The sequence below is a fragment of the Oncorhynchus mykiss genome, chromosome 18 (assembly GCF_013265735.2).
Source record: "Oncorhynchus mykiss isolate Arlee chromosome 18, USDA_OmykA_1.1, whole genome shotgun sequence".
Taxonomy (NCBI): Eukaryota; Metazoa; Chordata; class Actinopteri; order Salmoniformes; family Salmonidae; genus Oncorhynchus; species Oncorhynchus mykiss.
In genome coordinates this window covers 60,702,529-60,774,617 of record NC_048582.1, presented here as the reverse complement: position 1 = coordinate 60,774,617, position 72,089 = coordinate 60,702,529, and the positions used below count along the sequence as shown (strand labels likewise).

The following is a 72,089-nucleotide window of genomic DNA, read 5'->3' as shown; positions in this document are numbered from 1 at the left end:
GCCTAGTTAAATAAAGGTAAAAAAATAAAAACACTTTTCCTTTACATTCACCAAAACATAATCTAAACAAGAGCTTCAAGGCTCCTGAGCATTACCTCAGTATGCAGGCCTTACATAATCAATGCATCGTCTGGCAAGCCTCCTGAAATTAAGGTGTTTCACCTAATGCATTCAGTTATAGCAGCCGCTCACTGTGTCAATGGGTATTGGGGTTTATGTAAAGCACTGAGACGAGAAATAGACTATGTGTAGGCGATGTCACACACTCAAGCGTCCTATGGTTTCTCCCTCCCCTGACAACTAAAGAGCCTTAGCTTCTCAAAGGAGCTGTACTGTAGGAAGTGTGATGTACAAGACTAATAGACATATGCATGGGATGTGGGTTACTGTGGAAGGCTTGCATAAATATACATAAATAAATAACAAATATAAATGTAACAATTTCAAAGATTTTAATGAGTATAAGGAAAGCAGTCAATTGAAATAAATTCATTAAGCCCTAATCTATGGATTAGTTAAGACAAATTCTTATTTGCAATGACTGCCTACACAGGCCAAACCCGGACACTGCTGGGCCAATTGTGTACCGCCCTATGGGACTCTCAATCACGGCTGGTCGTGAGAGCCTGGATTCAAACCAGGGTGTCTGTAGTGACATCTCTAGCACTGAGATGCAGTGCCTTAGACCGCTGCACCACTCGGGAGCTCCAGTCACATGACTGGAAATACAGATATGCATCTGTTGGTCAGATACTTACAAAAAAAAAAGTATTGGATCATAAAACCAGTCAGTATCTGAAGTGACCACCATTTGCCTCAAGCAGCGCGACACATCTCCTTTGCAGACAGTTGATAACGCTGTTGATTGTGGTCTGTGAAATGTTGTCCCACTCCTCTTCAATGGCTGTACGAAGTTGCTAGACATTGTCGGGAACTGTCGTACACGGCGATCCAGAGCATCCCAAACGTGTGACATGGCTGCTGAGTATGCAGACCATAGAAGAACTGGGACATTTTCTGCTCCCAGGAATTGTGAACAGTTCCTTGCGACATGGGGCAGTGCATTATCATGCTGAAACTTGATGTGATGGCAGCGGATGAATGGCACGACAATGGGCCTCAGGATCTCGTCACTATCTCTGTGCATTCAAATTGCCATCTATAAAATGCAATTGTCAACCATGGTAGGGAAATTAACATTCTCTGGCAACAACTCTGGTGGACATTTCTGCTGTCAGCATGCCAAATGCACGCTTCCTCAAAACTTGAGACATCTGTGACATTGTGTTGTGTGACAAAACTGCACATTTTTGAGTGGCCTTTTATTGTCCCCAGCACCTGTGTAATTGTCATGCTGTTTAATCAGCTTCTTGATATGCAACACCTGTCAGGTGGATAAATTATCTTGACACAAGAGAAATGCTCACTAACAGGGATGTAAACAAATTTGTGCACAACATTTGAGAGAAACAAGCTTTTTGTTTATATGGAACATTTCTGGGATCTGTTTCAGCTCATGAAACACAGGACCAACACTACATGCATTTACATTTTGGTTCAGAATATGTACATCACTGTTATACGTAAAGATACATTTCTTTTCAGAAGGTTATTAAGGTCTTTCCGTGTCAACAACTTATTCAAGATATTTCTGGGAACGCTGAATTTTATCATTACATATTCCATACACTGTTCAAAGGCAAAAAAAATATATACATTATGGCAATATATAAACTATACAAGGAGTGAATAGTACTCAGCGCTGATCTTGAGCTAATGCAGATTGATGTCTCGGCAGCATTAGTGCCTGTCAGAATGAGGGGTTCCAGCTAGTTCTTCTGAGAGCGTGTCATTCTGTGAGAGAGCCAGCAGACTGAAATGTTCCAAAATAGATATATCTGCTCTACAGATATACTCCATGATTGAAAGAAAATCACATATTTGTTAAATGTTGGTTTATGAGGTTACAATTTTCAACACAAAGGTTCATTTCAGCCTTCCTGAACTGGCCCCAGCTAGTTCCCTTCAGTGTTTCTGTGAGGAGAGAGACAGCGAACACAGCTCTAACTACCAAGGTTCTAATTCCCTTCCTTTCCTCTCACTGCGCCAGAGACCCAGCCTAGGCAGACGACACCACACAAAGGAGGCCCACGCAAGCACCCTATGAAATATCAAACAGTGGAGCTTCATGAATGAGTAATTGAGGAAAACGGCAGGGCATAGCTGAGGCACAGGGGGAAGAGGGGACTTGGCATGAGCTCGACATTTCCCCATCTCACACAGCAGCTGGTGTTAAAAACCAATCAGATATGGTTTGAACAGAACTCTCTCTCCCTACACAAAGAGGATCATGGGAATGGATCCACCAGCAGCAGTCTATATTATTATGACTGGGATGCATGAGTCATATATGGAAAAGGGAACAAACTATTAAAATTGTAATGATATGAGTAGTTACTAAAAATATGTAGTGTTTTCTTGGGGAGCTTTTTTAAAATGTTTTTTATTTTTAGTTACAGTACTCAAAAATAACTGCCTGTGCGTCAGGCCACAGCAGAGTACATACATAGGCATCTGAAATGTACATAAATAAAATGTCTACTGTGCTGTAATGGGAGGAAGGAGAAAGATTGTGTGAATTCAGGTATTTGATGTACAGTACCAGTCAAAGGTTTGGACACACCTACTCATTCAAGGGTTCTTTATTTGTACTATTTTCTACATTGCAGAATAATAGTGAAGACATCAAAACGATGAAATAACACATATGGAATCATGTACAGTGCCTTGCGAAAGTATTCGGCCCCCTTGAACTTTGCGACCTTTTGCCACATTTCAGGCTTCAAACATGAAGATATAAAACTGTATTTTTTTGTGAAGAATCAACAACAAGTGGGACACAATCATGAAGTGGAACAACATTTATTGGATATTTCAAACTTTTTTAACAAATCAAAAACTGAAAAATTGGGCATGCAAAATTATTCAGCCCCTTTACTTTCACTGCAGCAAACTCTCTCCAGAAGTTCAGTGAGGATCTCTGAATGATCCAATGTTGACCTAAATGACTAATGATGATAAATACAATCCACCTGTGTGTAATCAAGTCTCCGTATAAATGCACCTGCACTGTGATAGTCTCAGAGGTCCGTTAAAAGCGCAGAGAGCATCATGAAGAACAAGGAACACACCAGGCAGGTCAGAGATACTGTTGTGAAGAAGTTTAAAGCCGGATTTGGATACAGAAAGATTTCCCAAGCTTTAAACATCCCAAGGAGCACTGTGCAAGCGATAATATTGAAATGGAAGGAGTATCAGACCACTGCAAATCTACCAAGACCTGGCCATCCCTCTAAACTTTCAGCTCATACAAGGAGAAGACTGATCAGAGATGCAGCCAAGAGGCCCATGATCACTCTGGATGAACTGCAGAGATCTACAGCTGAGGTGGGAGACTCTGTCCATAGGACAACAATCAGTCGTATATTGCACAAATCTGGCCTTTATGGAAGAGTGGCAAGAAGAAAGCCATTTCTTAAAGATATCCATAAAAAGTGTTGTTTAAAGTTTGCCACAAGCCACCTGGGAGACACACCAAACATGTGGAAGAAGGTGCTCTGGTCAGATGAAACCAAAATTGCACTTTTTGGCAACAATGCAAAACATTATGTTTGGCGTAAAAGCAACACAGCTGAACACACCATCCCCACTGTCAAACATGGTGGTGGCAGCATCATGGTTTGGGCCTGCTTTTCTTCAGCAGGGACAGGGAAGATGGTTAAAATTGATGGGAAGATGGATGGAGTCAAATACAGGACCATTCTGGAAGAAAACCTGATGGAGTCTGCAAAAGACCTCAGACTGGGATGGAGATTTGTCTTCCAACAAGACAATGATCCAAAACATAAAGTAAAATCTACAATGGAATGGTTCAAAAATAAACATATCCAGGTGTTAGAATGGCCAAGTCAAAGTCCAGACCTGAATCCAATCGAGAATCTGTGGAAAGAACTGAAAACTGCTGTTCACAAATGCTCTCCATCCAACCTCACTGAGCTCGAGCTGTTTTGCAAGGAGGAATGGGAAAAAATTTCAGTCTCTCGATGTGCAAAACTGATAGAGACATACCCCAAGCGACTTACAGCTGTAATCGCAGTAAAAGGTGGCGCTACAAAGTATTAACTTAAGGGGGCTGAATAATTTTGCACGCCCAATTTTTCAGTTTTTGATTTGTTAAAAAAGTTTATATAATATAATATAATAATAATATATAATATCCAATAAATGTCGTTCCACTTAATGATTGTGTCCCACTTGTTGATGATTCTTCACAAAAAAATACAGTTTTATATCTTTATGTTTGAAGCCTGAAATGTGGCAAAAGGTCGCAAAGTTCAAGGGGGCCGAATACTTTCGCAAGGCACTGTAGTAACTAAAAAAATCTAAATCTTAAACAAATCAAAATATATTTATATTTGAGATTCTTCAAAAGTAGCCACCCTTTGCCTACTTCGCTCAACAAGCTTCAAGTGGAAAGCTTTTCCAACAGTCGTGAAGGAGTTCCCACATATGCTGAGCACTTGTTGGCTGCTTTTCCTTCAATCTGCGGTTCTACTCATCCCAAACCATCTCAATTGGGTTGAGGTCGGATGATTATGGAGGCCAGGTCATCTGACGCAGCACTCCATCAATCTTCCTCTTGGTCAAATAGCCCTTACATCGCCTGGAGGTGTGTTTTGGGTAATTGTCCTGTTAAAAAACAAATGATAGTCCCACTAAGTGCAAACCAGATGGGATGGCGTATGGCTGTAGAATTCTGTGGTAGCCATGCTGGTTAAGTGTGCCTTGAATTCTAAATAAATCAGACAGTGTCACCAGCAAAGCACCCCCACACCATCACACCTCCTCCTCCATGGTTCACGATGGGAACCACACATGCAGAGATCATCCGTTCACCTACTCTCTCGTCTCACAAAGACATGGCCGTTGGAACCAAAAATCTAAAATGTGGACTCCTCAGACCAAAGGATAGATTTGGTCTAATGTCCATTGCTCGTGTTTCTTATTTTGATTTGTTTAACACTTTTTTGGTTACTACATGATTACATTTTTGTTATTTCATAGTTTTGATGTCTTCTCTATCATTCTATCACTCTGTCCCTCTCTCACCAGCGCCTCTCTGCTTTCGCTGCCTCCAGCTCTGCTTTGGGGCGGCGATATTCCCCTGGCTGTGCCCAGGGTCCTTTGCCATCCAGAATCTCCTCCCAAGTCCATGAGTCCTGCATTCTTTGCCGCTGCTGGCCGTTACCACGCTGCTTGGTCCATTGTTGGTGGGTTATTCTGTCACGATCGTCGTAAAGAGGAGACCAAAGCGCAGCGTGACTAGAATACATTCTTCTTTTAATGAATGAAGAACACGAAGAACACTTAAACAAAAACAACAACACGAACGTGACGCTATGACAACGAGTGCAGACACAGGCAACTACACATAGACAATAACCCACGAAATACCCAAAGAAGATGTCTGCCTAAATATGGTTCCCAATCAGAGACAACGATAAACAGCTGCCTCTAATTGAGAACCAATCTAGGCAACCATAGACATACATAAACACCTAGATGGTAAACAACCCCATAAACCTATAAAACCCCTAGACAGTACAAAAACACATACATGTCACACCCTGACCTAACCCAAATATATAAAGAAAACAAAGAATACTCAGGTCAGGGCGTGACAATACATACATACCAACCAAGAATACAATACTTAAAAGTTGTACTTGGTATTATTATTCAGAAATTAAACATTACACATAAAATACTTTTCCCAGAATGGTACTAGAAAAATGGTATGTTAATATGATTACAAACTCAGTTTCATTCAATCTATTCCATTTTTTGGACAGTTCCTAAAAATATCTTGAATTAATAACTCGTTTTTTGATGGTAAAAGGCCACTTGGAATGAACAGCATTAAAATAAAATCCAGTTGGATCCAGCATATTGATTTGAAAAAGTAGTTCTCAACATAGAGAACAGGGTGCCATGTGGTAGGCATCCAGGGTACTGTGTCCCAAACAGACAGAACGTCTGGGCAGCTAGCAGAACATCACACGTTGTATGGTGATGGTCACTTATCAATTCTGCTGCTGTCATATACAGTGGGGCAAAAAAGTATTTAGTCAGCCACCAATTGTGCAAGTTCTCCCACTTAAAAAGATGAGAGGCCTGTAATTTTCATCATAGGTACACCTCAACTATGACAGACAAAATGATTTAAAAAATCCAGAAAATCACATTGTAGGATTTTTAATGAATTTATTTGCAAATGATGGTGGAAATAAGTATTTGGTCACCTACAAACAAGCACGATTTCTGGCTCTCACAGACCTGTAACTTCTTCTTTAAGAGGCTCCTCTGTCCTCCATTTGTTACCTGTATTAATGGCACCTGTTTGAACTTGTTATCAGTATAAAAGACACCTGTCCACAACCTCAAACAGTCGCACTCCAAACTTCACTATGGCCAAGACCAAAGAGCTGTCAAAGGACACCAGAAACAAAATTGTAGACCTGCACCAGGCTGGGAAGACTGAATCTGCAATAGGTAAGCAGCTTGGTTTGAAGAAATCAACTGTGGGAGCAATTATTAGGAAATGGAAGACATACAAGACCACTGATAATCTCCCTCGATCTGACCCCGTGGGGTCAAAATTATCACAAGAACCACACGGGGGGGGACCTAGTAAATGACCTGCAGAGAGCTGGGACCAAAGTAACAAAGCCTACCATCAGTAACACACTACGCCGCCAGGGACTCAAATCCTGCAGTGCCAGACGTGTCCCCCTGCATAAGCCAGTACATGTCCAGGCCCGTCTGAAGTTTGCTAGAGAGCATTTGGATGATCCAGAAGAAGATTGGGAGAATGTCATATGGTCAGATGAAACCAAAATATAACTTTTTGGTAAAAACTCAACTCGTTGTGTTTGGAGGACAAAGAATGCTGAGTTGCATCCAAAGAACACCATACCTACTGTGAAGCATGGGGGTGGAAACATCATGCTTTGAGGCTGTTTTTCTGCAAAGTGGCCAGGACGACCGATCCGTGTAAAGGAAAGAATGAATGGGGCCATGTATCGTGAGATTGAGTGAAAACCTCCTTCCATCAGCAAGGGCATTGAAGATGAAACGTGGCTGGGTCTTTCAGCATGACAATGATCCCAAACACACCGCCCGGGCAACGAAGAAGTGGCTTCGTAAGAAGCATTTCAAGGTCCTGGAGTGGCCTAGCCAGTCTACAGATCTCAACCCCATAGAAAATCTTTGGAGGGAGTTGAAAGTCCGTGTTGCCCAGCAACAGCCCCAAAACATCACTGCTCTAGAGGAGATCTGCATGGAGGAATGGGCCAAAATACAAGCAACAGTGTGTGAAAACCTTGTGAAGACTTACAGAAAACATTTGACCTCTCATTGCCAACAAAGGGTATATAACAAAGTATTGAGATGAACTTTTGTTATTGACCAAATACTTATTTTCCACCATAATTTGCAAATAAATTCATAAAAAATCCTACAATGTGATTTTCTGGATTTTTTTCCTTCTCATTTTGTCTGTCATAGTTGAAGTGTACCTATGATGAAAATTACAGGCCTCTCATCTTTTTAAGTGGGAGAACTTGCACAATTGGTGGCTGACTAAATACTTTTTTGCCCCACTGTACCATGTCAAATAACATACAATAAAACATGTTTTACAATGTAGGGACATGCCTGGAATACCAGATGCCGAAGCAAACCGTAAATAACGCTACTATAACTCAGGAAAAACACATCTCCTATTTATTCAACTCCCTGGCGCAAAAATATGTCTGCATCCCAAATGGTACTCTATATAGTGCACTACTTTGGACCCTGTTCAAAATCAATAGGTTTACATATTGTGATTCACACGGTCTTGTTTAAAGAACTGTTGTCAATGTACTTAGAAAACATGTTATGAACTGTGGCCATGGATATGAAAAGGTATAAATCAAATCTCATATCCCTATTTCAATTGAAGTGATGTAGAGATCCTCAGTCCTCAAGCACGTAAACTCCTGTGTGTGTGTGTGTGTGTGTGTGTCCAACGTCCCCCTAAACGCAACAGCCATACCACTAGGCTAAGTGAACAGGGATCAATGCAGCACTCCATTCACCCACAATCTCCTTGCATAAGATATCGATCTTCAAGTACACTTAAGCTATATCTCAAATGACACCTAGCAGCCATACTCAACTGGTGTTTCCAGATCTGGACCCAGAACGGGGTCAATACGGACCGCAGGTCCTGACTAAATAAATAGCATTTCTTTTTTGGGAAATTAAACTTACTGCTGTTGAGAGTTATAATAGTAGAATGCACAAGGTAACATCTTGACATTTGGTTGTGTATGGACAGTTTTCCTTCCTCCACTGACAGACCTTAGAGAGCTATTTATAACCTGTCCGAAAAATGTCCAGTTAATTACCACAAGCGCATGTCAACTAGATACGAAAGTTAACCAGCTACCTACATAGTTATCGTGGCCAGATTACATGCCCAGGGGCCACCATCCCAAGGGAACCCCGACTGATTTTGTTGAGCCACTCAGGTATCATATGAACACACATAAGACATGTCAAAATGTGTAGAATTGCAGGAACTTAGTTTAAAAAACGGCAACTTTATTTTTTATATCTGGCAAAAAGAGGGGTATAAACAGTTTGAACAGCTCGGAGGTCACAACATTGGGGATTGTTACTACGACAAATGACAATATCCATCCGAACCATTGCCACAGAGGAAATGTATGTGACCGGACCTTCTCAAATAGTAGTCGAGTACCCCCGCACTATAGTATATAGGGATAAGGTAGGTATCATTTGAGATTTGTCCTTAATCTCTTTTAACAAAAATGTGGATTTGTTTTATAATTCCATGCGTATCTTTCCATATCTCTTTTTGCATCAGGTAAGGCACTTCTGGGTAAAATGGCCCAAATCATGGCCTTATGGGACATTTATTGTCAACAATTGTTTTCCCCATTTTGTTGTTGCAGTTGCAATACATAAAGTCAAGTGGCTCATTTAACTTAGTGCTGAATTAACAAATCCACGCTGACATCAACGATGATCAATAAGTAAGTAAATAAACATTGAGTAAATATATCATTTAAAATAAACAAGAATTGTAATATAATTAACACACAGAATATAGCTAAGTCTTCGTAGCTTCACTCTACTAGGAAAATAACATTCTCACTAGGAGTCAATTGCATTGACAAGATGTTAGACCAAAAAACACTGAAAAACCACAAGCATTCCTTCTTTCAGAAATGTTTAAATTGCTTACCGTGAGTTATCCAAATTCATAATTGTGATTCATGAACACAACTAAAGACCGGAGTGGAATTTCTCCTACTACCAGTAATTGTGTGGCTAAAGACGTACTGTGTGTTGTCTTAAGCCTATGAGCGGAGCAAATCGAAAATTAAAAAGCCCCTCCACGATTCTGTCATCGCAAATTGTTTGCTGTGCAATCAAAAATTTCACCACATATTTTGAGAGGGCTTGCAAATTTGACCAATAACCACACTAATTTCTGCATAAAAAAGTCTAATCATTGCAATATTACCGCATAAAACAGATCCATCACGGCATTACAAAAAGAGGGCGCGCAAATTAACCAATCACAGCATAATATGGTTCAATCAAGCTACACGGCAACAAATGTTTCCCTCGTCAGCGCACTTTCGCGACAACTTGAACAAAATTGTTGCATACTGCCAAGCACGATTTTTTGGTCCGCAAATATCACAAAAAAAAAATAACATCCTGGAGGGACTGGTTGAAGTAGTACGCACGTATTTTAAATACAAAAATACACGTAGAAAACAAAATACTTGCTCCAAAAATACCTGAACAATTAACCACTCATATCACTGAGCTGATAACATGCTCGATGGAGTGAAAAAGATGGTTGAGGTTGAGGTTGAGTCTGAGATTTCCAGCTATAACGTAATGCGCAAGTACATAAGAGTCTCTGTCATGATCACTGCAATGCCAAAAACATTCACTACCAGCTGCTAAGTGCTCCTGTGTTCCAGAGAAAGAGAGAGGTAAGAACGAAAGTGAGAATAAAAAGTAGGAGTGGCTTTCAGTCAGATGAACAGACAGGTAATTAAATTCCACACATAAAAATGTGTTAAATATCTGTCCATTCCAACATCCTTCGTCTCCCAGGTTTTCCCAAAAATATCGACAAAAAAAGATTTGAGAAGTAGATGTGGTATGAGTTAATATCAAGTGTGCGAAAACGTCAACGTTGTCCAGCAAGCACACGGTTGTGCATAGATACAGGAGGTGAGAACAGTTCGCCTGACCTGGGTCATATTCATTAGAGCACAACATTTAAAAAGAGTGTGCAACAGAAAACAAATGATGCCTATTGGACTACTTCAGATAGAACCTCCCCGTTTTGGACCATTTTCTTCTGTTTTCTATCTTGTGAATACGACCCAGGTCATCTCCACGGCATAAGGACGCTGGACCTGAGTATTGGTCTTTGGGGCCCTCCAGCTGTCACCCTCTATCCCAGGGTTAAGAGTTTGGTTGACCCTCTACTCCAGGGATAGGGATTTCGGCTGGCCCACTCCACTACGCCCCCCTCTCCTCAAAAAACCACTTCTGGTTGGCGTGGTCTGAGCAAGGCCGCAGGGCGGGGGCAGGGGTGCCGTTGTCAGTCTTGTCCACGGCCTGGACACACTTCTGCGTCATCACATGGAAGAAGGTGTCATCCTAGTAGTAGAAAGGAGTTATTAAAAACATGTTACCTTTATTTAAAACAGGTTATTGAAATATAATCTATTTTACAAGCCAGGCCAAATGGACCACTAGTATAGAGTAGAGAAGCACTGTCCTTAAGGGCTATTAACTAATGCTGGTCCCTATTAACTAATGCTGGTCTTAATCCTTCCCTTTAACCAACTAATATCTACCTAAACAACCAAGTCTGTGGACTCACTAGCCAATCAATAAAAAATATGATTTTAACAGCAGTAGGACTGGCTACAACCCTGGAGAAGTGAAGTTGTGAACCACTGGTGTGTAGACTACATCCAGGAACAAGAGACGACATACAGTCATTACAGAGGGGAGCAGTGCAGTGTGAAAAGAGTCAAAAACTGTTTGGAAACCAGGAGAGCAACTTTGATTTTAGAAGTGGGAGGGACATTTTTTTAATCCAATAAACACTCCAAACAGCCTACCCGACCGCTCAGAGGAGTCGGCATGGTCCTAAAGCACACAGTTACCTTGTTTTATATCACATTCCAATGATAAAACCGGGGAGGACAAAAATGCAAATGTGGGGGACTTTCACCCATCCCCAGTGAAAGTTGCACCCCTGCTGGAAACACTGAACACATACCTGTACTAAACTACCACAACAAGCATGGACTGTGCACCCAGTCAATAGGCTACCTCAATGCTTTATGATCCATTGTGGACAAAACACCATAAAAGCACTTATCACCTGAGATACATCAAGCCATCCAGAAGACATTATTTGATCATGTGACCCCTACTCCAGAGAGAGACTAGGACTATTAACATCTACTATAGTGATACTGGGAAGAGTCTGTATGTGAGGAGAGTTGGAGTCTGTGGAGACTAAGGACTTGAGAAAGAAAGAGCGAGAGTGCTGACAGAGGTACTGCTAAAAGAGTGTTAGAATGGGAGCTGAGAGAGTATGAAAATGGGAGAGCTGAGAGAGTATGAAAATGGGAGAGCTGAGAGAGTGAAAATGGGAGAGCTGAGAGAGTGAAAATGGGATAGCTGAGAGAGAGAGAGATAGATAAAGCCATCACGTACAGAGAGATTAACCTTGAGGAGAGTCCCCAAAGCAAGCTGGTCATAGGGCTCTGTTCACAAACAACCCCAGGACTGTTTGTGTTTGGAATGTTTACTGTTCATTTTTGATTGTTTTTCAGTTTTGTTTATTATCTATTTAACTTGCTTTGGCAATGTAACATATATGTTTCCCATGCCAATAAAGCCCTTTGAATTGAAGTGATTTGATAGAGCGAGGTAGCGCTGAGAGAGAGAAAGAGATGAGCTGAGAGGGGAGAGGGCTTAATGTCAGTATTTGTCAAAGCTTCCCTTTGAACATGCTCTGAATGCATTGTGGCCGCTCCAACAAGAAAGTCAACAGAACAGAGAACACAAGAGTGCTTAGTGACAACCAACATTTAGCTACACCCGTACTGTACTCTACTGTATATACTGCCTTTAGAAGCCCTTGATTTCCCCCACATTTTGTTGTGTTACAAAGTGGGATAAAAACGGAATGTGTTGTCAATTTTTGTCAATAATCTACTCAAAATACTCTTTCGGTTACTGGCCAAATGCTCTAACCACTAGGCTACCTACCACCCCTAAAGTCAGATCACCATTGGGCTCATAATGAAATCCCTGAGAAGTTTCCTTCCTCTCCAGCAACTGAGTTTGGAAGGACGCCTGTATCTCTGTAGTGACTGGGTGTATTGATACACCATCCAAAGTGTAATTAATAACTGCACCATGCTCAAAGGAGGATTTAAGTGTGTTTTTTTTATTTTTTATTTACCCATCTACCAATAGTTGCCCTTCTTTGCGAACCATTGGAAAACCCTTCCTTGCCTTTGTGGCTGAATCTGTGCTTCAAATTCACAAATTCACTGAGTGACCTTACAGATAATTGTATGTGTGGGGTACACAGATGGGGTACTAATTTAAAAATCATGTTAAACAAAGTTATTGCACACAGAGCGAGTCCATGTAACTTAAGTACATTTTTACTCCTGAACTTAATGTATGCTTGCCATAACAAAACTGATTGAATACTTAGACTCAAGACATTTCAGCTTTTCATTTTTAATTCATTTGTAAACATATAATTCCACTTTGACATTGTGATATTTTGTGTACATTAGGGACACACAAAAAAAATCTACATTTAAATCCATTTTAAATTCAGGCTATAACACAACAAAATGTGGAAAAAGTACAGGGGTGTGAATACTTTCTGAAGGCACTGTATGTCCATGTGTTCATCTGGGTTTTCTACTCCCCTCTCCACCTTCTTCAGAGGAGGCTGGTGGACAGGGATCTAAGAGGGCTGGGTCTTTGTAATGGTTGAATGGAACGGTACCAAAACGTATGATATCCATGTGTTTGATACCCTTACACGGCAGGTAGCCTTAGTTTGGGCCAGTAACCGAAAGGTTGCTAGTTCGAATCCTTGAGCTGACAGGGTAAAAATCTGTCGTTTTGCCCCTGAACAAGGCAGTTAACCCACTGTTCCCTGGTAAGCCGTCATTGTAAATAAGAATTTGTTCTTAACTGACTTGCCTAGTTAAAATAAAGGTTAAATAAATTTTAAAAACATTTATTCCATTACAAAATTCCTGTCCACCTATATCTCTGCCAACCATCCACCACTGACCCTTTCCTCTGCTCCCTGTTTGCTGCCATGACACAGTCCCCATCCAGCTCACCTCTCTGAGGACAAACTTCTGGTCCTGTGGGACAGTCTGCCGGGGTTTCCTGCACAGGTGCACAGTCAGGTAGTTGGAGACGGCGTCCCCCACAGCACACCCTGCTGGCTCCCTGGTGTTATAGCGGATCTCCCTACTCTCATTGGAGTACTCAAAGAACTGCAACAGGAGAGACGAAGAGTGTGTGCGTGGTTCGTGTTGTTTTTGTTGTGCTCCATACAGCTAACCTCACACACAATGGTACCTGTTTTCTTCACTATCATTTTGGTCCAAATACACATAAATAATTTTGTACTTGTCAATGTGCATTATAACATGAAGCCACCTAGCTACCTGGTTTTAAATGAAGGACATGGAGACTAAAGATGGAGCCATAGCTACCTGGTTTTAAATGAAGGACATGGAGAGTAAAGATGGAGCTATAGCTACCTGGTTTTAAATGAAGGACATGGAGAGTAAAGATGGAGCCATAGCTACCTGGTTTTAAATGAAGGACATAGAGAGTAAAGATGAGGCCATAGCTACCTGGTTTTAAATGAAGGACATGGAGAGTAAAGATGGAGCCATAGCTACCTGGTTTTAAATGAAGGACATGGAGAGTAAAGATGGAGCTATAGCTACCTGGTTTTAAATGAAGGACATGGAGAGTAAAGATGGAGCCATAGCTACCTGGTTTTAAATGAAGGACATAGAGAGTAAAGATGAGGCCATAGCTACCTGGTTTTAAATGAAGGACATGGAGAGTAAAGATGGAGCCATTAGCTACCTGGTTTTAAATGAAGGACATAGAGAGTAAAGATGAGGCCATAGCTACCTGGTTTTAAATGAAGGACATGGAGAGTAAAGATGGAGCCATAGCTACCTGGTTTTAAATGAAGGACATAGAGAGTAAAGATGGAGCCATAGCTACCTGGTTTTAAATGAAGGACATAGAGAGTAAAGATGAGGCCATAGCTACCTGGTTTTGTCCCATGCCATGACAGGGGTAGAGGATGATCCGGTGGCCCACCAGGTTATGGTCGTCAGGAGGGTTGTAGTCAAAGCAGTAGCTGGACATGCCTCTGTTCTTCAGCTAAAGGGAAACACCATGCAGATGCTGCTGTTAAAGTACAGCTATGAGTGTGGGGAGTCAAGGGAAAGTTCAGTCAAGTTGTCTATGATAACCCACTTGAGTGCACTCTCTCTTTAATAAACACAGATTCATTCATGTGGTACATTTACTTAAGTAGTACTTTAAAGTATTTTTTACTTATGTCAGGTTTAATGGTATCTGTACTTTACCATTTATATTTTTGCCAACTTTTACTTCACTACATTCCTAAAGAAAATAATGTACTTTTTACTCCATAAATTTTTCCTGACACCTGACACCCAAAAGTAAATGATGACAGGAAAATGGTCCAATTCACACACTTATCAAGAGAACATCCCTGGTCATCCCTACTGCCTCTGATCTGGTGGAACTCACTAAACACAAACACTTAGTTCGTAAGTTATGTCTGAGTGTTGGAGTGTGCCCCTGGCTATCTGTTAACAAAAAAACAAAATAGCACTTGAATTACATTGTGCAAATGTGAGGTCGCCTGGGTTGAAAACAACAACACGAGTTTCTTATTGGACAGGTTCAGGTAGTTTCGGTCTGTCTCCTTCGGTTTGGTACCTAACTAATACAACGTTGGAGTCAAAATGGCAGCATTCTCCTCACCATTCCAAACATCCCAGGGCTGTCCTCAGGGACGTGGATATCAGGATAAATGTTCTCCAGGTACCACTTGAAGTCCTTACATCCCAGCTGGGTCCTGAGCCGCCTCCTGTCTGTCACGTCCCCAAAGGCTTCCTAACAACAACAACAACAAAACAAGAGACTTTAAAATTATACAATTAGATTTATTTTGAGGCCATGCAGTCATGAGCTCAGAAGTAAATGTTCAACTGACTTCCTGTCTGTTTGAGTCTCTGGGTATTATTCTGTGAACTGACAAACATCACCATCTATGGTTTTTCAAAAAAGTTCCCATAAACACACAAATCACAAAACCACCACATACACTGACACTCAAAAACAGACTTTTGCATCACATTCCTCTTTTGTTGTACACAATCTCAACTCAAACGTAAACACTCCTCCCACACACACAAACACTTCCCACTAGCAGACCACCACTGCATCCTGGTCACTGTTAGCACAAATACACTCCAAGCCACAGTCTAGGGTTGCAAAATTCCCAAGGTTTTTCAGAAATCAAATTTGATTTGTCAAATGCTTCATAAACAACAGGTGTAGAGTAACAGTGAAATGCTTACGAGCCCTTCCCAACAATGCAAAGAAAAATAATAGAAAAGTCAAACAAGTCAGAACAAATAAACTGAGTAACGATAACTCGGCTATATACACAAGGTACCAGTACTGAGTCGATATATGTACAGTTGATGTCGGAAGTTTACATACACTTAGGTTGGAGTCATTAAAACTCGTTATTCAACCACTCCATAAATTTCTTGTTAACAAACTATAGCTTTGGAAAGTCGGTAAGGACATCTACTTTATACGTGCTATATCGAACAGAACCTGAAAGACCGCTCAGCATGGAAGAAGGCACTGCTCCAAAACCACCATAAAAAAGCCAGACTACGGTTTGCAACTGCACATGGGGACAAAGATTATGCTTTTTTGGAGAAATGTCCTCTGGTCTGATGAAACAAAAATAGAACCGTTTGGCCATAATGACCATCGTTATGTTTGGAGGAAAAAGGGGGAGGCTTGCAAGCCAAAGAACACCACAATTATGTGGATATATTGAAGCAACATCTCAAGACATCAGTCAGTTAAAGCTTGGTCACAAATGGGTCTTCCAAATGGACAATGACCCCAAGCATGCTTACAAAGTTGTGGCAAAATGGCTTAAGGACAATAAAGTCAAGGTATTGGAGTGGCCATCACAAAGCCCTGACCTCAATCCCATCGAAAATTTGTGGGCAGAACTGAAAAAGCGTGTGTGAGCAAGGAGGCCTACTAACCTGACTGTTACACCAGCTCTGTCAGGAGGAATGGGCCAAAATTCACCCAACTTATTGTGGGAAACTTGTGGAGGCTACCCAAAACATTTGACCCAAGTTAAACAATTTAAAGGGAATGTTACCAAATACTAATTGAGTGTATGTAAATTTCTGACCCACTGGGAATGTGATGAAAGAAACAAAAGCTGAAGTAAATCATTCTGACATTTCACATTCTTAAAATAGAGTGGTGATCCTAACTGACCTAAGACAGGGAATTCTTACTAGGATTAAATGTCAGGAATTGTGAAAAACTGAGTTTAAATGTATTTGGCTAAGATGTATGTAAACTTCCGACTTCAACTGTACTAATAACTAGGAATAAAGTGAAATAATAAACAGTAGCAGCACCATTTGCAAGGAGTCCAAAAAAGTTTGTGCAAAAAGGGTCAATATAGATAGTCTGGGTAGCTATTTGATTAGCTAACTATTTAGCAGTCTTATGGCTCGGGGGTAGAAGTTGTTCAGGGTCTTGTTGGTTCTAGACTTGGTGCATTGGTACCACTTGCTGTGCGATAGCAGAGAGAACAGTGTACGACTTGGGTGGCTGGAAGATTTGACATTTTTTAGGGCCTACCTGCCTGGTATAGAGGATACATGGAGCTCGGCAGAGAGCTCTGCTCCAGTGATGTACTGGGCCGTACGGTCGGATGCCAAGCAGTTGCCATATCAAGTGGTGATGCAGAAAGTAAAAAAAATGCTCTCAATGGTGCAGATGTAGAACGTTTTGAGGATATGAGGCACATGCCAAATCTTTTCAGCCTCCAGAGGGGGAAGAGTCCTCTTCATGACTGTTGGTGTGTTTGGACCATGATAGATCTTTAGTGATGTGGACATTGAGGAATTTGAAGCCTTCGACCCACCCCACTAAAAATACAGCTGAAAACTCTTGGAAAACATGATGGCTTATCCTGAGGTATTCTAACTCAGGCAAGCAGAAGCAGGAAGCAACTTCCTGAAGAATAGAGAGGGGCAGAAGCAGGAAGCAACTTCCTGAAGAATAGAGAGGGGAAGAAGCAGGAAGCAACTTCCTGAAGAATAGAGAGGGGAAGAAGCAGGAAGCAACTTCCTGAAGAATAGAGAGGGGAGAAGCAGGAAGCAACTTCCTGAAGAATAGAGAGGGGAAGAAGCAGGAAGCAACTTCCTGAAGAATAGAGAGGGGCAGAAGCAGGAAACTTCCTGGAGAATAGGGAGGGGCAGAAGCAGGACACTTCCTGAAGAATAGAGATCAGGAGGGGAAGAAGCAGGACACTTCCTGAAGAATAGAGAGGGGAAGAAGCAGTAAACTTCCTGAAGAATAGGGAGGGGCAGAAGCAGGAAACTTCCTGAAGAATAGGGAGGGGCAGAAGCAGGAAACTTCCTGAAGAATAGAGACCAGGAGGGGAAGAAGCAGGACACTTCCTGAAGAATAGAGATCAGGAGGGGAAGAAGCAGGACACTTCCTGAAGAATAGAGATCAGGAGGGGAAGAAGCAGGAAATGTGGAATCCTTCGACCAGCACGTCTGGAAAACCTGGACATTTTGGGGTAACCCAATTAGCATTACAACATCAGCTATTCTTTATTTCTGTGTGGTGGTTTACTGTGTTTCTGAAACTCTGAATTCCAACTGGTCCAGAGGTATTGTTAGGTGTTAGTTATGGTCCACAGAGGAGTGTTGGAGACAGGAACATCTGTTTGGAGACAAGCCCCTGTTGGAGGAAGGTGAGCAACGCCACAGGATGAAAGATGGGAGCGGCATGCCTGAACATCTCTAATTGATTGCCCATCAATTTATTTAGACCCCAGAGAAAGATAATCAGTCAGGGGAGACAGGAGGGTGGGGGCAATAAGGGCCAGTAGGGGGCAGTCTTACAGAAATGATTAGGCTTACAAAAACTTTCCTAACCATCCCAGGTTTTCCAGACATCCCGAGTTAGAAGATTCCTGGAATCAGGAAGGAATTAGCAGGAAATCCGGGAACGCTCCAAGCGTTAGAAAACCTGGGGAAAGTTAGGGGAATTTTGCAATCCTTACTGTTAGAAAGTAGTAAGGTGCAGATGCAGGTTTCAACTTATGTGAATTAAAAGTTGAACAGGAAACAAGCCCCTGAGGAACATTAGTCCAACCATTAGAAAACAACATTGCTTGACAGGAGCTTTATCAATTTGAATCACTGGATTCTTGAGAGCGATTGTATCTCATAGTGTTCTACTGAAAAGGTCACACTGACACATTCCCCTTCACCTGAATGCAAGGCAGAGAGCTCACAGCTCTAAATTGAATATATCCTGAGAGGTTTGGAAACGGAAGAGAAAGACAAAGAGATTGCTGGTTTCTGACCCGACTGAGACGGGGGGGGGGGGGGGGGGGTTCCATTGCGCCAGGCAAGCTAAATCAAGCCAGTTTAAGTATTTGAAATCATTTCAACTAGTATTTGAACCCAGGCCTGCTAGCAGCCTAGCACCTGGGATGGCGCAGAACGGAGCATCTCTGACTAACTGAAGGGTAGGTGGGTGATGCCCACAGTTGCTGCGTGGAGTTGTGCCTCTCGATGGTAATCTCACACCGGACGCAGTGTCACCTTGTGTCTCGTCCTCATGCATCCCAAGTGTCACTCAATCAGGGGAGCATTTACAGAGCAGGGGGCGGAGAGAAGTGTGTGTGTGTGTCAGAGGTAAAAATTATATAATAGGAAGGGCTTTTCCCTTCTTTCAGTGTAAGATGGCTGCTCTTAACCAACTTAACCATAGAGGTATGAAACACAAGTGTTAATGGAAGTTGTGCTCCTCCAAGGCATGCTTTTATGTGAATTTGATCATTACTTTGAAAAGCTCTGCATGCAGACATATTACCACCATACACTACTGGTCCTGACCCACAATCCCAGCACCATACACTACTGGTCCTGACCCACAATCCCAGCACCATACACTACTGGTCCTGACCCACAATCCCAGCACCATACACTACTGGTCCTGACCCACAATCCCAGCACCATACACTACTGGTCCTGACCCACAATCCCAGCACCATACACTACTGGTCCTGACCCACAATCACAGCACCATACACTACTGGTCCTGACCCACAATCCCAGCACCATACACTACTGGTCCTGACCCACAATCACAACACCATACACTACTGGTCCTGACCCACAATCCCAGCACCATACACTACTGGTCCTGACCCACAATCCCAACAACATACACTACTGGTCCTGACCCACAATCCCAGCACCATACACTACTGGTCCTGACCCACAATCCCAACACCATACACTACTGGTCCTGACCCACAATCCCAACACCATACACTACTGGTCCTGACCCACAATCCCAGCACCATACACTACTGGTCCTGACCCACAATCCCAGCACCATACACTACTGGTCCTGACCCACAATCACAACACCATACACTACTGGTCCTGACCCACAATCCCAACACCATACACTACTGGTCCTGACCCACAATCACAGCACCATACACTACTGGTCCTGACCCACAATCCCAGCACCATACACTACTGGTCCTGACCCACAATCACAACACCATACACTACTGGTCCTGACCCACAATCCCAACACCATACACTACTGGTCCTGACCCACAATCCCAGCACCATACACTACTGGTCCTGACCCACAATCACAGCACCATACACTACTGGTCCTGACCCACAATCACAACACCATACACTACTGGTCCTGACCCACAATCCCAGCACCATACACTACTGGTCCTGACCCACAATCACAACACCATACACTACTGGTCCTGACCCACAATCACAACACCATACACTACTGGTCCTGACCCACAATCCCAGCACCATACACTACTGGTCCTGACCCACAATCCCAGCACCATACACTACTGGTCCTGACCCACAATCACAACACCATACACTACTGGTCCTGACCCACAATCACAACACCATACACTACTGGTCCTGACCCACAATCCCAGCACCATACACTACTGGTCCTGACCCACAATCCCAGCACCATACACTACTGGTCCTGACCCACAATCACAACACCATACACTACTGGTCCTGACCCACAATCCCAGCACCATACACTACTGGTCCTGACCCACAATCCCAGCACCATACACTACTGGTCCTGACCCACAATCCCAGCACCATACACTACTGGTCCTGACCCACAATCCCAGCACCATACACTACTGGTCCTGACCCAAAATCACAACACCATACACTACTGGTCCTGACCCACAATCCCAACACCATACACTACTGGTCCTGACCCAAAATCACAACATCATACACTACTGGTCCTGACCCACAATCCCAGCACCATACACTACTGGTCCTGACCCACAATCCCAACACCATACACTACTGGTCCTGACCCACAATCACAACACCATACACTACTGGTCCTGACCCACAATCACAGAACCATACACTACTGGTCCTGACCCACAATCACAGAACCATACACTACTGGTCCTGACCCACAATCACAGCACCATACACTACTGGTCCTGACCCACAATCACAGCCCCATACACTACTGGTCCTGACCCACAATCACAGCACCATACACTACTGGTCCTGACCCACATTCACAGCACCATACACGAATGGTCCTGACGCACAATCACAGCACCATACACTAATGGTCCTGACCCACAATCACAACACCATACACTACTGGTCCTGACCCATAATCACAGCACCATACACTACTGGTCCTGACCAACAATCACAGCTCCATAAACTACTGGTCCTGACCCACAATCCCAGCACCATACACTACTGGTCCTGACCCACAATCACAACACCATACACTACTGGTCCTGACCCACAATCACAGCACCATACACTACTGGTCCTGACCCACAATCACAACACCATACACTACTGGTCCTGACCCACAATCACAGCACCATGCACTTTCAAACTCTGCAGCCACACATTTTGCTAGTCCCTGTTCAGGGCTGGCCTACCAGGCGAGCGTGGGGGTTACGGTGGTAGTACAACTCCTTGTAGTCGTCCATCCAGACCTCGGCAGCACGCACGCTGTTGGCCAGGGCCTTGCTCCGTGAATAGGGGGCCTTCTTGGGGAAGACGTGGCCCACGTGGGAGCAGGGGTGGATCTCCAGGCTGCCCCCGCACTGCCAGATCTAAATAACAACAACAGCAACACGAGGACATGATTAGCTACACACCATGATTCAATCAGGCAGCACAATGGACAGCTTTGTGTGTCTTTCTAAAAGGGAAGGAAGTTCTGTTGTTGTAAGGCGGTTTGGTTCTTTTCCACAGGAAGTAACTGAAGGAAAACATGACCTCTGTGCTGGTTTAAATTCTTCAAACGTTGCAACTTTATTGACTGTGGAACCTTAATTGACAGAGGTAACTTTTGGTTCAAAGTTCTTGAATGTCATTTTGATTAGGGAACAGAAAGGCAGATTTTGTTTATCCAAAATTGCATAGTGGTGACCTAGTTATATAATGAAAGTGTAAAGATTGCAGCCTTGTGTGAATCCCCACATATTTCACAACAGTATGGTGACCATCGGTTACTGGATTTTAGTGGGTTTTTTAACTTATCACAGAAACGTCAGGAAAAAGGCATGGATTAATTGCACAGAGTACAGCAAGCCCAAACCTATCACTCTCGCTCGTTCTCTCTCTCACCCACACTCACCCTGAATGAGAACTCTAGGTTCTCTCCTCCCCACACCTCCATGCCTGTGTCATACGTGCCCAGGTAATGGAAATAGTTCTTACTGACAGCAAACAGCCCTCCAGCCATCGTAGGAGACCTGAGACCAAAACACACACAGCTTGCAGAGCAGATCTTCAAAACTTGTTCCATTATTATGATAAATTATATAGCCTATGGTATGTATAACAATTGTTGATCTCTACATAATATGCATATCAAATTGTTAAATGTATATCTTGACAGTTAACTGAGGATTAGACTATTTTCCTTTCCGATACACAGAAGATGTTACGGCACCACAGCCCTGATGTCATCAATGGCAGAGTGCCTGTTTCTAATGTACGGTACCACAGACCTGATGTCATCAATGGCAGAGTGCCTGTTTCTAATGTAGGGTACCACAGACCTGATGACATCAATGGCAGAGTGCCTGTTTCTAATGTAGGGTACCACAGCCCTGATGTCATCAATGGCAGAGTGCCTGTTTCTAATGTACGGTACCACAGATCTGATGTAATCAATGGCAGAGTGCCTGTTTCTAATGTAGGGTACCACAGCCCTGATGTCATCAATGGCAGAGTGCCTGTTTCTAATGTACGGTACCACAGACCTGATGTCATCAATGGCAGAGTGCCTGTTTCTAATGTAGGGTACCACAGCCCTGATGTCATCAATGGCAGAGTGCCTGTTTCTAATGTACGGTACCACAGACCTGATGTCATCAATGGCAGAGTGCCTGTTTCTAATGTACGGTACCACAGCCCTGATGTCATCAATGGCAGAGTGCCTGTTTCTAATGTACGGTACCACAGACCTGATGTCATCAATGGCAGAGTGCCTGTTTCTAATGTAGGGTACCACAGACCTGATGACATCAATGGCAGAGTGCCTGTTTCTAATGTAGGGTACCACAGCCCTGATGTCATCAATGGCAGAGTGCCTGTTTCTAATGTACGGTACCACAGACCTGATGTCATCAATGGCAGAGTGCCTGTTTCTAATGTAGGGTACCACAGCCCTGATGTCATCAATGGCAGAGTGCCTGTTTCTAATGTAGGGTACCACAGACCTGATGTCATCAATGGCAGAGTGCCTGTTTCTAATGTAGGGCACCACAGCCCTGATGACATCAATGGCAGAGTGCCTGTTTCTAATGTAGGGTACCACAGACCTGATGTCATCAATGGCAGAGTGCCTGTTTCTAATGTGGGGTACCACAGACCTGATGTCATCAATGGCAGAGTGCCTGTTTCTAATGTAGGGTACCACAGCCCTGATGACATCAATGGCAGAGTGCCTGTTTCTAATGTAGGGTACCACAGACCTGATGTCATCAATGGCAGAGTGCCTGTTTCTAATGTAGGGTACCACAGACCTGATGCCATCAATGGCAGAGTGCCTGTTTCTAATGTGGGGTACCACAGACCTGATGTCATCAATGGCAGAGTGCCTGTTTCTAATGTAGGGTACCACAGCCCTGATGTCATCAATGGCAGAGTGCCTGTTTCTAATGTAGGGTACCACAGACCTGATGTCATCAATGGCAGAGTGCCTGTTTCTAATGTAGGGTACCACAGCCCTGATGTCATCAATGGCAGAGTGCCTGTTTCTAATGTAGGGTACCACAGACCTGATGTCATCAATGGCAGAGTGCCTGTTTCTAATGTAGGGTACCACAGACCTGATGTCATCAATGGCAGAGTGCCTGTTTCTAATGTACGGTACCACAGACCTGATGTCATCAATGGCAGAGTGCCTGTTTCTAATGTGGGGTACCACAGACCTGATGTCATCAATGGCAGAGTGCCTGTTTCTAATGTGGGGTACCACAGACCTGATGTCATCAATGGCAGAGTGCCTGTTTCTAATGTACGGTACCACAGCCCTGATGTCATCAATGGCAGAGTGCCTGTTTCTAATGTACGGTACCACAGACCTGATGTCATCAATGGCAGAGTGCCTGTTTCTAATGTACGGTACCACAGACCTGATGTCATCAATGGCAGAGTGCCTGTTTCTAATGTAGGGCACCACAGACCTGATGACATCAATGGCAGAGTGCCTGTTTCTAATGTAGGGTACCACAGACCTGATGTCATCAATGGCAGAGTGCCTGTTTCTAATGTACGGTACCACAGACCTGATGTCATCAATGGCAGAGTGCCTGTTTCTAATGTAGGGTACCACAGACCTGATGTCATCAATGGCAGAGTGCCTGTTTCTAATGTAGGGTACCACAGACCTGATGACATCAATGGCAGAGCGCCTGCGTTGCTGCTCATACTCTGGCACCGAGTGCCAGGTGAAGACCAACCGCCAATCAAACCCTCCGATCTGGGGTTCCCCGGGGTTGCCTAGATACTGGAAGGTGTTCCAGTCGATGACATCAATGACGGGACACACCACAGCGGACGGCTCCTCCTTTATCCTGGGGCAGAGGAGATGAGAGCAGAAGGAAGCATGGGGCAGGGGGTTGCAGTATAACAGGGTGACGACAGAGAGAAACAGGCCTTTGGAGGCTTGGGATTAGTGTGAAACGGGGTGGGTATAAGGGAAATAATTCACATAGCTACACATATCCAAATCTAGCCAGCAGCACGATACATTCAACCGCAAAGTAGAAGGAATGGAGAGAGGCACTACTGTACATGTGGAAACTAAGGTCCCACGACTAGACTGAAGAACAGTCCTGACCTGGCCCAATACGGGGTTTCTCACCTGTCGAGCAGGGGCTCCAGCCAGCCCTTGTGACATTCACAGTGGCAGTCGAGAAAGGTCAGCACATCGCCCGTGGCGATGGAGGCCCCCAAGAGCCTGGCCCGCACCAGGCCCTCCCTCTTCCTGGCCCGGATCAGATGCACCTTCTTCAAGTTGGAGACGTAGTTTTCTAAGGGCTCCTTCAAATGAGCTGACAGGGAACCAAAAGGGCTGTTTATGTATCATGACAAGAGTGTACATCTCCTCAACTGGGATGTGTGTAACATGCAGGTACAGTATGTGTAATGTTACAACAGGGTGGTGCTGCTAACAGATGTGCCTGCACTTTGTGGTTTAATTGATAATGACAAGCAAGTAAGAAAGGCTTTTCTTCACTATGTTTTCTTCCAAATGTACTGATTTAGCACCATCTAGTGGCGATGGAAGGAACCACTCAATGTCAAATGGGGAAGTGATGCCCTTTGAGGTTCAGTAAATATTGGTGCTCTTTTAATCCTTAAGAGAAAACACACACAAACGTATAATAATTGTGAACCCACACTGGCACTTGACTCTTTTTCCCCTTACTACCTCTAACCTTGCTGATAGATACTTTGAGGAAAAATGTACTTACTATGACTGATGTGTGGTTGTCCCACCTAGCTATCTTAATACGAATGTAAGTCACTCTGGATAAGAGCATCTGCTAAATGCCTAAAATGTAAACTACTTGTCAGAAATCTGATTAAATATTCGGAGTGACTCCCATGGCCAATACTACGTCATGTGCTGAAAGTGACAAACTGTGGCCTATGAGTAAGGCTGCGTGATAACCAACTGGTATTCAAATATATTTAAAGTTCACTTAAAAACATTCATTTTAGTATTTTGTTCATTAGTCCGTTGTTAACACAATCCCCCTAAAATTGTGCATGTCAGCAGTCAAGTTTTCAAGGTAGAACACTTTCAGTACAGAGCAGAAACTTTGATGATGATGAGTTCGCATTATATCTCTTCAACCTTAACATATTGAATGTCATATTCATCAGATATTGGCTCACAATGGCTTTGGCAGACATAGTGATGTCACTCTAGCCAAGCATGTCTGTAAATCTGGGCCCATACAAACAGGGTCTCGGGGTAAGAGTTTAGCCTTTTAGATCACAATTAATACAAATTGCATTGACAGGAGGCACCTGGTCCTAGATCAGCACATACAGGCAAAGGGTGGATACTTTGAAGAATCGCAAATATAAATATATTTTGATTTGTTTAACTCTTTCTTTGGTTACTACATGATTCCATGTGTTACTTCATAGTTTTGATGTCTTCACTATTATTATACAATGTAGAAAATAGTAAAAATAAAGAAAAACCCTTGAATGAGTAGGTGTGTCCAAACTTTTGACTGGTACTGTATATACATGATTGTACCTCTGTCACTATAGTCGTCCACCAGCACCACCTCTCGTAGCAGTCTGTCGGGTGAGGTCTCCAGGACACTATGGACAGTGCGTAGCAGCGTGGACCAGGCCTCGTTGTAGAAGGCGATCACCACTGAAGTGGATGGCAATGACCTATAGTCATACTTCTGGTCCTTACAACTGGAGAAGTAAAGAGAAAGAGTTCACTTGTTATAGATTTGTAGCAAGCCTGACCCCAGACATCCCCTTTCCATCATGCTTCTCATTGTTTACTCACTGTCATTGGCATGACAAGGAGTGTAATTATAGCACAAACAGATCTGTCACCCCGGCTAATAGACCTGGGCCAGTATTCAAAAAAATTCTAAGAGTAGGAGTGCTGATCTGATCTAGGAAGAAAGAAAATCTGTTTGTTTTTGGTCAATGTTGTTGGTTACCCTGGTGCTTGGATGTCTGACTGAGATGCAGGACTTTATTCATTCTTTGCACATGGCTTAACAGGCACCGAGTCATTTAATACCTAATTCCTGGCCCTTTAGTAAACTTAAAATAAACAGTTTAACGAGCTTTGTCAGTGATCTGACTTTATTCAACTTTGCAAAATCAAGCATTGCCTTGCCTGTCATTTAGGCATTTGGAAATATTTAACGAGGTTTTCCACAATGGGTTGATGGCGAGGGGCTAACCTACTTCATATTCAGTCAGTCATATTTTAGAAAAGCTCTATAAAATACTCTTATCACAAGGAAATGTTGGGAAAATATCATAAACACCACACTCAAACTCACGCCAACTTACAGAGGATTCCATCGTTCGGGTAGACTGCGGTGGAGAGATACCAGATCACTCACATAGGTATTAATCTGGTGTTTATTTATACTTTCTTCCTCTTTTTTCTTCTCCTCTCCAACGAGGTTCAATTTGACAGCTCTGCCCATTTCTCCCAAGGCATTTAAATCCAACTGCGGTTTGTCATAAACAGGCTTTTTAAGCATTTCATTTGCAATATCTTGCTCAGTGGGAACCTCTCTTCGACTTGTTCCAGCTATGTCACCGGGATTATTATGCCTGTTTAAAATAAAATATCCCACTATAGACGCCCCAAAAAGGCAAACTATCAACTTCCACCGATTCCTTCTCCGGGAAAGTGCCATCGTGTCTCCCTTCCTCCTTCACGAGATACGTTCATACCCCGTGGGCTACAACAGCATCATGGTGCATTACCAAACCAGATCCACCAAATTCACCATGAACTGGCTTCTGATAATAACTTTACGCAATGTAAAAGTTCCCCTATTTTGCTTGAATCAACTTTTTATTTCAAAATGTTTAACAGGTTTGACCAAATTTAACTAGCCAAGTCAAATGTCAACGGTCTTTTTCTGTCATCCAGCGATTGGCTTCCTTGGTCAAAGTTTATTGAAATAGTAATTCTCCATAAACGTGATGTTAAAAATGGATTTACCCGATTAGAGTAGCTATCTTGATGGATTATCAATAACACCCAATTAAAAAAGAAAAAAAATCAAGGTCAAATGAAAGTGTCCAGCGCTTCATTCTGTCGCAGTAGCACTAAATCCTAATCCATGTTCGGCACCCTACTTATCTTCGCGCCACGGACACAATGTAGCCTACATGAACTATGTCACATTGTAGCTCTTTACCTGCAACCTACTCACACACTTCAACGGTTTCCGCACAAAATCATACACGTCGATACATTTAATAAGTTTATCAGAAGTTTATCAGTCACTAATCTTTCTCCAGTGTCACGAGTTGTTGTACCAACAAACGACGCTGTGCAAACAATGTCTTCTGCGTTCCAGGAAACTGAAACGAAAAAAGAGTTACAGTTTAACAATGTTACAGCTGCTTCGTTTCGATGTCCTATTCATAATTATGCAAATGCATGAAGCATTAAATTGACTGCTTCCGGGTTGGCAACAAGTAGTAAAAAAAAAAAAAGTACATTATCACGTGACTGTAGTTTACTGTAGTTTTCATGCACTGATATTCCGTGTTCTTGTATGAACAGAGCTTGTGTTATTAAATATATGATTTGACATTTAACATTTACGGGTGCTACAAAGTCATCTTCATTGTGGACAAATATTCTTACATTATTTCTCTTAGCACTGTTAAATGTCACTTAGCCCTATATATATTTTTAAATAATCTAGTTTGAAGCAAACATCTTGAAGCAAATTAAAATTATCAATAATTGAGGTAACTGTTCAGAGTGAGAAGGTAATTTGTGTGCCATACTATTTGATTGAATACTCTTATTGTCAAAACAACAAAGATAAAAGGTACCATGGTACACTGACCTGTCTGTCTTACTATCTCTGGAGGAAAACATATATTAGCCTGGATGAGGAAGTTTTCATAAAAAAGAAACAATTAACACTCATTTTGTAGGCCAACAGGTCTTATTTATCTTAACCTATTAAACATAAAACAATATGTAAAAGAGAGATACTTTAAATGCAAATTCAATGGTCCATACACTCTCCTCAGACAGTAGTGCATGTAGTGGCATTAGTGTCAAGAAGCCAACTAATATAGTACTATATCAACCTCCAGTTAATTGGCTTCATTTCCACGGTGGTTATGACGCAATATCTCAAGGTGCTGTCCAGAGTAATGCACATGCATGCACAGCATTTCACAAGTGTCATTTACATCATTTCTGGCCAGAAAAATCTATTTAGGCTTACACTTCACTGAGCCTGAAGATTATTCTACCATTTCACACAAAGCCATGGAGTAATTTGTTTGGATAAGTAGTAAACACCGGAGGCTCTGGTCATGTAATGTCCTACAGAATGTTGGACATCCTGATTGTTTTATTGCTCATGGTAAGGTTTAAAAAGCAGTTAGGGGGGTACTAAGTTAACATATGGAATTGTTTTAAGATGGTCATACCATGGATCATTTCTCTATTTGATTTAGTATTTTAGGACCCCTTTAGGTATTAAAAAAAATGACATATACTTTTTTGTTGTTCAAATATTGAATTTGGTCTTCACTACTATAGAAACTAATTGTATAACACATTCATAAATGGGAAAAAAAGACTGTTCAAATATTCATCATAAGGAATAAGGTTTTGAAGTGTCTGTCCTATATCTAGGAGATAAGAAAGCTCAGAAAATATATATTTGGGGGATTTAAACCCTTATTTTTGTTGGCACAAAACGGCCTCCATGCTTCCATCCGTTTGTATGGGTTACCTTGAGAGGCGTCCCATGACACTGGTAGAGGTCAGAGCAAAATAGAGAACACCATCGTGTTCGTAAGATTCTCCCCTTTCCATAGTGGTCATAATAACCAAACCGCTCGGACGCTACAGACGTTTTCGTGAAGGGACAGATTTTCGGGATGTCTGGTGGTCTGACAAACACCGATGTAGCTTTGCCACCTTTCACCGCTGATGCGGAAGGCCGACATAGGCGGATTGAGACACAGTCTATGCAAAACAACCACATATCTCTAGTTTAAACTGACAGATTTTGATGGGGATTAGGTTACTTAGATTATAATAGACTCTTAAGGATTAAAAGAGCACCAATATTTACTGAACCTCAAAGGGCATCACTTCCCCATTTGACATTGAGTGGTTCCTTCCATCGCCACTAGATGGTGCTAAATCAGTACATTTGGAAGAAAACATCGTGAAGAAAAGCCTTTCTTGCTTGTCAAAGTTCACTGGAGTCTTGTGTCAGTACTAAGAGAAATAAAACCAACTCTTTTGGATTCTTGTTTTAATGGTCATTGTTCAGTGAGTTAAAAGGCATTGATCTAGCAATCCTCCAAAACTCTCGGGAGCTCTGTTGGGCTCTGGGTTAGGGGAGGGTCTGGCCAGGGTAGGCCACCAATGTAAACAACAATTTGTTCTTAATTAACTGGCATGCCTAGTTAAATAAAGGTTAAATTAAAAAAATGTTAACACCAATTTTATTTTGACCCTTTTATTCTTCACTGGTACAAATAATAATCCCCACCACCTCTTGTGCTCATTAAATCAGTTCAGTAGTTTAAATACACCACATGCCATTCAGGTCCCTTTATACCAAGAAATATCATATTAAGCTGGAGTCACTTTGAATGATCAAACAATCATTACAATTATTTGATATGAAGAAAAAAAAATGCCCTAGTGCAAAGGACCACAAAAAGACAATTAGGAAGAACAGTCTGCGGCAGTACAACTGACTTCAATAATAAGCACTTCAATAGCAACAAACACGGAATCATTAAGGCCATAATGTGGTTCTCGAATCCCAATCAAGGGAACCAGATATTATAGGAAAGGTTCAGGTTAGGAGAGAGAGTAAGAGCAGAGTACGGGTGTTGATGTAAGTCTGTCAAAGACAAAGGAATCTGTTGTGTGGCAGGTTTAAGACAATCAAGCCCTTGAGAGATCAACAATTGATGCACGATACAGTATAAATGCTACAAGTAAGCAATGCTGTGACATGCTTGTGTTAGTTGCAACACGGAGGCCTTGGAAGAGAGCAGACAACATTACTGTAGACCAAGACTCATATGAGAATATTGCCACTATGAAAGTCAAATGAACATCTTTATAATTGTATGTTAGGCACATTGGATTTGTCTTTTTTTGTAGATTAAAATGTGTAAAAGAATTCTGCCCCCAAAATGTAACTGTGCCTCACGTTTTGGAGGCAACATCGTAGACCAAGTAAATCAGCCTGTTTTTGAATCCACAGCACAGTGAAGACTCCCAGACAACAATGTCAGACATCCCACCACCCTCAGGCAATCGAAAATTGCACTTAGCACAAGCTTACAGCGAGGGAAACAAAATCTTTGATCCCCTGCTGATTAAGTACATTTGCCCACTGACAAAGAAATGCTCAGTCTATACATTTAATGGTAGGTTTATTTGAACAGTGAGAGACAGAATAACAACAACAAAATCCAGAAAAATGCATGTCAAAAATGTTATAAATTGATTTGCATTTTAATGAGGGAAATAAGTATTTGACCCCTCTGCAAAACATGACTTAGTACTTGGTGGCAAAACCCTTGTTGGCAATCACAGAGGTCAGATGTTTCTTGTAGTTGGCCACCAGGTTTGCACACATCTCAGGAGGGATTTTGTTCCAGTTCCTCTTTGCAGATCTTCTCCAAGTCATTAAGGTTTCGAGGCTGACGTTTGGCAACTCGAACCTTCACCTCCCTCCACAGATTTTCTATGGGATTAAGGTCTGGAGACTGGCTAGGCCACTCCAGGATCTTAATGTGCTTCTTCTTGAGCCACTCCTTTGTTGCCTTGGCCGTGTGTTTTGGGTCATTGTCATGCTGGAATACCCATCCACGACCCATTTTCAATGCCCTGGCTGAGGGAAGGAGGTTCTCACTCAAGATTTGACGGTACGTGGCCCCGTCCATCGTCCCTCTGATGCAATGAAGTTGTCCTGTCCCCTTAGCAGAAAAACACCCCCAAAGCATAATGTTTCCACCTCCATGTTTGACGGTGGGGATGGTGTTCTTGGGGTCATAGGCAGCATTCCTCCTCCTCCAAACACGGCGAGTTAAGTTGATGCCAAAGAGTTCCATTTTGGTCTCATCTGACCACAACACTTTCACCCAGTTGTCCTCTGAATCATTCAGATGTTCATTGGCAAACTTCAGACGGGCATGTATATGTGCTTTCTTGAGCAGGGTGACCTTGCGGGCGCTGCAGGATTTCAGTCCTTCACGGCGTAGTGTGTTACCAATTGTTTTCTTGGTGATTATGGTCCCAGATGCCTTGAGATTATTGACAAGATCCTCCCGTGTAGTTCTGGGCTGATTCCTCACCGTTCTCATGATCATTGCAACTCCACGAGGTGAGATCTTGCATGGAGCCCCAGGCTGAGGGAGATTGACAGTTCTTTTGTGTTTCTTCCATTTGCGAATAATCGCACCAACTGTTGTCACCTTCTCACCAAGCTGCTTGGCGATGGTCTTGTAGCCCATTCCAGCCTTGTGTAGGTCTACAATCTTGTCCCTGACATCCTTGGAGAGCTCTTTGGTCTTGGCCATGGTGGAGAGTTTGGAATCTGATTGATTGATTGCTTCTGAGGACAGGTGTCTTTTATACAGGTAACAAACTGAGATTAGGAGCACTCCCTTTAAGAGTGTGCTCCTAATCTCAGCTCGTTACCTGTATAAAAGACACCTGGGTGCCAGAAATCTTTCTGATTGAGAGGGGGTCAAATACTTATTTCCCTCATTAAAATGCAAATCAATTTATAACATTTTTGACATGCGTTTTTCTGGATTTTTTTGTTGTTATTCTGTCTCTCACTGTTCAAATAAACCTACCATTAAAATTATAGACTGATCATTTATTTGTCAGTGGGCAAATGTACTTAATCAGCAGGGGATCAAATACTTTTTCCCCTCACTGTAAGTGTTTCAAGTCTTGTTCGAATAGCCCAATTTCAACCTACTTTGAACAGTCTCCAAACAGAGAGACGGACACTGGTGAGTAGAACACATACAGTATCCTAGCATGACAGGGTCCTCTTAACTCCCTTTCACATAAACAACAAGATGGGGCTTGTATAGTTAAGTCTCATATAATAGAAAGCTTTGGGACTTATTCAGCTATCTCAAAGGGTTATCTTTGAATTACAAAACCCCAGATTAACCACACATAGAAAAGAGTAATCATTCAGACCTCTAAATGAATCGTTTTAATGTACTAAACTTTTTTATCTTATTTTAAGGACAACACAATTCAGTTATTTGTTGTGGTCTACATGTAAAAAAAAGACAAATATTCTATAAAATCATTCTGTAGTGCAACAGTCCTGTTCAAATCTATGCCGATCCCACTGAATTCAAAAACAAAACTCCCATGATGCCTGCCATTGATCCTCTTTGAAACCAGTCTTTTAGATCTGACACCACTAGACAATCCTGGAATGTTCCTTCAAGCTTTCTTATTGTTTTTAAGCTCCCATAGTGACAGGAAGGAAAGATCAACAAAACTAGGGCATTCTGACAGACGTGCATAAATACTGTCACCTCTGGTGTGGACCCCACTTGGTTTGCAAAGGCACTTTAAATGAGGAAGTCTTCCCACAGGGAACAAGTAGGTAGTTTGCTGAGAGGCTTTGCTGGGACCCCTCTTTAAAAATCCTGCCTCTCAATCGTCCACCATGGAACTGTAATTGCACTTAGGTCAAAGGTCAATTAGGGTTAGGGTGAAGCTAGTTCCCCCCGTTCTCAAACTTCCAGCGCTGGTGCTTGTCCCCGGGGGTGCACGTCCTCATCTGGACGTCCGCTCGCCCCTCGGCTGTGCGGCAGGAGGTGACACACATGTCTGAGTGAGGGTGGTATATGGTCCCGTCCTGTGGTCACACAGAGACAGGTAAGACTACAGCTATGTTGAATAAAGTCTGTTTCTGACTGACAAGACAACTTGTCGTGTGTTTACCAACTCAATCAGCCCAGTAGTGCATAGTATGAACATCTGTAGTGTTTTTCTGTGAGTGAGTATGTGTGTAAGAGCATTTTTCTGCTTACATGCGTGTTTTTGCTTGCGTCTGCATCACTCACCTCTCTGAACTCCCAGATGATGGTGGGGGGTGTAGGGGTTCTGTCGTGGGGGCAGTGTTTCATCCCAATGTAACTCTGTCCCTCTGGGACCTCGGCACACAGCTCCGTCACAGAGTTATAGCGGATCTCCTTATGAGTCGTGTACTCAAAGTACTAGGGGAAAGAGAGATGCATGGTTAAACTCTGCTGATCTGAATTATAGTAACCATCGTACCTGGGGAATGGATGAATGTTTACTCTCGGTGCTTCTACTTATCAAATCAGCAGCTCCAAACATTAGCATTCAACAGTTAAGAGATTTCACCAAAATAATCGCTTACTTTTAAGAGAGAAATGGTTGGATCTAGGTCTAAAGTAATGTCTGTTGAGCAAGCAGGGGGGAGAGAAAGAGAGAGGCGCACGCCACTCTCTCTCTCTTTCTCCCCTCCACGCCTCTCTCTCTTCACCCCCGAGTCTCTCTCCCCGCCACGCCTCTCTCTCTTCACCCCAGCACCTCTCTCCCTCTACCACTTTCCCTGCACGCCTCTCTCCCTCCCCCCGCGAGCCTCTCTACCTCCCTTTCCCTCCCCACCTCTTTCTTCCTCCCTCTCTCTACCTCCCCCCGCACAACTCTCTCTATCTTCCTCTCCTCTCTCTCTCCCTCTCTGCTCGCCTCTCTCTCTCTCTGCGCGCCTCTCTCTCTCCCTCTCCCTGCCTCTCTCTCCCCCTCTCTCTCTGCGCGCCTCTCTCTCCCCCCCTCTCTCTCTCTCTCTGCGCGCCTCTCCCTGCGCGCCTCTCTCTCTCCCCGCGCCTCTCCCCCCCCCTCTCTCTCTCTCTCTCCCTGCGCGCCTCTCTCTCTCCCCGCGCCTCTCCCCCCCCCTCTCTCTCTCTCTCTCCCTGCGCGCCTCTCTCTCTCTCTCTGTGCGCCTCTCTCTCTCTCTGCGCACCTCTCTCTCTCTCTGCGCACCTCTCTCTCTCTCTGCGCACCTCTCTCTCTCTCTGCGCACCTCTCTCTCTCTCTGCGCACCTCTCTCTCTCTCTGCGCACCTCTCTCTCTCTGCGCACCTCTCTCTCTCTGCGCACCTCTCTCTCTCTGCGCACCTCTCTCTCTCTGCGCACCTCTCTCTCTCTGCGCACCTCTCTCTCTCTGCGCACCTCTCTCTCTCTGCGCACCTCTCTCTCTCTGCGCACCTCTCTCTGCACACTCTCTCTCTCTCTCTCTGCGCACCTCTCTCTGTCTGCGTGCCTCTCTCTCTCTCTCTCTCTCTGCGCACCTCTCTCTCTCTGCGCACCTCTCTCTCTCTCTGCGCACCTCTCTCTCTCTCTCTCTCTCTCTCTGCGCACCTCTCTCTCTCTGCGCACCTCTCTCTCTCTCTCTCTCTCTGCGCACCTCTCTCTCTCTCTCTCTCTCTCTGCGCACCTCTCTCTCTCTCTCTCTGCGCACCTCTCTCTCTCTCTCTGCGCACCTCTCTCTCTCTCTCTCTGCGCACCTCTCTCTCTCTCTCTCTGCGCACCTCTCTCTCTCTCTGCGCACCTCTCTCTCTCTCTCTCTCTCTCTGCGCACCTCTCTCTCTCTCTGCGCACCTCTCTCTCTCTCTGCGCACCTCTCTCTCTCTCTCTCTCTGCGCACCTCTCTCTCTCTCTCGCTCTCTTTCTGCGCACCTCTCTCTCTCTCTTTCTGCGCACCTCTCTCTCTCTGCGCACCTCTCTCTCTCTCTCTCTGCGCACCTCTCTCTCTCTCTCTCTGCGCACCTCTCCCTCTCTGCACTCTCTCTCTCTGCGCACCTCTCTCTCTGCACACCTCTCTCTCTCTCTCTCTGCACACTCTTTCTGCGCACCTCTCTCTGCGCACCTCTCTCTCTGCGCACCTCTCTCTCTGCGCACCTCTCTCTCTGCGCACCTCTCTCTCTCTGCGCACCTCTCTCTCTCTGCGCACCTCTCTCTCTCTGCGCACCTCTCTCTCTCTGCGCACCTCTCTCTCTCTGCGCACCTCTCTCTCTTTCTGCACACCTCTCTCTCTTTCTGCACACCTCTCTCTCTTTCTGCACACCTCTCTCTCTTTCTGCACACTCTTTCTGCACACCTCTCTCTCTCTTTCTGCACAACTCTCTCTCTCTTTCTGCACACCTCTCTCTCTCTTTCTGCACACCTCTCTCTCTCTTTCTGCACACCTCTCTCTCTCTTTCTGCACACCTCTCTCTCTCTTTCTGCATACCTCTCTCTCTCTTTCTGCACACCTCTCTCTCTCTTTCTGCACACCTCTCTCTCTTTCTGCACACCTCTCTCTCTCTTTCTGCACACCTCTCTCTCTCTTTCTGCACACCTCTCTCTCTCTTTCTGCACACCTCTCTCTCTTTCTGCACACCTCTCTCTCTCTTTCTGCACACCTCTCTCTCTCTTTCTGCACACCTCTCTCTCTCTTTCTGCACACCTCTCTCTCTCTCTCTGCTCGCACCCCCCTCATGTATCTTTTAAATGGAACTAGGAGTGAACTCTCTAAAGAGAAGGTAGAGGTCTCCGTTTCAGTGCAGGCTGTGGAAACATTGATTTTCAGTCACACACATGGTGCTTTTAGTAGCGTTGGACACCTGATGCGATGCATCAATGAGTAATCAGAGATGGAGATATAGCCGGTGGAGATGGCCTCTGCCTGCATGTCTTCCACTACTCCCTGTTGTCTGACTGGACATCAAATATACATCCATACAGTCAGCAAGTACCTGTAAACTAACTAGAAACATAGCTATAAATGTATTTAAAAAATAAAAAAATGTATGTAGATTTAGGCCTAAAATATGCTTTAGGATACTTTGTCTATAAATACTAAGCCAAAGTTGTAGATGTCTCAGCATCTCACTTGACACTAAATTCTAGATAGCTGAGATGAGGTGGATGGCCACCGGATATGAGTGACATTCAGAGTAACCACTCCGTCCGTCCATCAGGGAGACGGACGTGGGATCAGGGGGGTTGAGAGAGAGAGAGAAAATAAACTGACAAGACATGACATTTTTAAATCACCTGGTTGCCGCCCTGCCCATGGCAACCGAAGAGGGAGATGTGCGCCCCCGTGGGACTGTGTTCCGGAGCGTTGTAGTCCAGGCACTCTGAATGGATCCCAGAGCTACGCACCTGTGATGAGAATGATCCGGATTAGCATCATGCGATCTGCCATCGCTGCAAAGAGGGTCAGATTAAAGGAGACAAAAAAATGGTGATTCTGCCTCTGCATTGCTGGATCTTTGGCAGTTTGGTCTGGGTTTCTGTATAGTACATAGAGACAACTGCTGATGTAAAGAAGGCTTCATACACTGAGACTGACACACACACAACCCTTTTCTCAATTGTCTCAAGGCCTAAAAACCCTTTAACCAGTCTCCTCCCCTTCATCTACACTGAAGAAAAGTGGATTTAAGGGGAAGAGACAGGTTAAGATTTTTAAGCCTTGTGCCAATTGAGACATGGATTATGTGTGCCATTCAGAGGGTGAATGGGCAAGACATGGATTTTGTGTGCCATTCAGAGGGTGAATGGGCAAGACAAAAGATTTAAGTGCCTTTGAACGTGGTATGGTAGTAGGTAGCAGGCACACTGGGGCGGTAGGGTAGCCTAGTGGTTAGAGCGTTGGAATAGTAACCGGAAGGTTGCAAGTTCAAACCCTCGAGCCGACAAGGTACAAATCTGTCGTTCTGCCCCTGAACAGGCAGTTAACCCACTGTTCCCAGGCCGTCATTGTAAATAAGAATTAGTTCTTAACGGACTTGCCTAGTTAAATAAAGGTAAAAAAATAAATAATAATAAAACACTGGTTTGTGTCAAGAACTGCAATGCTGCTGGGGTTTTTACGCTCAACAGTTTCCAGTGTGTTTCAAGAATGGTCCACCACCCAAACGACTTCCAGCCAACTGGACACAACTGCGTGAAGTGTTTGAGTCAATATGGGCCAGCGTCCCTGTGGAACGCTTTCGACACCTTGTCGAGTCCATGCCCCAACGAATTGAGTCTGTTCTGAGGGCAAGAAATGCATACATTTTTACATACGGAAGAACTAAAAGTATGCAGGCAATAGGGCAGAGGAAAATGGGTAGGAGATGCTAGTCTATTTTAATTATATTACCATGCTCATTTCACATCTACATGGAGGCCAACGAGGTAGGACATAGGAGTTCATTTTGGCTTCGACTTTTTACGGACCGATGTTTTATGTTGTTTACATTTTTTGGAGTGCTTTAGATATCGAATCGTATTGATGGGGAGAGAGAGAGAGAGAGACTCACCGCCCCATGCCAGCCCTCCCGGTCCTCTGGTACATGCAGGTCAGGGTAGATGTTCTTCAGGTACCAGTCAAAGCTGTTACACTTCAGTCTCTCTCTGAGGACAACCCTCTCTGAGATGTCCCCATATGTCTCCTGTGGAAAAATAACACTTCAGTCTCTCTCTGAGGACAACCCTATCTGAGATGTCCCCATATGTCTCCTGTGGAAAAATAACACTTCATCTAACAGGTTTATTTGAGTAGGGATGGATACACTTAAAAACATTGACACATTGAGTAAACAACATAACACTTCAGCTTGCAACAATTTCCAGAATTTCACAAATTAGGCCCACACACACACAACTCTAAAAGACGCAGCAGGTAGCCTAGCGGTTTAGAGCGTTGGGCTAGTAACCAAAGAGCAGACTATGAAAAGTCTGCCAATGTGCCCTTGTACAAGGAACTTAACACTAATTGCTCCCGTAAACTGCTCTGTATAAGAGAGTCTGCTGAATGACAAAAATGTCATGTAAATAAGCTGGATTTCACTGCAATCCTCAATGCAGCTCTGGTCAAATATGTCAATCCTAGGAGTGCTCTGATATGACACACTACCCATGATGGTACTGGGTGACAACATGAAGTAGCTACATCCTGGTCTGATAACCTGAATCTGTTTGACTCCTGTGTGGTGCATTGCTGTTGTGTCCTTAATGAAAGTCATTGAGAAGGATTTCCTGGATGCCAGGTGTGAGCGTGACACCTGTGTCGTACTGATAGCAGTGGTTCTCCCCACCTTGAACAAACCAAAGGGATGGGAATTCAAACATGTTTGTGGCAACTGATGAACCAGAGGTGTATTCATTAGGGCACACCGTAGCAAAACATTTAGCAACGGCAAAATGAAAACAACCGTTTCTTACTGAATAAAATTCAGGTAGGTTTTTTGTTTTCCATTAGCTTCTGCTTGGTTCTTTGTGAAAACACACCTGGTTTGTTTAGACAAAAAAAAAGACCCAAAAAAGAACTAGTGGTTGTCACTAGTCTGGCACCCAGTCTCCAGCTACCTTTGGTTGGGTCATTTATTGTTTGATCAAAGATGCCTGACATTAATAATGTAATTTATGAGGTGAAACCAAGATGAACACGATACTTTGATATCAGGCAACACAAAGAAAGCTGAGAGGGACACACACAACCTCATCAACCACTGCTGACACCTAGACAGGTGAAGAACATCTCCATCCAAGTTACTCCATTACGATACAATATTAATCACGTCTAGGGTGTTCCATCCTTGGTAGAACTATCACAGCTCTAAAGGGCCAATCAGGAGTTGCTACATCCACGTTGAGTGTGGATGATACAGTAGGGTTCTCCAACTGGATACCTGAGGGACAAATTTGGCCATAAAAGACTAAAAACACCAGGAAATCAGCACCAAGTGATTTATATTAAGAAAACTGTTCCCGAATATTCCCACACAGAGAGACACATGATCATACATAAATACAAGAAATGTTTGACTAAAACATAATCATTTTAAACCTCTGTTTGGGCTTCTTGCGGTCAATTTTCCAGCTACAAATCTTTTTATATATATTTTATTATGTTCCAGTCCGCGACCTCAAGAAAAACCCATCCAGCGGCTGAATCTAGCTGATGATCCTTGATACAGTATAAAGACATTGATTCTTGAAAAACAGATCTTAAAAATGCCTCGTGAGCTTAGTTCAACTGTCAAACCCCATCAGAACCCAAACTATCAGCTGGTTTTACTCCCCTGTTTGTTAACAAAGTCAATGTAAACAAACACTGTATAGCTTCAAAACATGGTTCAAACTATAATGTTGATATCATGGACGGTCAGTCCAAAGCTCTTTCTAAGAATGTAAGACTGGTTATAGTTCTCAAGACCCATCCCTCAGCGGTTTACCAAAACAAATGTCAGAGTGCATGATTAGGGTTTTTTAAATCTCCAGATTGGTCCTAACTAAAGCATGAGCTACTTCTTATCACCTGTTGGGATTCTGCACATTACAATAAGTGACTTTATCACATTACAATAAGTGACTTTATCACATTACAATAAGTGACATTATCACATTACAATAAGTTACTTTATTATTGGTATTTCTACAGCCTGATCGATCTACAATCACTGCATCCTCCACTACTAAGGGAAAGGGGGAGACCTAGTCAGTTGTACAACTGAATGCCTTCAACTGAAATGTGTCTTCCTCATTTAACCCAACCCCTCAGAGGTGTGGGGGGGCTGCCTGAAATCGCCATCCACATCTTGGGCGCCCAGGGAACAGTGGGTTAACGCACTTGCCCAGGTGCAGAACAACATATGATCCTGTTTGCCATGTAAATAGGTCTACTGCAGATGGTGATCATGATTTTGAAACCACAGCTGTGGCTACCTATTTTACTCGAGCAACCCAAATTGTTCAGTGTTGGTCATAGAATTGTACATTTTCCAAGTTTTTGTTGAAGGAATCAACCTTGTTGATCCGATCCAGCAACCTTTCGTTTCCTGGCCCAACGCTCTAACCACTAGCTACCTCATAATGGTGTAACTTTGTTGTAGCCCTGACAACTCACTGAAAATACTGTATATCATATGACAATGGGGAGCGAGATAAAATAAGCTAACATTTTACTGTAAAGTGTACTACAGTACTCTACCTTTCTGGCAGGGGGGTTTCTGTTGTAGAAGTGCTGTTTGTATGTGTCCATCCACACCTCGGCAGCACGGACCGTGTTCTGGAGGAACTTGGGCCTGGCGTAGGGGGCTTTCTTTGGGAAGACGTGGCCCACATGGGAGCAGGGGTGGATCTCCAGAGAACCTCCACACTGCCACACCTGGGGAACAGGAAGAAATATAGCCCATTTTACATTTTTTTGCATCTTATGATATTTCTGGCAAAAATCCAGAAAAGAGATGTACAGGATGGGTATGCATGTGACTCAAACCTTCCCAGAAATCCCAAATGTAAGATTTGTGGAGAGGTTCCTATTGCTCATATTTTCTTTATGTATATACACAGTGCCTTCGGAAAGTATTCAGACCCCTTGACTTTTCCCCCACATTCTGTTACATTACAGCCTTATTCTAAAATGGAATAAATAAAACAATTTCCTCAATCTACACACAACACCCAATAACGACAAATCAAAAACAAGTTTGCAGAAATGTTTGCAACTTTAATAAAAATAGTATCACATTTACATAAGTATTCAGACCCTTTACTCAGTACTGTGTTGAAGCACCTTTGGCAGCGATTACAGCCTCAATTCTTCTTGGGTATGACACTACAATTTTGCCACATGTTTTTGTGGAGTTTCTCCCATTCTTCTCTACAGATCCTCTCAAGCTCTGTCAGGTTGGATGGGGAGCGTTGCTGCACAGCTATTTTCAGCTCTCTCCAGAGATGTTTGAGGAGGTCCGGGCTCTGGCTGGGCCACTAAATCCACTCCTGCGTTGTCTTGGCTGTGTGCTTAGGGTCATTGTCCTGTTGGAAGGTGAACCTTAGCCCCAGTCTGAGGTCCTGAGCACTCTGGAGAAGGTTTTCATCAAGGATCTCTCTGTACTTTGCTCTGTTCATCTTTGCCTCAAACCTGACTAGTCTCCCAGTCCCTGCTGCTGAAAAACATCCCCACAGCATGATGCTGCCACCACCATGCTTCACCATAGGGATGTTGCCAGGTTTCCTCTAGACATGACGCTTGGCATTCAGGCCAAAGAGTTCAGTCTTGGTTTCATCAGACCAAGGAATCTTGTTTCTCATGGTCAGAGTCTTTAAGTGCCTTTTGGCAAACTCCAAGCGGGCTGTCATGTGCCTTTTACTGAGGAGTGGCTTCTGTCTGGCCACTCTACCATAAAGAGTGCTGCAGAGATGGTTGTCCTTCTGGAAGATTCTCCTTTCTCCAAAGAGGAACTCTAGAGCTCTGTCAGAGTGACCATCATGTTCTTGGTTACTTTCCTGACCAAGGCCTTGCTCTCATAGCAAAGGGGCTGAATATTTCTGTTTTTAATACATTTGCAAAAAAATAATAATCAAAAAACCTGTTTTCGCTTTGTCATTATTGGGTATTGTGTGTAGATTGCAGAGGATTTATTTATTTATTTAATCCATTTTAAAATAAGGCTAACGTAACAACATTTGGAAAAAGTCAAGGGGTCTGACTACTTTCCGAAGGCAGGCAGGCAGGCAGGCAGGCAGGCAGGCAGGCAGGCAGGCAGGCGCGTGCACACACACAAAAATATATTTTATATTTGAGATTCTTAAAAGTAGCCATAATTTGCCTTGACAGCTTTGCACACTCTTGGCATTCTCTCAACCAGCTTCATGAGGTAGTCACCTGGAATGCATTTCAATTAACATGTGGGCCTTGTTAAAAGAGAAGTTGTGGAATTTCTTTCTTTCTTAATGCGTTTGAGCCAGTCAGTTGTTTAGTGACAAGGTAGAGGTGGTATACAGAAGATAGACCAAGTCCATATTATGGCAAGAACAGCTCAAAATAAGCAAAGAGAAAAAACAGTTCATCATTATATTAAGAGATGAAGATCAATTAATCTGGAACATTTCAAGAACTTTGAAAGTTGCTTAAGTGCAGTCGCAAAAACCATCAAAAACCACCACTTTCCAGTCTTGTTGAGGATGGCTTGTTGTCAGGCTGAAAAAGGCGGCTGATGTTGGTGGGATTTGGAGGATGATGGAGGTAACAGGGGAAAGAGCCTCAGATCCACAAAGTCCTTTCCACCAGGTGGCTGATGAGATATGTTTGCACGACTGCCATATTGCATCTCCCTCCCAAAGCCCTTGCTTGGAAGTGTACTTCGCCAGACTGCCAACAACCTTAACCTCATCCAGGCCAAGGTGGCGAGACACGGTAGTGACACCATAGGCCTTGTTGATCTCTGCACCAGACAGGATGCTTTTGCCAGCAGACTTGGGGTCCAACATGTACTCTGTGGCATGTATGGACTTCAGGCAGAAGTCTTCACGCTTTATGATGCATTTCAGAACTGCAGTTTCCTCTGCTTGGAGCAACAGTGAAGTGGGCAGGGCAGTACGGATTTCTTCTCTTACATCTGCAGTCTGAACATCAGACAGAATGGCATTGTCTCCTTCAATCTGTGCAATGGCTACTGCTATAGGTTTCAGGAGTTTCAGGCTGCTTACCACTCTCTCCCAAAATACATCATCCAGGAGGATCCTCTTGATGGGGCTGTCCATATCGGCAGACTGTGATATGGCCATTTCTTGGAGACTCCTTCCCTCCAGGAGACTGTCAAACATGATGACAACCCCACCCCAACGGGTTTTGCTGGGTAGCTTCAATGTGATGCTCTTATTCTTCTCACTTTGAAGAGGTAGATTGTCGCTATAACTTGATGACCCTTCACATTCCGAACAATTTCTTTGGCTCTCTTGTAGAGTGTATCCATTGTTTTCAGTGCCATGATGTCCTTGAGGAGCAGATTCCATGCATGAGCAGCAAAGCCAATGGGTGTGATGTGAGGGTCGGACTCCTCCACTTTAGACCAAGCAGCCTTCATGTTCACAGCATTGTCTGTCACCAGTGCAAATACCTTCTGTGGTCCAAGGTCATTGATGACTGCCTTCAGTTCATCTGCAATGTAGAGACCGGTGTGTCTGTTGCTCCTTGTGTCTATGCTCTTGTAGAATACTGGTTGAGGGGTGGAGATGATGTAGATAATTATTCCTTGCCCACAAACATTTGATCACCCATCAGAGATTATTGAAATACAGTCTGCTTTCTCTTTGATTTGCTTGACCTTCACTTGAACTCTGTTGAACTCTCTATGAGTAGATTAAGCATGTCTGGTTGGAGGGGTGTATGCTGGTCGAAGAACATTCAGAAATCTCTTCCAAAACACATTGCCTGTGAGCATCAGAGGTGAACCAGTTGCATACACAGCTTGAACAAGACATTCATCAGCATTTCTCTGACTACGTTCCTCCATCGAGTCTTAAAAAAAACTTTGATTCCAGGAGGACCATGAGCTGTTGCTATCAATAAGGTATCTGATTCCAGGAGGACCATGAGCTGTTGCTATCAATAAGGTATCTGATTCCAGGAGGACCATGAGCTGTTGCTATCAATAAGGTATCTGATTCCAGGAGGACCATGAGCTGTTGCCATCAATAAGGTATCTGATTCCAGGAGGACCATGAGCTGTTGCTATCAATAAGGTATCTGATTCCAGGAGGACCATGAGCTGTTGCTATCAATAAGGTATCTGATTCCAGGAGGACCATGAGCTGTTGCCATCAATAAGGTATCTGATTCCAGGAGGACCATTAGCTGTTGCCATCAATAAGGTATCTGATTCCAGGAGGACCATGAGCTGTTGCTATCAATAAGGTATCTGATTCCAGGAGGACCATGAGCTGTTGCTATCAATAAGGTATCTGATTCCAGGAGGACCATGAGCTGTTGCCATCAATAAGGTATCTGATTCATCATTTTCACCTCGAATAGAAGTAGAGGGACTTTTGTCAGAGGTTGCTTGTTGTGAGCACTGAGGGAACTTCATGCACTTGGTCAGATGATGTTGCATTCTTCACATATGATTTGGCACAGTATTTGCAAATGTTTCCTGCAAAGATTAGAAAAAATATAGTAAAAAACTTACAAATACAATTCCCTGTACAGATAAATAGTTAAGCAGTTAGATTAAACAACTCCTTTGTACGAGAAATGTTTTAAAAATGAAACATGTATGGACACAGGTGAATTAACCCTCCTCAGTTACCAGGCTCAAGCAAGCTAAACCCCACATGGTACAGTAGCAAAAACTAACTAGCAGAAATTGTTAACAAGTTAGAAATGATTTAAACACACTTTGCTGTAGGCTACTATTAACAAAAACTCCTGTATGTCATAAAATATATTCACCCCACCCAGTATTGTAATCAAAACCTACCAGAAAGCATGTCGTCCTTGGCTCAGACAGTGTAGTAGTGTGGCATCTCATTAGTGTGCAAGATCTTGAGAATCAGCTGTGCATGTGATGGAAGAATACACTGTACATGCAGAGGATTGCAATTCCATTGAATTGGGGATAGTTTAACTACAATATGACACAAGACCTAGAATTGCCTTATGTGTATCCAACAAAAAAGGTTCACTGTTATAAGCTAACTTTTTTGATGAATTTAAGCAAAATTCCCAGGCTTAACTTCCCATGGAACATTTTCGGAAAAATTCCAGCAATTTACCAGAACGTTTTCTACCTATTGCAATCCTAGTTACCAGCCTCAAAAATATCAGACACATCTCAACATCAGCTGTTCACAGGAAACTGTGTGAATCAGGCCTTCATGGTCGAATTGCTGCAAAGAAACCACTACTAAAGGACACTTCTCAGCATGTGTGGTTCCCACTGTGAAGCATGGAGGAGGAGGTGTGTTGGTGCTTTGCTGGTGACACTGTCTGATTCATTTAGAATTTAAGACACACTCAATCAACCAGCATGGCTACCACATCTGGTTTGCGCTTAGTGGGGCAATCATTTGTTTTTCAACAGGACAATGACCCAACACACCTCCAGGCTGTGTAAGGGCTATTTGACCAAGAAAGATAGTGATGAGTGCTGCATCAGATGACCTGGCCTCCACAATCACCCGACCTCAACCCAATTGTGATGGTTTGGGATGAGTTGGACTGCAGAGTGAAGGAAAAGCAGGCAACAAGTGCTCAGCATATGAGGGAAGTCCTTCAAGACTTTTGGAAAAGCATTCCAGGTGAAGCTGGTTGAGAGAATGCAAAGCTGTCATCAAGGCAAAGGGTGGTCACTTTGAAGAATCTTTAAAAAATATATATATATACACATATATTTATTTTTTGTATATAGTTATACTATTTTGATATGATTCACTGCACTGTTGGATAGAGCTTGCAAATTAAGCATTTCACTGTACTTTGCATGTGACAAAAAAATCCATGACAGTTACATATCGCAATATTATTTTTTGACAATATTACAATCGATACTTTGACTGCAAGTATCGACTTGCAAAAAAGGTAGCGACAGCTAGCGATAGTCAGCTGCACATGTTCCATAATTCGGGTATTTTTTTTTATCCTGTAACTACTTTTTTTTAATTTATTTTTTTATTTTTATTAAAAATATTGTGAGCCAACATGTTTTCAGAACTTTTATTCCAAGACTGATCAAAACGTATTTTCTCATGCTCTCTCCTATCTCTCTGCAGCAGACATACAGTGAGCAATATATTTGGAACATCAAATGACAACAAAAATCACAGTATAGAATTGTAATACATATTGCATCGGTCCCAGGTGATTCCCAGCCCTTCTTCTTAATAATTAAACTAGTGCCTAAATGTTCTCCAGTCTATGAAATAGGATCCAAACTAGGATGTAAGTGGTGTGATAATGCAGGCAGAAACCAAGATGGACATTGTCTATGAATAATCAACACCGCTGCTCTTCTTCTCACGCGGCTACTATGCAAATGACAAGAGAATCATGAAAACCAGTTTGTTGGGGGATCTTTTTCCCATTTTAATACATTTCCTGCAGGACATTTGATTTATGGTATCAATTTGCATCTTATAATTGCTTGTTTTCCACTACAGCCAATAAAACAGCTTTGGAGAGCGACAGGGTGCTACCTCACTATTCGCTAATTACCTTTAGCGACTTCCTTGAGTTACGCCTCAATTACACAACACATGCTCTCATTGTAATGGATACTTAGCTAGAACCCTATTCATTCTCATCAAAACATTTCATTCTGTGCCATATTTACTCCTTTGTGTTCCCAAAACACAGTTGTAAACCAATTCACAAGTCATTATTTATGGATGGAGAGTCCCAGAGAGAGGTATTTTATTTCCACATACATAAAACATAATATAGGGTGATACCCCATCCGTCTTTAGTTTTTCACACACACACACTTGGATCAAAAACAGGAAATCTGTGCCAGTAATGATTGACGTGAACAACTGAAAGGGACACCAACAACAAGGTAGCCTTCATTATCTAAATGGGGATGTAGTGTCCGACACCATCCAGCCATCACTCACCTTCAGCAGATCAGACACTGTGAGACATCACTTCGCCATCAGGGCCTGCTGACAACTAGCTAACGTCCCAAATGGCCCCCTGTTCCCTATGTAGTGCACTACTTATGACCAAGTGCTGGTCAAAAACAGTGCACTACATAGGGAAACGGTTGCCATTTGGGACACAGACAGACTCTTCTAGGCGACACTGATGAATCAAGCTCATTAACTGGATTTGAACTGGGGATAGCAGTCTGCCTATATCCATTTTCTTCCAATTAAACTTATTATTGAAACATTTTTGAAGCATAGAACATATACTTTGTAAAACTTTTTGGAGCATGGATCATTGACATTTAAAAAAAAAATTGGGACAAAGATCAGAATATGGTGGGTGGGTGACCTTTCTGCATTAGATTAGTCTCTTTTTTACCAAGTACCTGAGAAATAGCTTAATTGTGCCAAATGCAAATGCTACTGGCACTGAGATGTTGATGCCATATTGAAAGAGTGGTTGCTTCCCAATTGGCATCATATTCCCTATTCCCTTAGGGCCCATAGGAGTCTGGTCCAAATTAGTGCACTTTAAAGGGAATAGGTGCCATTTGGGACACAGTCAATGAGTATTTAGTACGCACCCTGAAGGACAGTTCCAGGTTCTCTCCTCCCCACACCTCCATGCCCATGTCATATGTGCCCAGGTACTCAAAGTAGGCCTTGCTCACAGCAAACAGCCCACCGGCCATGGTAGGAGACCTGAGAGAGAGAAAGCATAGTGGAACATGGAGGTCAGTACAGTGTGCAGTTTAACAGTCAGAGGCCATATTAGAAGACTTTTAAATCAAATCTATTTCTCCCTTTCCTGAGGTAATCACTTATTTGTATGTGATTAGACCAAACTTAAGTGATTAGACATTCTTCAAGGAATGAAGGAGAGAAGGTGAGATGCATTTCAAAACATAATAAACTAGGTCAGAAAGGAGAGTATTTGGGATCCAACTATAACTTTTACAAAACAACTTCTCTTCAAAATATCTCCCAATTTAATTTCCTCCTAAGAGGAGAGCCAGAGGTTGTTTCCCACAAGGCACCCTATTACTTATCTATAGAGCAATACTTTTACCAGGGCCAGAGGGCTCCCAGAGGGCTCCCAGCGGGCTCCCAGAGGGCTCCCAGAGGGCTCCCAGAGGGCTCCCAGCGGGCTCCCAGAGGGCTCCCAGTCCCAGAGGGCTCCCAGAGGGCTCCGAGAGGGCTCCCAGTCCCAGAGGGCTCCCGTCAAAAGCAGTGCACCAAAGGGGTGCTGTTTGAGATGGGCCCAGAAATCCCATATGGACAGAAACTGATGACCATAGCATTACTGACCTGATGGGTTCGGTGCGGGATTTGCGTTTCTTGCGGTCGACCTCAGGGAGGGAGTGCCACTGGAAAGTCAGCCTCCAGTCAAAGCCTCCGATCATGGGCTCATCTGTCTGCATGTAGAACTCAAACGAGTTCCAGTCGATGGTGTCGATCACCGGACACACGATGGTGCTCTCATTCTCTCCAATCCTGGAGGGAGGATGAGACACACAGTATGGTGTCAGAAAGGACACTCACTGATAAGATACACAGTATGGTGTCAGAAAGGACACTCACTGATAAGATACACAGTATGGTGTCAGAAAGGACACTCACTGATAAGATACACAGTATGGTGTCAGAAAGGACACTCACAGAATGTCCCTGGAAGGTTTTCATGAGACATTCCCTCATTTACATGTGATGAAATTCACGTGCCACTATACTTGACCAGGAATGCCAATAGGCCAACCAACACTAATCTGTTTTTATTGCCTCCAGAATGTCTTGTTGCTATGCAACCCTAATGACCAGTCCCATCCCATTAATTGAGTATTGAATCTGTAATTGTAATCAAATTGTCAATATGCTGGCTAAGTGAAACACACCTCTCCAAGAGCGGCTCGATCCAGCCGGGGACACACTCGCAGTGACAGTCCAGGAAGGTCAATACGTCCCCCGTGGCGTAGGTGGCGCCGATGAGCCTCGCCCTGACCAGCCCCTCCCTCTTGTTGGTGCGGATGAGGCGGACACGCTCCCAGTTACTGATGTACTGCTCCAGCTGAGACTGCAGATAGACTGGGTTTCACACAGAGAGATGGTCAAGGCTTCTCTCTCACACACACACACACACACACACACACACACCTCCTAAAAACTCATAATTGATAGTTTGGGAAGGGCATAAATCCTTACTTCGCAACTGTGTTCAAAACGTTTATTTGCCGTGTGCACAGGATACAACCGGTGTAAATCAGTACAGTGAAATTCTTACCTTGAGAGCTCTTTCCCAACAGTACAGTGATAATAATGTAGACAATAATAGAAAATAGAACAACGAATAAACAGATCTTATCTTTGCACATTGACAGACCACCAGGCGAAGCTAAATTATTATTCAACTGCAATGAAAATGACAGTCCCAGTCTCCCCGAAGGGGAAGACACAGTCAGTAGTGTTGATGACAGTGCTTTCCTCTCTCCTTATCATCAGGCTCTTGTATATTACAGTTGTGGATGAGAATGACGTGGTATCTTACACCCTGACTGGTCTCAGAGGGCGGGGGAGAGTCAATTGTAATATGTGGTCATTTGATACTCAGAGAGAACAGCTATCCTGTCTGAGCATAGAATCGAATGAATAGAACAGACTTCCCCCATTCAGGTCAATGATGCCATAATGGGTGGACTGGTGGCAATTTTGAATCATTTGGCTCAATCTATTCCTGTGCGTGTCTGAGACAGGTCTCTTATGTATGTGTCAGTGAATAGGCTATTATATAATTAGTTTTTCCTGACCAGCGCCACACATAAACACTAGAAACTCCACTTGTACTGACACTCAGCAGTGACTGTGTTGTCTCCAAGGAAGAACATGTCCTTTCTCTCTCACAGAACTCTCTGGCTCATCTCATCTCATGTCAGATATGTACAGATAAGCCCCATTGTTCGGCCTACAGCGTTACTGTTCTAAGTAAGGATCCTGTTCTGTATTACCGTCAACTTTGGGGAGCAACTCAATGCCTGACAAATAATAACTAGGTATTCTAAGGTATCTTTTAACCTTTAACCTTTTATTTTACTCTCTAACTTGTGTTTTCTTGCCATTAAGGATTGTTCATATAAAAACTAAGTTTATTAACCAGATGTTCACAAATTAAAATATGTTCTATGATTCCCCCCCCCCCAAAATAGACAACGACAAAGCACGAACTGACGCAAACCCTATAATGTTTGTAGAGGTGCTGACTAGGCTAACAGAACAGTAAACAATGTAAAAATGACTATTAACGATCCCCCAAAAAAGACAACAAAAAAGCTTGGTCAAACCTCGGTCACTAAAGTCGTCTATGAGAATGATCTCCTTCAGGAGGACAGCAGGAGTGCTCTCCAGAACACTGTGGATAGTCCTGAGCAGGGTGGACCAGGCCTCGTTGTAGAACGCTATGATCACTGACGTGGTCGGCAGATGGCGGTAGTCAAACTTCTTAGCTCTGCATCTATACTCAAATGAAAGAGAGAGATGTTGTTTATTAGGATTGCTTTCAGCCTATCAAAGACTTATCTTTTTAAGATAAAGTCCCTCAATTCTGAAATTCATCAGTCTATTCTTGTTCTGAGAAATGAAGGCTATTCCTTGCGAGAAATTGCCAAGAAACTGAAGATCTCGTACAACGCTGGGTACTACTCCCTTCACAGAACAGCACAAACTGTCTCTAACTAGAATAGAAAATGTGGGAGGCCCCGGTGCACAACTGAACAAGAGGACAAGTACATTAGAGTGTCTAGTTTGAGAAACAGACTCCTCACAAGTCCTCAACTGGCAGTTTCAAGAAATAGTACCCACAAAACACCAGTCTCAATGTCAACAGTCGAGAGGCGACTCCAGGATGCTTGCTTTCTGGGCAGAGTTCTTCTATCCAGTGTCTGTGTTCTTTTTCCCATCTTAATCTTTTCTTTTTATTGGCCAGTCTGAGATATGGCTTATTCTTTGCAACTCTGCCTAGAAGGCTACCATCCCGGAGTCACCTTTTCACTGTTGACGTTGAGACATTTGTTTTGCGGGTACAATTGTAGAAATGTACATACACTCAATTAGTATTTGGTAGCATTGCCTTTAAATTGTTTAACTTGGGTCAAATGTTTTGGCTAGCCTTCCACAAGCTTCCACAATAATTTGGGTGAATTTTGTCCCATTCCTCCTGACAGAGCTGGTGTAACTGAGTCAGGTTTGTAGGCCGCCTCGCTCGCACACGCTTTTTCAGTTCTGCCCACAAATGTTCTATGGGATTGAGGTCCGGGCTATGTGATGGCCACTCCAATACCTTGACTTTGTTGTCCTTAAGCCATTTTGCCACAACTTTGGAAGTATGCTTGGGGTCATAGTCCATTTGGAAGACCCATTAGCGACCAAGCTTTAACTTCCTGACTGATGTTTTGAGATGTTGCTTCAATATATCTACAGAATTTTCCTCCCTCATGAAGCCATCTATTTTGTGAAGTGCACCAGTCCCTCCTGTAGCAAAGCACCCCCACAACATGATGCTGCCACCCCCGAGCTTCACGTTTGGGATGGTGTTCTTCGGCTTGCAAGCCTCGCCCTTTTTCCTCCAAACATAACGATGGTCAATATGGCCAAACAGTTCCATTTTTGTTTCATCAGACCAGAGGACATTTCTCCAAAAAGTACGATCTTTGTCCCCATGTGCAGATGTAAACCGTAGTCTGGCTTTTTATGGCGGTTTTGGAGCAGTGGCTTCTTCCTTGCTGACCGGCCTTTCAGGTTCTGTCGATATAGGACTCGTTTTACTGTGGATATAGATACTTTTGTACCCGTTTCATCCAGCATCTTCACAAGGTCCTTTGCTGTCGTTCTGGGATTGATTTGCACTTTTCACACCAAAATACGTTCATCTCTAGGAGACAGAACGCATCTTCTTCCTGACTGGTATGACGGCTGCGTGGTCCCATGGGTTTTATACTTGTGTACTATTGTTTGTACAGATGAACGTGGTACCTTTAGGCGTTTGGAAATTGCTCCCAAGGATGAACCAGACTTGGAGGTCTACAATTTTTTTTCTGAGGTCTTGGCTGATTTCTTTTGATTTTCCCATGATGTCAAGCAAAGAGGCAGTGTGTTTGAAGGTAGGCCTTGAAATAAGTCCACAGGTACACCTCCAATTGACTCAAATGATGTAAATTACCCTATCAGATGCTTCTAAAGCCATGACATCCTTTTATGGAATTACCAAGCTGTTTAAAGGCACAGTCAACTTAGTGTATTTAAACGTCTGACCCACTGGAATGGTGATACAGTGAATTATAAGTGAAATATTCTGTCTGTAAACAATTGTTGGAAAAATTACTTGTGTCATGCTCAAAGTAGATGTCCTAACCAACTTGCCAAAACTATAGTTTGTTAACAAGAAATTTGTGGAGTGGTTGAAAAAGGAGTTTTAATGACTCCAACATAAGTGTATGTAAACTTCCGACTTCAACTGCACCTACATACACAAGTATTATACATAATGATTGGAGCTGACTGCAAGACAGACCACACAGTCACTATTTGGAGCAGTGAACATGTGACAGTTTGCTAGAGAGTTGCTTTGGTCAGTGCAGGAGAGGAGCATTTGGTCTCATTCCTGTGGGGAGTTGTGGAAACGACAAGAAACAGAAATATGAGGGGAAAGAAATCACACCAACGTCCCACATGCCTGAGCAGTTCTCATGGAGAGACCAGAGGACAATGTGCCTGAGCAGTTCTCATGGAGAGACCAGAGGACAATGTGCCTGAGCAGTTCTCATGGAGAGACCAGAGGACAATGTGCCTGAGCAGTTCTCATGGAGAGACCAGAGGACAATGTGCCTGAGAAGTTCTCATGGAGAGACCAGAGGACAATGTGCCTGAGCAGTTCTCATGGAGAGACCAGAGGACAATGTGCCTGAGCAGTTCTCATGGAGAGACCAGAGGACAATGTGCCTGAGCAGTTCTCATGGAGAGACCAGAGGACAATGTGCCTGAGCAGTTCTCATGGAGAGACCTGAGGACAATGTGCCTTCTCATAGAGAGACCAGGGGACAACAAATGGAGAAAAAGGAGTGATGAGAAGGGGAGATAGAGAGAACAGCGAGAAAGAGTTAGAGCGAGAGAGAGAGAGAAAGAGAAAAGCGAGAAAGAGTTAGAGCGAGAGAGAGAGAACAGCGAGAAAGAGTTAGAGCGAGAGAGAGAGAGAGAGAGAGAGAGAGAAAGGGGGCAAGGAAAATGAGAGGCAGGGAGGTAAAGAAATAGAGAAACAGAACTCAGGTTTCTGCACCAAAGGGGAAGTTACAGAAAGAATGGCATTTGAGAGCTTCAGTCAGGGACGGAGGCTACTCTCTTCAGTCAGGGACGGAGGCTACTCTCTTCAGTCAGGGACGGAGGCTACTCTCTTCAGTCAGGGACGGAGGCTAGTCTGTAAAGAACTGGAGAGACAGCTCATGTGCCTTTAAAAAAAAAGATCCTGGCCTCACTGTTTATTGGAAGCTGACCATGAGCCTCGACAGATTCAGTGTTTATTGGAAGTCATTGAAACTCAAGCAGAACAGCGTCTTATGGAAAACAGATGAAAAGTAACAAAAACACAAGCTTGAATTCAACCACAGCAATAATGGTGTGTGTGTGTGTAGTAGCTTGATTATAGACAAGTAGTAACCTGTTTTGTTGCCGATCTTTATGCAAGCAACAGTATGCGTCACAATATAGGTAAACAACACAGTAGTAGGTAACAAATCTGCTACATTCCAAGCAATTTACGTGCCTAACAAGATTTAAGTCTCCTGTTAAGTGATTGGCCCGATCTCAACTTACACTGTGTGTTACTAATTGACCTCATGCTTGCCTTGTATTTGAAGTCAGGAATTAGCTTTACTTTAATTTGAGCATTCAGGGACCCTTTATTTTTTGGGCACGAATTTCTCACGACCCTACAAATCTAATGACACAACCTTAAAATCAGTACATTTAGATTTTTACATCAACAAATAACCTTAAAATCATAACATCAATCTTTTATCAAAATGAAGAGAAACCAACATTTACTCAATAAAATGTTATTTTTCAAATGATTTTGCTCACAAATTTTTGTATATTATAGTATACTCTTAATTATTTGTTCCTAAAAACAAACATGATTTTATGTGAGGGGTAATAATATAAGACATTATCACACAGGTGTTGGGCTGCCAGCATCACTCAGCATCACTTCTGCTGTGAACAGCTGGGAAGATGAAACACAGATGGAGACTTTTTATTGAGGCAATCAAAGTCCAGTGCAAACTCTAGTGCAATGAGTACCGTACCTTTTAAACTGAGTAAGGCCAGTTAGGGAAGTTGCTCATTCATCCCTTACAGCTGTACAGAATATATCACTGTCTTACATGACACCAGAACAGCCAAGTCTAATTCAGCTTCATAACACAGATTTAAGTATCCATGTACGTCTCTGCAATCAGACTCACTGGACCTGTACAATAAGAGGTGGTTACTGGTCTAAACTACTGGTCCAGATGGATTGAAATGCCGGGGGGGGGTCTCAATCCCAATAGCATACTCCTCACAACCCCTCTCCTTGCCTCTTTCTCAAAGCCCATTGGAGGACAAGGTCAGAGGGGAGGGACCTCTCAATTTTGAGAAGAAGACGAGGAGAGAAGATGCGACGAGAACGCAATTGAGATGTTCCCACTGTGTGAAGATGAAGATAATTTGCCTACTCACTCCTTCATCCTGTTGTCTTGGATGTGTCGGTGCAGAGAGATCTTATCGCTGACAAAGATATTAATAGCGTATCTCTCCACGCTGTCCTCCTCTTGCTTCTTCTCCTCCGGGCTGAGGTTTAGCCTGGTGGCCTTGCCCCATTCCCCGGGAGCGTTGGCATCCGCCGGCGCTTTCACGTACACAGGCCTGGCCAGCTGCTCGCTCCCCTGTTCCTCCACAGGGGCCAAGTGCCTAACCAGCAGGCTGCGGCCCCCTCCGTCCTCCCCTCCATCGTTCCCTGTGGAGGAGAAGGAGGCGGAACGGACCAGGAGCAGGTAGCCCAGCCACAGCACCCACAGCAGGAAGAAGGACTTAGCTAGGAGGCCCAGCTTCCGGGAGCAACGCACCCTCATCGCCCCCGGCAACCACTAGAGTGGAATCTCACCAGCTGCCACTTAAAAAGTCCCCAGGACACACAGCTCTGTGGAAAACACAAACACACAACAGGGAGGGCTGAGAACATGTTTAGGTCCAGTTTGAAGTTTGGCCTATGATAAAAGTAGTAAGACACCTTGAGCTGAGTTACTCCATGACAGACTTGATAAGACTTGAACCATTGCAGGGAGCAGATAGAGCTATACCACTTATAAATCGGTGGAAAAGGAATTCCCAGGTAAACGAAAGTGAGAGCAGCCACAGATAGTCAATCAAAAATCTATCTGGTTTATTACATGTTGCAACAGGGAGACAACAACAGCACAGAAGCAGAGAAAATGTCTAACTGGCCTCTTGGAAACAGGCACTTTATATCCTAATACAAGCACCAAATGTTCTCTAAACACCAGCCGAGAGGCTTGTAGAAAGTCCAAACAAAACGCTGTGACTTTGTCAGCTGCTACAGAATCACACAGTGGTCACAGAACGTCATCAATACAACAGTGAATAATCAGTGTGTCCTCAGTCCTTGTATCTCCAGTCTGGAGTCAATCACTATCAACAGAAATGAGAAAAATCCATAACAAGTCTCGTGACCTTCAATTTGAACCTTGAGTCGCAAATAGACCACTGGAAACGATGCGTGTTACAAAAACTCTAAATATGCTAAACTTAGTGTTGATCAGGCTAAATTAAATATTAAAACGTTGCCATATTAAATATTTCCATGACAATGGTTGAATAGTAGTGTTCCTAACAAGTTTCATTTTGACAGATTAAAACTCTCACTCAAGAGCGTTCCACGTGACAGGGAGATTTAATTAAGCACAAAACGCTTAAAGGCTAAATTAAATATGATTCTATGCTAATTTCATTCAGTCAGTGGCAGCGCTAATACTCGACTGAGACGTCTGTTTGCGGCTAAATGAGAAAACACTGCTAATGATGTCGTTCAAATTGACTAAACTGATGACAATCATCATCATCCAAGATCAATAATGACAAACTCAGGGCTGGGCTAGATGTGAGCTGAGATTAAATACAAATAGCAAAGATAGATCACTGTACCGCTGATATAATTATGTAGGCTACTCTGTGGTGAGATAGTTGAACTTATTATAATAATTTTGTTGTTGTTGTTGTTCTTTTTACCACTTTTTTGTGATATTCAAATTGGTAGTTCCAGTCCTATCCCATCGCTGCAACTCCCGTACAGACTCAGGAGAGGCGAAGGTCAAGAACCATGCGTCCTCCGAAACACGACCCACCAAGCCGCACTGCTTCTTGACACACTGCTTGCTTAACCCGGAAGCCAGCCGCACCAATGTGTCGGAGAAGACACCTGGACACCTGGAAACCGTGTCAGCGTGCATGCGCCTGGCCCGCCACAGGAGTCACTAGAGCGTGATTGGACAAGGACAACCTGGCTGCCCAAACCCGGATGACGCTGGGAGACCCGGATGACGTCGTGGCAGAGCACCGTATCGAACACGGATCTGTAGTGATGCCGCTATCACTGCTAAGCAGTGCCTTAGACCACTGCGCCACACGGGAGGCCCCAGAGATACTCAAACTTAATCAAATCCAACATTTTATACAGGAGGCATTGCACATGGCACACTCTAGAAAGTTCTATTCAGAACCTAACGGGTCATTCTTCTGTCCCCAAGGGAAAAGCATTGAATGACTATTTTCACAGAAGGTTCTATATGGAATCTAAAAAGGGTTATAACATAGAACCTAAAATGGTTCTTCAAATAATTATCCCATAAGGACAGCCGGAGAAACCTTTCAGAACCATTTTTCTCTCTCTCTAAGAGTGTACTAAATGGTCAAGGTTCTCTGAGACAATATGTTTAGGAAACAGTCTAAGCCTAAGGTTTTTCTACTGTTCTTTTAGTGTTAACACACAGGCTTAGAGACCGACTTCCTTTGGTGGTAACACACAGGCTTAGAGACAGACTTCTCTTGGTGGTAACACACAGGCTTAGAGACAGACTTCTTTTGGTGTTAACACACAGGCTTAGAGACAGACTTCTCCTGGTGTTAACACACAGGCTTAGAGACAGACTTCTCTTGGTGGTAACACACAGGCTTAGAGACAGACTTATTTTGGTGGTAACACACAGGCTTAGAGACAGACTTCTCTTGGTGGTAACACACAGGCTTAGAGACAGACTTCTCTTGGTGGTAACACACAGGCTTAGAGACAGACTTCTCCTGGTGTTAACACACAGGCTTATAGACAGACTTCTTCTGGTGTTAACACACAGGCTTAGAGACCGACTTCTTTTAGTGGTAACACACAGGCTTAGAGACAGACTTCTCCTGGTGTTAACACACAGGCTTAGAGACAGACAGCTCAGCTCAGAAGACAGGCAGACCAGAGGCAAATCAAAGAGGGCAGACACTGCTAAACCCGTCTCCATCATCACTGCTGACATTGAGTGTAATCGCAGCATTAATAATTCAGCAGGGAGCGATACGCACTACAACAGTGACTGACAGACTGAGGCTTCAGAATGTAACTTTGATCCACTCTGTGTCTTTCCACTCCGAAGATACACCCGATGAGGTGTTCTATCCACACACACACACACACACACACACACACACACACACACACACACACACACACCCGATGAGGTGTTCTGTCCACACTCACACACACACAATGAGGTGTTCTATCCACACACACACACCCGATGAGGTGTTCTATCCACACACACACACACCCGATGAGGTGTTCTGTACACACACACACACACTCCAGCTTCCTACTGTACCATTGACATTTTTCCATAATCCAGACTACACTGCTTTACTGCTATAATATCAATTTAACTCTAGAATAAAAAATAATCAATGATCATGACAGGGAAACTGAGGGTGTCAGCGAGGATGTCAGCCTATATAGATTTATATATACACACAACGCACCATAAAACTGTCAGATTCAGGTCTGAGGAGACTCTAAGAATGGTGTGTGCTGCAGCATTGTTGAGTCACTAAGCAGGGGTCTCCATTTCAGTCCTTCAAGATGTTAGCAGGGCATGCCTCTTTCACACTCAATGCTCTGGTCACCTCATCTTCAAATAATATTTTTGCAGGAATCTCCTTGCAAATGATTTTGCCGCAGATTGTATCACCCCCGAGGCCTGGGGTTACAAAATGGAGAACGCCACTAAACAAAACCTCCTTTATATTAGACGTCCATCACATCTTCCTCCCACAAATCGGATAGCCCTTGGTGGGGCTGGGTAGGGAGGGATTTGCACCAGCAGAGTCTGACAGAAGGCTTAGGGAGAATTTCTGCCTCCTCTTTGAGGTAAGACTGTGTGAGCTCTGCAGAATCCAAAACAAGTAGACCTAAGCCACCAGCTACAGCAGGCTTTGGATCTATGGCTGGCTACACTGCCCCATTGCTACTCTATCACTAATCTAGATGCCACCTGATCTAGCATCTTCTGTCAGAAGGGGGTTTTCAAGGGAGTCTGGAAAGCAGTGTTTAATCTTAAAGGTCTGACTGACGACAGAGCAGATGACTGCTTTACTGTTGTTACAGTAGGCTATAGAGACTAGAGACTAGCTGTACGGTAGGCTATAGAGACTAGCTGTACGGTAGGCTATAGAGACCAGAGACTAGCTGTACGGTAGGCTATAGAGACTAGCTGTACGGTAGGCTATAGAGACAAGAGAGTTTAGCTGTACGGTAGGCTATAGAGACTAGAGAGTTTAGCTGTACGGTAGGCTAGAGTGACTAGCTGTACAGTAGGCTATAGAGACTAGAGAGTTTAGCTGTACGGTAGGCTATAGAGACTAGAGAGTTTAGCTGTACGGTAGGCTAGAGAGACTAGCTGTACAGTAGGCTATAGAGACTAGAGAGGTCAGCTGTACGGTAGGCTAGAGAGACTAGCTGTACAGTAGGCTAGAGAGACTAGAAGCTAGCTGTACAGTAGGCTAGAGAGGCTAGCTGTACAGTAGGCTAGAGAGGCTAGCTGTACAGCAGGCTAGAGAGGCTAGCTGTACAGTAGGCTAGAGAGATTAGCTGTACAGTTGGCTAGAGAGACTAGCTGTACAGTAGGCTAGAGAGACTAGCTGTACAGTTGGCTAGACAGACTAGCTGTACAGTAGGCTAGAGAGACAGTAGGTACAGTAAGCTAGAGAGACTAGAGACTAGCTGTACAGTAGGCTAGAGAGACAGTAGGTACAGTAGGCTAGAGAGACTAGAGACTAGCTGTACAGTAGGCTAGAGAGACTAGAGACTAGCTGTACAGTAGGCTAGAGAGACAGTAGGTACAGTAGGCTAGAGAGACAGTAGGTACAGTTGGCTAGAGAGACTAGCTGTACAGTTGGCTAGAGAGACTAGCTGTACAGTAGGCTAGAGAGACTAGCTGTACGGTAGGCTAGAGAGACTAGCTGTACAGTAGGCTATAGAGACTAGAGAGTTTAGCTGTACAGTAGGCTAGAGAGACTAGCTGTACAGTAGGCTAGAGAGACTAGAGACTAGCTATACAGTAGGCTAGAGAGACTAGCTGTACAGTAGGCTAGAGAGACTAGCTGTACAGTAGGCTAGAGAGACTAGAGACTAGCTGTACAGTAGGCTAGAGAGACTAGAAGCTAGCTGTACAGTAGGCTAGAGAGGCTAGCTGTACAGTAGGCTAGAGAGGCTAGCTGTACAGCAGACTAGAGAGACTAGCTGTACAGTAGGCTAGAGAGATTAGCTGTACAGTTGGCTAGAGAGATTAGCTGTACAGTTGGCTAGAGAGACTAGCTGTACAGTAGGCTAGAGAGACTAGCTGTACAGTTGGCTAGACAGACTAGCTGTACAGTAGGCTAGAGAGACAGTAGGTACAGTAGGCTAGAGAGACTAGAGACTAGCTGTACAGTAGGCTAGAGAGACAGTAGGTACAGTAGGCTAGAGAGACTAGAGACTAGCTGTACAGTAGGCTAGAGAGACTAGAGACTAGCTGTACAGTAGGCTAGAGAGACAGTAGGTACAGTAGGCTAGAGAGACAGTAGGTACAGTTGGCTAGAGAGACTAGCTGTACAGTAGGCTAGAGAGACAGTAGGTACAGTAGGCTAGAGAGACAGTAGGTACAGTTGGCTAGAGAGACTAGCTGTACAGTTGGCTAGAGAGACTAGCTGTACAGTAGGCTAGAGAGACTAGCTGTACAGTAGGCTAGAGAGACTAGCTGTACAGTAGGCTATAGAGACTAGAGAGTTTAGCTGTACAGTAGGCTAGAGAGACTAGCTGTACAGTAGGCTAGAGAGACTAGAGACTAGCTATACAGTAGGCTAGAGAGACTAGCTGTACAGTAGGCTAGAGAGACTAGCTGTACAGTAGGCTAGAGAGACTAGAGACTAGCTGTACAGTAGGCTAGAGAGACTAGCTGTACAGTAGGCTAGAGAGACTAGCTGTACAGTAGACTAGAGAGACAGTAGGTACAGTAGGCTAGAGAGACTAGAGAGTTTAGCTGTAGCCATCTGAAGGATTTACATCCAGCCATGATCCTATGTCACTTTGTGTGCTGGAATAGAGAGAATTTACATATGGGCCACTGCACCTTGGCGTCAATGACCTGTAATGGTAACTGCACTATATTGCATTTGCACTATGTAGGCTACACCTCTGCAGAACACTGGATGTGGACTGCAGGCCTGTACACAGTGCTGTGAAAATGTATTTGCCCCCTTTCTAATTTAGCATATTTTTTATACTGAATGTTAAATAAAGATCTTCAACCAAAACCTAATATATTACTTATTTCATTTGTTTCATAAACAATGTTACGCAACACCCAATGCCCCTGTGTGAAAAAGTCATTACCACCACCTTTAGCTGCAATGACTCCAAACACACGCTTCCTGTAGTTGTTGGTCAGTCTCTCACTGTGGAGGACTTTCAGCCCACCCTTCCGTGCAGTACTGCTTTCACTCAGCGACATTTGTGGGCGTTCAAGCATGAACAGCTTGTTTAAAGTCTTGACACAACATCTCAATTGGGATTAGGTCCTTACTTTGACTAGGCCATTCCAAAACTAAACATTTTATTTTTTTAGACATTTTCAAGTAGACTTGATTGTGTGTTTGGGATCATTGTCTTGCTGCATGACCCAGCTGTGCTTCAGCTCAGACAGATGGCCTGACATTCTCCTGTAGAATTCTCTGATACAGAGCAGAATTCATGGTTCCTTCTATTAAGGCACGTTGTCCAGGTCCTGAGGCAGCAAAGCATCTCCAAACCATCACACTACCACCACCATGCATTCCACAGTAAGAACCTTATACCAACGTTGACGCATGGTGGTGGTAGTGATGGTTTAGGGATAAAATTTCTCCACAGCGATGTGAGAGACTGATCAACAACTACAGGAAGCATTTGGTTGGAGTCATTGCAGCTAAAGGTGGCACAACCAGTTATTGAGGGTAACGGGGCAAATACTTATTCACACAGGGAAATTGGGTGTTGCATAACTTTGTATATTAAATAAATATATTTTTTTTTGTTATTTGTAAACTCAGGTTACCTGTATCTAATACTGGGTTTTGGTTGAAGATCTGATAACATTCAGTATCAAAAATATGCAAAAGTAGAGAATATCAGAAAGGGGGCAAATACTTTTTCACAGCGCTGTGTACATGTCTTGACAGGATCCCTCTCACTGTGTACATGTCACGACAGGATCCCTCTCACTGTGTACATGTCACGACAGGATCCCTCTCACTGTGTACATGTCATGACAGGATCCCTCTCACTGTGTACATGTCACGACAGGATCCCTCTCACCGTGTACATGTCACGACAGGATCCCTCTCACCGTGTACATGTCACGGCAGGATCCCTCTCACTGTGTACATGTCACGACAGGATCCCTCTCACTGTGTACATGTCACAACAGGATCCCTCTCACTGTGTACATGTCACGGCAGGATCCCTCTCACTGTGTACATGTCACGGCAGGATCCCTCTCACTGTGTACATGTCAAGGCAGGATCCCTCTCACCGTGTACATGTCCTGACAGGATCCCTCTCACTGTGTACATGTCACGACAGGATCCCTCTCACCGTGTACATGACACGGCAGGATCCCTCTCACTGTGTACATGTCACGGCAGGATCCCTCTCACTGTGTACATGTCACGACAGGATCCCTCTCACCGTGTACATGTCACGACAGGATCCCTCTCACCGTGTACATGTCACGACAGGATCCCTCTCACTGTGTACATGTCCTGACAGGATCCCTCTCACTGTGTACATGTCACGACAGGATCCCTCTCACTGTGTACATGTCACGGCAGGATCCCTCTCACCGTGTACATGTCCTGACAGGATCCCTCTCACCGTGTGCGTCACGACAGGATCCCTCTCACTGTGTACATGTCACGACAGGATCCCTCTCACTGTGTACGTCACGGCAGGATCCCTCTCACTGTGTACATGTCCTGACAGGATCCCTCTCACCGTGTACATGTCACGACAGGATCCCTCTCACTGTGTACATGTCACGACAGGATCCCTCTCACTGTATACTGTTGCCGACAAATATTTTGTCACCCTTTCACTTTTCTTAAATAAATCCTTACTTCTTCTAAAATAACTTGAAACAAGGGGCCTCCCGGGTGGCGCAGTGGTTAAGAGACTCTGGGTTCGGGACCAGGCTCTGTCGTAACCGGCCGCGACCGGGAGGTCCGTGGGGCGACGCACAATTGGCCCTGCGTCGTCCGGGTTAGGGAGGGTTTGGCCGGTAGGGAAATCCTTGTCTCATGGCGCACCAGCGACTCCTGTGGCGGGCCAGGTGCAGTGTGCGCTAACCAAGGTTGCCAGGTGCACGGTGTTTCCTCCGACACATTGGTGCGGCTGGCTTCCGGGTTGGATGGCGCTGTGTTAAGAAGCAGTGCGGCTTGGTTGGGTTGTGTATCGGAGGACGCATGATTTTCAACCTTCGTCTCTCCCGAGCCCGTACGGGAGTTGTAGCAATAAGACAAGATAGTAGCTACTGAACAATTGGATACCACGAAATTGGGGAGAAAAAGGGGTGAAAATTCAACAAAAAAATAAAAAATAAAATAAATAACTTGAAACTGAAAAACAACTTTGCTCTCCACACCTTAAGATACAGTGCCTTGCGAAAGTATTCGGCCCCCTTGAACTTTGCGACCTTTTGCCACATTTCAGGCTTCAAACAAAGATATAAAACTGTATTTTTTTGTGAAGAATCAACAACAAGTGGGACACAATCATGAAGTGGAACGACATTTATTGGATATTTCAAACTTTTTTAACAAATCAAAAACTGAACAATTGGGCGTGCAAAATTATTTAGCCCCTTTACTTTCAGTGCAGCAAACTCTCTCCAGAAGTTCAGTGAGGATCTCTGAATGATCCAATGTTGACCTAAATGACTAATGATGATAAATACAATCCACCTGTGTGTAATCAAGTCTCTGTATAAATGCACCTGCACTGTGACAGTCTCAGAGGTCCGTTAAAAGCGCAGAGAGCATCATGAAGAACAAGGAACACACCAGGCAGGTCCGAGATACTGTTGTGAAGAAGTTTAAAGCCGGATTTGGATACAAAAAGATTTCCCAAGCTTTAAACATCCCAAGGAGCACTGTGCAAGCGATAATATTGAAATGGAAGGAGTATCAGACCACTGCAAATCTACCAAGATCTGGCCGTCCCTCTAAACTTTCAGCTCATACAAGGAGAAGACTGATCAGAGATGCAGCCAAGAGGCCCATGATCACTCTGGATGATCTACAGCTGAGGTGGGAGACTCTGTCCATAGGACAACAATCAGTCGTATATTGCACAAATCTGGCCTTTATAGAAGAGTGGCAAGAAGAAAGCCATTTCTTAAAAATTTCCATAAAAAGTGTCGTTTAAAGTTTGCCACAAGCCACCTGGGAGACACACCAAACATGTGGAAGAAGGTGCTCTGGTCAGATGAAACCAAAATTGAACTTTTTGGCAACAATGCAAAACGTTATGTTTGGCGTAAAAGCAACACAGCTGAACACACCATCCCCACTGTCAAACATGGTGGTGGCAGCATCATGGTTTGGGCCTGCTTTTCTTCAGCAGGGACAGGGAAGATGGTTAAAATTGATGGGAAGATGGATGGAGCCAAATACAGGACCATTCTGGAAGAAAACCTGATGGAGTCTGCAAAAGACCTGAGACTGGGACGGAGATTTGTCTTCCAACAAGACAATGATCCAAAACATAAAGCAAAATCTACAATGGAATGGTTCAAAAATAAACATATCCAGGTGTTAGAATGGCCAAGTCAAAGTCCAGACCTGAATCCAATCGAGAATCTGTGGAAAGAACTGAAAACTGCTGTTCACAAATGCTCTCCATCCAACCTCACTGAGCTCGAGCTGTTTTGCAAGGAGGAATGGGAAGACATTTCAGTCTCTCGATGTGCAAAACTGATAGAGACATACCCCAAGCGACTTACAGCTGTAATCGCAGCAAAAGGTGGCGCTACAAAGTATTAACTTAAGGGGGCTGAATAATTTTGCACGCCCAATTTTTCAGTTTTTGATTTGTTAAAAAAGTTTGAAATATCCAATAAACGTCGTTCCACTTCATGATTGTGTCCCACTTGTTGTTGATTCTTCACAAAAAAATACAGTTTTATATCTTTATGTTTGAAGCCTGAAATGTGGCAAAAGGTCGCAAAGTTCAAGGGGGCCGAATACTTTCGCAAGGCACTGTAACTGCAGACAACTGCTTATTGTAGCCATCAATGAGCTTGCTGCAACTTTCTACTGGCAAATAAATGCTTCAGAGTTCAAGTAACAGACACGTGAATCAGGCCTTCATGGTTGAATTTCTGAAAAGAAACCACTACTAAAGGACACCAATAAGAAGAAGATACTTGCTTGGGCCAGGAAACACAAGCAATGGGCATTAGACCGGTGGAAATCTGATGAGTTGGACCGCAGAGTAAAGGAAAAGCAGCCAACAAGTGCTCAGCATATGTGGGAACTCCTTTAAGACTGTTGGAAAAGCATTCCTCACGAAGCTGGTTGAGAGAATGCCAATAGTGTGCAAAGCTGTCATCAAGGCAAAGAGTTTTACTTTGAAGAATCTCAAATATACAATATCTATTTCACACGTTTTTGGTGTGTTATTACACACTTTCCATGTGTTATTTCATCGTGTTGATGTCTTCTCTATTATTCTACAATGTAGAAAATAGTAAAAATAAAGAAATCATTGAATGAGTAAGTGTGTCCAAACTTGACTGGTACTGTATGCATGTATGTATGTATGTATGTATGTATGTATGTATGTATGTATGTATGTATGTATGTATGTATTTCTGGTGAGACAAGCTTTTAAATGGATAGTCGTTGGCTAAATGACTGGAAGTCTATGGGAACAGCCAGCACGTCATTGCCCTAACAGTAGTAGCAATGCTCTGTCCCCCACTTACCCTTGCCACCACTGCTGAAAACAATCCTAGGGGAAACACATTGTCACTGGAATGTATTTGGCAGGCATTCTAAAAGTAGTTACGTTAGTATGGACATGGGAGCCTTGCCAATGTCTTCCTCTGCAACCGAAGAGGAAGAAAAACACCCGACACTGACAAAGAGCTACAGTCAATCAACAACAGTCGTATTAAAGTACAAACGCAGAACAGGGCTGCTGCTTTCACTGTGACATCCATCTCAGAGACCAGTCAAACACATTGCACTGACGACGCTCACTGTAACTCAGAAAATGTGTGCGAGTACATTTTATCAGTCTCGCTGAATGGTACACCGCAGATGAACAGCGGGCCAACGTGAAATATGAGGGACAATATGTGAGCGTTTACTCGCTGTTAAACATTCAGCACTGAAAAACCTCAAAATATGTGCTAGTTCATTCGGTATTCTACCATGATGTCATCTGTCTCACTGAATAGTGTAGTTTGGAGTTTCTCTAGCAGATGCTGATCTTGGGTCAGTTTTGCATTTTCATCACTAATGGTTAAGGTTGGAAATGGGGATGCTGACCCTTGATCTGTACCTACGGGAAATTTCCCCCGGCATTTCACTGAACGGTACACCAGAGAGGAACATCTGGCCAGCTCGAACTACAAGAGCCAACAGGCCTATACTCCCCGTAAACATTTGGCACAGAAAAAGCTCTCTCGACGACAATAACAACTCTTCAGTGATTACACTGAGCGTAAACACTATAGTAAGTCCAACCGGCCGACCATACGAACTGGATCAGGAGGTTGATAAATAAAGTTAGGCTATAACATGTCTTCCACATACCTCCGTTACACTGACGAAAATTGTCTAAAGCCTACAGTGAAAGCTTGTCGTTCAGCTTTACTTTCTCTTTAAATGGACTTGATGCATCTTGTCTGATGTTAGCCCAAACTGTCAAATGAAAATAGCCGATGTCTCCTTGTATGTTGACAGATTCCGTTTCAAAGACTTTGGGGAAAAGTTTGGCATAGTGCTTGTTTTCCCTGATGTTTAGGTTGTGGTCTGGATGCAGCATAGTGAGCAGAAGTGAGCTGAAGTGGGCGTGTCAGTAGATGGCTAAAGGTCCAGCTACATTTCTACATCTTCAGCATAAGGCCTACATTTTGTTCCAACAGAGTGCAAATAAATCATATCTAGTTCATGAAACTGGACAGGCTTTAATTATAGACAATACAGAAACATGTATCACTGTGATGCAAATATGCTGAGAATGGTGAGACTGCAGCAACTAGAGATCACCTTCAGTTTAAAGAAGATGAGGCTTACTGTGATAGTGAGCTAGAGTAACTCAACTTGGGACTGCGAAGGGTTTAAAAGCACTGCACCTTTAGAATGAACATATAACCATGTTAAATCAGGTAATATAAACTCTAGCTAAAAACCAATGCATGTAGTTGTTGTTACCAACTGTTTGTTACAAAATAACAGTAGTATAAAAGTTATTTGCATGGACTGACATGGGTTAGCTATTATTAGGTTCGCCTAACTCAGCTGTCAAGACAGACAACTAAATTAGCTGGTTACTAAATCTCAGATATTGAGTCTTTTTGTTTAGATTACCAACTAGTTAGCTAGCTAGCTAAGGTTAGCTTGTTACTGACTGGGAGCTGGATGACCACAGTTCGAAACCTTCAGGAACAAGACATTTACATCCAACGTAAATTTACTAAACACCCTAACAACTAGCCACGTTTGGCAAGAACACAAAGTTCCTGTAGCAAAAGACCAAGCAATCCTAGCTAGCTACTGTAGCTAGCTATCCTACTTGATAGTTAGCTAACTCTAGCCCAGGGCGACCAGAGCTCATCTATGTATTCGTTTGCTAATCAGATTACACCTGATTAGCCACGTGTACAAATTAACTTCATTCTTACTTTATTACCTAGTCCACTACATTCCGTGTTCCTGGAAGCTGCTCGGCGTTTTGTCTCCGACTCAACCTCTGGCTTGCATCTGTCTAGCTCGATCTGAGACTGCAGCTTTCAACACAACCACATCCTCTTCACGTTGATGATGGTCTGCCGCGCTGGCTAGCTCGGGCTGTCACTTTTCCGTTCCGGAATTTATCTTGCCAGCTCTTGTTTTCACTCGATTTCAAATGAATTCTTGAAGTTGTGTAATAAATGAGACTACATGTATGCGTACTTGTGCTGGAAATATTTCGGACCTTAAAACCTCTTGTTATTCACGAAATTCAGATTTGCTGACTGAGCAAGTGTACCTTGTTGATCACTCACTAGGAAGTTTGCAAATGTGGCGATTTGATCTGAATAAACCACGTGACCAACGCATTGTGGAAAAATAATATTAAAGACAGCACAGAATTTTATACAATGTTCCAAAATGAACAAGGATGTTTCACTTGTAATACTTTTTCCAATATCAAAAATAATAACAAAGTAATGCATCTTATATTTTCAATGTGCGTGTGCTTGCAAGCGTGCATGTGTGTGTGTGTGTGTGTGTGTGTATGTTTGATTTTACGTGACACTTTACCCGTTAATCCCTACCTCTTTAACCTCCATTAGATATTTTCCATCCATGGATGAGGTGTGGTTTACAGGTTAGATAGCATGCATTGTTCAATGAGATTTAGTCTAAACTCTTAATGTGTCTTTGTCTGGGCTTATGTTTGAAAATATATGATATTATAAACAAAAGGTCCATATATGCAGAAATGTAAAAGAAAGTGGAAAAACCCCATTGGGAATGGAGGAGTTAACTGCATCGAACCTTTGGACCATAACTGTTTGGTCTTTGAGTTTATAACCCCACCGGCTTTGTTGCCGAGGGCAGCCTAGGTGTGGCGGATATAACTGGACTTCAACCCCACCGGCTTTGTTGCCGAGGGCAGCCCAGGTCTGGCGGATATCAACAGTAAACTATAGAACACTGTGTGTATACAGACTCCATAGGCATTGCAATGCTAATAACAAAGGTATGGCACAAGAACAAGTGGAAGAGTGTTTACATGTTTACTGATTTATTTTATGCAGAGCTCTCAGTCAGTTTAAGTTTAAGTTTATTTGTCAAATAAATACATTGGAAATCTGACTCACAGTAAATGAAGAGGAATTATAATATGAATTTGACTTGAGAACATTTGTGACCACATCCCAGTTCACATCTATAGTTATTGAGGAAGAGCGAAAAACTGAAATCACTGAAATCCTAAACACTGAAAATATGGAAGGAAGTACATTCCAATAGATAAAATGCATGATATGTCAGCCGGCTATTAGCAAAGGGGTTTTGTGTGAAACATTTAAGTGCCGTCTCAGTTCACAGTGTCAAGAGAATGTTTTCTTATGTTGGATCAATACCAACACATGGTTTATGGTTATATAACCCAAAACAGGTTTTAGGTTCCAATCTGAAATGACAGGCTGTGGAATAAGTTATGAGCTGAAGTTACTAGTTCAGTGCAGGGACTAGCACTGATAAAATAAGAAATGTGATACTGGAATTTTGCAATATGTGAAGCAAATTCTGAAGATATTCAATGAAGCCAGTTATGATTTTTGTAAATAACTCCCCAAGTTAAATAAATCACAAAACAGAGAATCGTGTGTCACAGTGTAATAACATAATTATAATTCCAATAATAGATAACAGGTGTGGACCATACTCTCCCTATTTGAAACAAATGACAGCTACATATTGCCAAATAAAATTATTAATTAACCGGTTAACATCTGGGCCTGTCTGCATATGCTATGCACAGTTGCACACAATTCTCCCTTCCCTCTCAGCATATTTGACTTTATAGGGATTGGTTTGTTGTCTTTTCCTCTAGGGGTCCTGTTCATACCGGACCAGTCCCGGATGGTATAGCAGTGTGCCAGGCTGCCAACCAACATGACACCTGTGGCTATTGGTAGCCTGCCAGGGAACTTTTCTTTTCTTTCTCTTTTTCCTTCACTCTTTCTCTTTCTACCCTTCCCTCTCTTTCTCCTTCTCTTTTTCCTTCACTCTTTCTCTTTCTACCCTTCCCTCTCTTTCTCCTTCTCTTTTTCCTTCACTCTTTCTCTTTCTACCCTTCCCTCTCTTTCTCCTTCTCTTTTTCCTTCACTCTTTCTCTTTCTACCCTTCCCTCGCTTTCTCCTTCTCTTTTTCCTTCACTCTTTCTCTTTCTACCCTTCCCTCTTTCTCCTTCTCTTTTTCCTTCACTCTTTCTCTTTCTACCCTTCCCTCTCTTTCTCCTTCTCTTTTTCCTTCACTCTTTCTCTTTCTACCCTTCCCTCTCTTTCTCCTTCTCTTTTTCCTTCACTCTTTCTCTTTCTACCCTTCCCTCTCTTTCTCCTTCTCTTTTTCCCATTGAAAGCAATTGACACTTCTTTCTCTCCCAGGAACCCCCAGCCGGAACTAGAGGGGTTCCGTTTCCCTGATAGGATCTGAAATCTCAAGCTACTGAAGGAAAGGGATTATTGTACAGTCTTGTGTTTCAACCATTCCTGAATTGAAATACTTAATTTGTTTAATTGAATTGTACAAGTTTGCTTATCCATGTGTTCCTAAATAAATACAAATGTTCATTCAATTCATTGATTAGAATGAAACATTCTTCAAAAAAAATGTATTACGATGTGTTGACTACTATGGTATCACTGTGAGATCCATGACAGGACAGTGGTAGGCCTACATACAAAGACCAACCATTTGTGCTCATTCCATGAAGGACCGTGATGAAGGACAAATAAAGTTGATTCAGATCCTAATCTGTAAATAATATATTCCAGCAATAAATGCATAAAATAAACAGGCCAGAAGGGCTTTTTTCTGGTTGGCCTGATTAAGCCTATTAGCTTACAGTACACTGTCTGACTCTATCATTTTATTGTAATCTGGAGGGTCGTTTCAGGTCAAACACAGTTCAAAATCAATCAACACCTCTCTCATCTTGGGACCTTCAAATGGATTTTCAAGTATTCAATATGAAACGCTCTATATTAGACCAGTCATTATTTACTGCTTGGTGGTAAATCATTTAGCAAAGTGTACATTGCCATCTAGTGGCTATCTTATCATGTACATTATATTACACTTTCTCTGGCGCCACAATTGTCAGATCTGGGAGTTCAAGTCACAAAGTACAAGACTCATCTGAGATTTTTATCCACCCAGAGTGTACTTCCTTCTTTTCACTCTTACACCACCTTCATGCACCTCAGCAGACGTGCCGTAGATTCCACAGCTTTACCAGGACATCTCCTCAAATCCCATCCATAAGCATGTGAACCCCTTCTATCTGCAATGTATATGTCTCAGTGTTGGCTGGTGGGCGGAGACATAGGAGGATGGGCTCGTTGTAATGGCTGGAATGAATGGAACCGTATCGAACACATCATTTCCAGTGTTTGAAGTGTTTGATACCTTTCCATTAATTCTATGCCAGCTATTACCATAAGCCATTCCTCCGATATCTCTGCCCACCATCCACCACTGGTAGGTAGAGCATTGTTCAAGGATATGCCATTTATGTAAAGGAGAGAGAACTGAATTGGCAGAAAACTGAAAGTAAAGCCCAAAACCATGGAGTGTCACTGTTGCATTTCAACAACATCAAGGTCTGCAGGTAGCCTAGCAGTTAGAGCATTGGGCCAGTGTCTGAAAGGTCACTGGTTACATTACCCAAGCTGACAAGGTTACCTTTGAAGATCTTCCTCTGTTTGCAATCCCAAGGGTCCCAGCTATAACATGAATGGTCATTTTGTTTGATAAAATCCTTCTTTATATCCCAAAAAGTTTGTTTATTTGGCACCATTAATTTCAGTAATCCACTCGTTCAACATGCAGACAAAGGAGTCCAAAAAGCTACCGGCAAACTTCATCCAAACAAGTCAAAGGACATTTCTATCTAATCCTCAGGTAGTCTAAAATGTAAATAAACTATAATATTTCACACGGAAAGTACTATGTTCAATAGGAAAGAAAAATTTGTAAGTGCGTCCCGAAAGATTGATTTGGTTCAGGTGCACTCCTAACAAAAACTTAAAATACTTCTTAGTTTAAAAAAAAGAAGCCTGAAACCTTGAATAAAGACTG

At 43.3% G+C, this 72,089-nt stretch overlaps 2 protein-coding genes across 5 annotated transcripts; both read right to left on the bottom strand.

The window, feature by feature from the left end:
• Nucleotides 1-8,673: 8,673 nt before the first annotated feature.
• Nucleotides 8,674-28,346, bottom strand: LOC110496874 (polypeptide N-acetylgalactosaminyltransferase 12). 3 transcript variants are annotated; one of them, XM_036953438.1, is made up of 10 exons: nt 27,222-28,343; nt 26,434-26,603; nt 25,021-25,210; nt 24,545-24,730; nt 22,282-22,399; nt 21,578-21,754; nt 15,265-15,396; nt 14,518-14,631; nt 13,560-13,718; nt 8,674-10,821 (listed from the first exon to the last, which is right to left on the bottom strand). In XM_036953438.1, exons 1-10 carry the CDS (start codon nt 27,575-27,577, stop codon nt 10,681-10,683), a joined length of 1,743 nt encoding a protein of 580 aa, XP_036809333.1. In that variant the 5' UTR covers nt 27,578-28,343; the 3' UTR covers nt 8,674-10,680. The 3 variants fall into 3 exon arrangements, with proteins under 3 accessions (XP_036809333.1, XP_036809332.1, XP_036809331.1); XM_036953437.1 differs by lacking the exons at nt 8,674-10,821; nt 13,560-13,718; nt 14,518-14,631; ... (1 more) ...; nt 21,578-21,754; nt 22,282-22,399 and adding an exon at nt 22,412-22,606 and having other exon boundaries at nt 22,658-24,730; nt 27,222-28,346; XM_036953436.1 differs by lacking the exons at nt 8,674-10,821; nt 13,560-13,718; nt 14,518-14,631; ... (1 more) ...; nt 21,578-21,754; nt 22,282-22,399 and having other exon boundaries at nt 22,412-24,730; nt 27,222-28,346.
• A 4,768-nt stretch (nt 28,347-33,114) lies between these two features.
• On the bottom strand, nt 33,115-68,310 carry LOC110496653 (polypeptide N-acetylgalactosaminyltransferase 4). Of its 2 annotated transcripts, none has more exons than XM_021572672.2 (11): nt 67,919-68,310; nt 55,122-55,581; nt 50,696-50,865; nt 49,256-49,445; nt 48,672-48,857; nt 47,948-48,065; nt 40,930-41,106; nt 38,258-38,389; nt 37,002-37,112; nt 34,002-34,154; nt 33,115-33,793 (listed from the first exon to the last, which is right to left on the bottom strand). In XM_021572672.2, exons 2-11 carry the CDS (start codon nt 55,511-55,513, stop codon nt 33,653-33,655), a joined length of 1,770 nt encoding a protein of 589 aa, XP_021428347.1. In that variant the 5' UTR covers nt 55,514-55,581; nt 67,919-68,310; the 3' UTR covers nt 33,115-33,652. The 2 variants fall into 2 exon arrangements, with proteins under 2 accessions (XP_021428347.1, XP_021428346.1); XM_021572671.2 differs by having other exon boundaries at nt 67,927-68,309.
• Nucleotides 68,311-72,089: the final 3,779 nt, after the last annotated feature.

Excerpts from the sequence above, each read along its gene's own strand:
- LOC110496874 (XM_036953436.1), bottom strand. The coding sequence starts at position 27,577 with ATGGCACTTTCCCGGAGAAGGAATCGGTGGAAGTTGATAGTTTGCCTT. Across the intron at positions 25,211-26,433 it reads GGACGACTATAGTGACAGAG|CTCATTTGAAGGAGCCCTTA; the intron begins GTACAATCATGT and ends GTTCCCTGTCAG. Across the intron at positions 24,731-25,020 it reads CTGGAGCCCCTGCTCGACAG|GATAAAGGAGGAGCCGTCCG; the intron begins GTGAGAAACCCC and ends CCTCTGCCCCAG.
- LOC110496653 (XM_021572672.2), bottom strand. The coding sequence starts at position 55,513 with ATGAGGGTGCGTTGCTCCCGGAAGCTGGGCCTCCTAGCTAAGTCCTTC. Across the intron at positions 49,446-50,695 it reads AGACGACTTTAGTGACCGAG|TCTATCTGCAGTCTCAGCTG; the intron begins GTTTGACCAAGC and ends TGTGAAACCCAG. Across the intron at positions 33,794-34,001 it reads TCATCTGGGAGTTCAGAGAG|GACGGGACCATATACCACCC; the intron begins GTGAGTGATGCA and ends GTGTGACCACAG.